At 55.8% G+C, this 56,860-nt stretch overlaps 1 protein-coding gene across 1 annotated transcript; it reads left to right on the top strand.

Annotated features, from left to right (window-relative positions):
• The first annotated feature begins 17,826 nt into the window (after positions 1-17,826).
• LOC125450646 (cytochrome P450 11B, mitochondrial-like) lies at positions 17,827-39,101 on the top strand. The gene is made up of 9 exons (XM_059642941.1): positions 17,827-18,065; positions 20,723-20,878; positions 24,170-24,366; positions 25,513-25,716; positions 27,204-27,364; positions 29,575-29,741; positions 30,647-30,725; positions 37,980-38,171; positions 38,710-39,101. The coding sequence occupies exons 1-9, from the start codon at positions 17,836-17,838 to the stop codon at positions 38,824-38,826; spliced, it is 1,503 nt and encodes a 500-aa protein (XP_059498924.1). The 5' UTR covers positions 17,827-17,835; the 3' UTR covers positions 38,827-39,101.
• The last annotated feature ends 17,759 nt before the right edge of the window (positions 39,102-56,860 follow it).

Genomic DNA, 56,860 nt, shown 5'->3' with positions numbered 1-56,860 from the left:
AAACTCCAGTGAGTAGAATCCCAACCTGTTCAGCCTTTGTTCATAAGATAGTCTTATTGTTGCTGGATAATGGGGCTAGAGAGCTGCTGAGCTTCTTAAGAAACAGTCCACTGTAGCAGTAGACAAATGACACACTGTAAGTTCCCTCAACAACATTTACATTTATAAAGCTCTTTGAACACTAAGGACCCCCACTGTGTTTCATATCAAGGTGGTCAATGTGATAGATTTTAAAGCAGGGGAGATTGTGACAGAGAGATTTAGGGAGGGAATTCCTCAGTTGAAGGCAAGGCTGCCAGTGGTGGAATGATAGGAATCAGGACGCGTCAACAGACACAGATGGGAGGAGTGCAGAGATCATGGGGACGATCGTTGGGAGTGGGGGTAGGGGGAATGTTATAGTTATTGGCAGCTTGACCTCAGCTGCAAAACCAAGGGCAGCTCTGAAAACAAGGATAAAACAATTCGATTATGATTAATATAATTACACCGTCCCCCATCAAATACACCCAGGAGAGGGACAGCATGTTTTTTAAAAAAATATTCATTCATGGGAGGGCTTTGCTGGCTAGGACAGTATTTATTACCCAGGGGGCAGTTAAGAATCAACATGGAGTCACATGTAGGCCAGACCAGGTAAGGATGGCAGTTTCCTTCCCTAAAGGACATTGGTGAACCAGATGGGTTCCTCCCCACAACAACCGACAATGGATTCATGGTTATCATTAGAGTCTTAATTCCAGATATTTATTACAATCCAATTTTCACCACCTGCCCTGGTGAGATTTGAACCCAGGTCCCCAGCAATAACATCACTCAGCCATTGCCTCTCCCTTAGATACAGAGTAAAGCTCTCCCTGCACTGTCCTGACCAAAACTTCTCAGGTCAAAAACACCAATGTTAGATACAGAGTATAAAACAGTTAATGCCTGCGCAGAGAGAGTCGAAAGGGTGTTGCTATCTGACGAGATGCTGCTGCTATCTCCAGGATATGTACTGACATCTTGAGAGGGGGTAATATTGCCGGAAGCCCCCCCCCCCAACCCCGTTTCGTTCCTGGTTATGGCAGAGGTCCTGGTCAGGTGAAGGACTCAGTGTCCAAACAAGGTAATTAGGTCACGTCTTTAACGGGTCTCCGAATGTAATCCGTTGTAAACAGATTGCAGTGGATTTCCACAGGACCTGCCTTTGTTTGGAAAGCTGTGCTGGGAGCTGAGTTCTATGTATGTTAGGAAGCTCGCCATGTTACAGCAATAAGAATATAAGAATCCTATTGGAAGACTGCTGATTCTGGAAACAAGTTTGGGAACAGGGATGTTTTCCACAGAGTTTTTAGTCAGTGAGTATTGCTCATTGCACTAATCCTTCTCTGTATGTTGATGCTGAGGGAGGCAAGTATTTTGCTTAGTTTTCTTATTACAGTGGGAGGTATCTGTCCAAATTTCTATAGATGTCCTCTGCAGTGCCTTTACTGTGGCTGAGCTGTGCACTGGATATTAAAGGAGTACTGCACTGTTTCCATTAATGGACTGTGTGTAAGAGAAAAATTCAATAAATCAGGTTAATAAGTCGAGGGGTGTCAAAGGTAGGTGCTCACTTTCTCCAGCCCTGTATCGGCATCAGAGTAAAGCTTGCTCTACACTGTTCCCCCATCAAACACTCCCAAGATCGGGACAGCACGGAGTTGGATACAAAGCAAGAGCACACTCCCCATCAAAGACTCTAGGGACACCATAGGTGCTCCCCTGCCCAGAAGCCAGACAGCTGCCAACACATTGACGTCTTCTGGCATCTACAACTGGTCACATTGGCACAAACCAATCAGCAATGAGCTGCTGGCCGAATCCTGCGCTCTACACACGCACACACCGCGACCCCCGGTGGCGAGGTGTCTTACCTCTCCTTTCCCACTGCCACAAATCACAGTGAGCTCAAGCAGTTTATTTTCAAATGTACAGCAATTCCTTCATCAGTCAGAGAGTTATCAAGCTCTACAGCATGGAAACAGGTCCTTCGGCCCGACTGGGTGCCCGTGCCGTGCAGTTTTCTCAATTAATCTAATTCCTTTTGCCTGGGTTTGGACCATATCCCTGCCTACCTGTCCCATCCATATCCCCGTCTAAATGTTTCTTAAATGGCAAAACTGTACTCACTCCCACCGCTACCTCTGGCAGCCTGTCCCTCTGTGTGAATAAAGCTGCCCCCCCAGACCCTGTTGTATCCCTCACCTTAAACCCATGCCCTCGAGTTTTAAACTCCCCTACCCTGGGGGAAAGCTTTCGGCTATCTGTGCCTCTCATGATTTTATAGACCTCCAAAAGGTCGCCCCTCATGCTCTAGGAAAAAGAAATTCCCAACCTATCCAACACGTCCTTTCAAACACAGTCCAGGTACCATCCTAGTAAATCTTTTCTGCACTCTTTCTAGTTGAATAATATCTTTTCTGTAGAAGGGAAACCAGAACCTGCAAGCAGTCCTTTTGCATTTCAGTCCACAGCTGAAGAGAGGCAGAAGATGGGGGCCTTTGTACTGTTGGATGTCCTTTGGGCTTTACGTAAACCTCCAGCAGGTCAGTGTTTTCTTTAAGCAGAGCAGGGTCTGCTGAGCTGCCTCCCACTGAGTGACCAGGATGAACTCCCTGCTCAAGGTGGTGTTTGATGATTCCCTGAAACAGCTACTGTGCTGCACATCACCCCAGGCAGACAGGAAGACCTCAGACATCGGTCATCGCGGCCAGAGGAACCGGGAGCATTACCAGAGGCAACTGCAGGCACTGGAAGAAGGGAAGTATGTATCGAGGGTGGGGACTGCTGGCGGGCTGTTCAACTGGGAGAGGCTTCACTGCCTGGGCTTTTGAACACCCCAGCACATTTCACACACACGCTGGGATGTGATCCCGCAGATTCAGTAGTCCAGTATTTTGATTTTTGACAACTTATTTGTAAGATGGTTATGCCCCTTTCCCATCAGGCTATCCCACTCCAATGGTTGGGAATATTACAGGGTTTCCCTCTGTCCTGCACTCCTCACCACCCCCCCCCCCGCCCCCCCTCCCAACACAGTGCGGCTCAATTGAGCTACAGTCAGCCTTCACTCCTCACCCCGCACAGCACCATTCGGCCTCCTCTCTTCGCGAATGAGTTGACGACTGGAAAATAAGCCATTCAACCCATCCCTCCACCCTATCTCAGTCACCCTTCCTTCCCTAGAGAGCCTCTTCCAATTTCCTTTCAAAGTCAGTCCCTCCCTCACTGGCCCCTCACCCTCCGGGGGGCAGTGACCACTTGCTTCAGAAAACACTTTGTCATCATGTTCGTTCCCAGGACCCCACCGTCCCCATAACCTACCCTTAACTCAATGCTACACACTTCAGAGATAACACGGTGTGCAGCTGGAGGAACACAGCAGGCCAAGCAGCATCAAAGGAGCAGGAAGGCTGACGTTTCGGGCCTAGATCCTACTTCAGAAATGACTTCCTTTTCTAAAGAAGGGTCTAGGCCTGAAACGTCAGCCTTCCTGCTCCTCTGATGCTGCTTGGCCTGCTGTGTTCCTCCAGCTGCACACCGTGTTATCTCAGATTCTCCAGCAGTTCCCACTATCTCTGCTACACACTTCAGGCCAGCTTTCCTCACTGCTGAGGACTATTGTATTCATATTCCCTCATTTACACTTTCTTGCTCACACACCCAAGCTCCTTCCTGGGCACAGGGATTGAGGGCAGTTCTCACTGTTGCTGGGTTCTTCCCCACACAATGGGGGTATGTAACGGACATCTTCACGTTTACACGTTGGTGATGGGTTGACCCTGGGACCTGGCGCTGTCTCAGGAGCACAGAGTGGTCCCCAGGGCGACTGCGCACCAGTCAGTTTCAATCTGCTTTCTGTCCTCAGGAAGAAACGAAATGAGGACTTTGCTCGGAGGAAAGCAGAGAGAGCAGCCATGAGGATCTGCCTGAGGGAAAAATACCAACTCACACAGATAATGTCACTCTCCACAAAGCATACCGCCGCCTGCCCGCTGCCTCAGCCCTGACCCTCCGACAGTGCCCGCTCCCTCAGCCCTGACCCTCCGACAGTGCCCGCTGCCTCAGCCCTGACCCTCCGACAGTGCCCACTGCCTCAGCCCTGACCCTCCGACAGTGCCCGCTGCCTCAGCCCTGACCCTCCGACATTGCCCACTCCCTCAGCACTGACCCTCCGACAGCGCCCGCTCCCTCAGCACTGACCCTCCGACAGCGTCCGCTCCCTCAGCCCTGACCCTCCGACAGTGCCCGCTGCCTCAGCCCTGACCCTCCGACATTGCCCGCTCCCTCAGCACTGACCCTCCGACAGTGCCCGCTCCCTCAGCACTGACCCTCCGACAGCGTCCGCTCCCTCAGCCCTGACCCTCCGACAGTGCCCGCTCCCTCAGCACTGACCCTCCGACAGTGCCCGCTCCCTCAGCACTGACCTTCCGACAGTGCCCGCTCCCTCGGCACTGACCCTCCGACAGCGCCCGCTCCCTCAGCCCTGACCCTCCGACAGTGCCCGCTCCCTCAGCACTGACCCTCCGACAGTGCCTGCTCCCTCAGCACTGACCCTCTGACAGTGACCACTCCCTCAGCACTGACCTTCCGACAGTGCCCGCTCCCTCAGCGCTGACCCTCTGACAGTGCCCGCTCCCTCAGCCCTGACCCTCCGACAGTGCCCGCTGCCTCAGCCCTGACCCTCCGACAGCGCCCGCTCCCTCAGCCCTGACCTTCTGACAGTGCCTGTTCCCTCAGCCCTGACCCTCTGACAGTGCCCGCTGCCTCAGCCCTGACCCTCTGACAGTGCCTGTTCCCTCAGCCCTGACCCTCTGACAGTGCCCGCTGCCTCAGCCCTGACCCTCTGACAGTGCCTGTTCCCTCAGCCCTGACCCTCTGACAGTGCCTGCTCCCTCAGCGCTGGCTCTCAGTGTAGCAACCTGGTTTCTAGGTAAGGTTTCCGGCTGGGTATCTCAGCGAGGAGGGAGTGCAGTCTGAAACATGGCAGCCTGGAGGTTAAATTCAAGTGCTGATAGCTCTCCCATGTCTCTCTCTCTAACCGTGCCCCCTCTCTCTCTCTCTCTCTTACACCCCCCCACAACTCTCTCTCCTCCAACAGAATGAACAGGGCAGCCAGAAGCTGAGAGCTGTGAGCGAAAGGGTGGAAATGCCAGTGGAGCTGGCGGCTATCGTCAATGTGAGGAAGAGACCAGAGAGCGGACCTTCGCTGCTGGCAGGGTTACCCGACTCTAACCTGACAGAGCTAGCCCAGGCTGCGATCACTCAACTGTGTCAGACCACACAGAGAGAGTGCACCTTGATGTGACCCACATCGAGATCGTATCCAGCTCCTCAATATCTCTGACACCCTGCACCAGGATTGCAGCCAGGTATCTGCTGCTGTTGATGTCCTGTGGATTCCAATTCACAAAGATCTTGAAGCTTAGTTCTAGAATCATACAGCACAGAAATAAACCCACCTGGTCCAACTCATCCGCACTGACAAGACATCCCATTCTGGCCACATCCTATTTGGCCTGTATCTCTCTAAACCCTTCCAATCCATGTCCCCAACCAGATGTTTCTTAAATGCTGTAACTGTACCAGCCTCCTCCACTTCCTCTGGCAGCTCATTCCATACACACACCACCCTCTGTGTGAAAAAGTTGCCTCTCAGGTCCCTTTTAAATCTTTCCCTCTCACCTTAAACCTACGCCCCTCTAGTTTTAGACTCCCCCACCCTAGAAAAAACTTGACCTCAGCTATTCACCCTTCCCAAGCTCCTCATGATTTTATATATCTCTGTAAGGTGAACACTCAGCCTCTGACACTCCGGGGAAAATAGTCCCAGCCTACTGAACCTCTCCCTGTAGCTCAACCCCTCCAACCCCGGCAACATCCTTGTAAATATTTTCTGAACCCTTTCAAGTTGCAAAACATCCTTCCCATAGCAAGGAGACCAGAACTGAACGCAGGATTCCGAAAGTGGCCTCAACACGACATGGCCCTCCCAACTTCCTCTACTCAATGCACTGACCAATAAAGGTTAGTGTCCCAAACACCTCCCTCCCTCACTGTCCTGCCTATCTGCGACTCCACTTTCAAGTAACTATGTACCTGTTCCCCTTGGTGTGTTTGTTTGGCAACACTCCAGGGCCCTACCATTTACTGTATGAGTCCTGCCCTGGTTTGCCTTTCCAAACTGCAACGCTTCACATTTATCTAAACTAAACTCCATTTGCCTATTGGCTCACCTGATCAAGATCCTGTTGTACTCTGAGGTATTATCCTTCACTGCCCACTACACCACCCATTTTGGTGTCATCTGAAAACTCACTAACCATTCCTCCTATATTCACATCCAAGTCATTTATGTCAATGACAAAAAGCAGTGGACCCAGCACCGATCCTTGTGGCACACCACCGGTCACAGGCCACCCTCCACCACCACCCTCTGTCTCCTACCTTCAAACCAATTTTGTATCCACTCGACTAGCTCCCCCTCAGATCCCCTGTGATCTAACTGCGCTAACCAGTTTACCATGTGGAACTTTGTGAAATGCCACACTGAAGTCCACATAGACAGCGCCCACCACTCTGCCTTCATTAATCTCCTTTGTCACCTCTTCAAAATACCCAGTCTTAAGTTTGTGTATGGGAAATCACACCATTTCCCCAACACACAAAGCCCTGCTGACTATCTCTATCAGTCCTTGCCTTTCCAAATTCAAGTAAATCCCACCTCTCAGCATCCCCTCCAACAACATCCCCACCGCTGATGTAACACTCACCAGTCTATAGTTCCCCGGCTTTTCCTTCCCACCTTTCTTAAATAATGGCACAGTGTTAGCGACCCTCCAGTCTTCTGGCCCCGACCCTGTGGCTATCGATGACACAAATATCTCAGCGAGGGGCCCAGCAGTTACTTCCCACCTGATCCGGTTCCAGCGATTTATCCACTTTTATGTGTTTTAAGAGCTCCAGCACCAGCTCCTCTGCGATACAGGCACGATTTATTTCCCCAAGTTCTCTAACTTCCATGTTCTTCTCTGCAACAAATACTGACTCCAAATACTTGCTTAGTATCTCATCAATCTCCAAGCAGTTCCACACAAAGAAAGCCTTACTGATCATGAAGGGGCCCTATACTCTCTTTAGTTACTCTTTTGCCCTTAACGTATTTATAGAATGTCCTTGGATTCTTCTTAACTTTATTTAACAAAGCTATCTCACGGCCTCTTTTTTTGCCCTCCTGATTTGCCTCTTCAGTAGGGATTCACACAATCCCTGCTGTCTGTACCCGACATATGCTTCTCCTCTTCCATGACCAGGACCTTAATTTCTCTCATCATCCAGCATTCCCTACCAGCCTTGGCCTTCACCCTAACAGGATCATACTATCTCTGAATTCTCATTGTCTCTTTCTTAAAAGCCTCCCACTCCCCAACCACCCCTCTGCCTGCTAGGAGCTTCCCCCAATCAACTTTTGAAACTTCCTGCCCTTTACTATCAAAACTGACCTTTTTCCAACTTAACAGTTTTAACTTGTTGAGCAGTTCTGTCCTTTTAAACAACTAATTTAAAATAAATAGAATTATGGTCACAGGCCTCAAAGTGCACCCACTCACTACCACCCCAGTCACTCTCCCTGCCTTGTTTCCCAAGAGAAGGTCAAGTTTTCCCCTTCTCCAGTCGGTACATCCACATATTGAATAAGAACATTTTCTTGCACACACTTTACAAATTCCTCCCCATCCAAGCCCTTAACACCATGGCAGTCTCAGTCAGCTTGGAAAGTTAAAATCCTCTACTGTTACACCCTTATTTTCCTTACAGATATCTGAGATTTCCTCACAAATTTGCTTCTCAATTTCCCGCTGACTAGTGGTTGCCGGGGTGGGGGGGGCGCGGTTACCTATAATACAATTCCAACAGGTTTGGCAGTCGTTTCCCCCATATCCTTGGTTGTCTGCAGTTCCCACTCCCCCACCCCACCTCAAATGATGACAAGTGCTGAAAGCGACCCCAACCTACTCTCTGAGACATGACACTATCAAATCTCCAGCTCACTTCGCCCAGTTTTATCTAGAACCCCTCTGCACAGACATTACCTGGCAGCAGGAAAGTAGAGAAAGCCCAGCTTACGTTCTGGTTAAAAGAGTAGAGGACATTTCCTGTGTACAACCCTGTGCTGTCACAGTCCCAGGAATGTTTGATGGTGGACAGTGTAGAGGGAGCTGTCAGGAAGTGTTAACCTGGCAGTAGGTCGCTGGACTTGCTGATGTGAACTGCTCTCAATGCCCTGTGTAATCTAGAATTGATTATTTCCTTCTTTATTCATTCATGGGATGAAGGCATCACTTTCCAGGCATCATTTATGGCCCATTCTTAATTGCCCAGGGGGCAATTAAGAGTCAGCTGTAGACCAGGCCAGTTAAGGATGGCTGAGATAACAAAGTGTGGAGCTGGATGCACACAGCAGGCCAAGCGGCTTTTGTGCTCCTAAGATGCTGCTGGGCCTGCTGTGTGAATCCAGCTCCACACTTTGTTATCTCGGATTCTCCTGTTCCCATTATCTCTGATACAGTTAAGGATGGCAGTTTCCTTCCCTAACGGACATTAGTGAACCAGATGGGTTTTTCCCCAACAATCAAAATGGATTCATGGTCATCATTAGACTCTTAATTTCAGATGTTTCACTGAACTCAAATTCCACCATCTGCTGTGGCAGGATTCGAACCCAGGTCCCCAGAACATCACCTGGGTCAACAGTCCAGTGATAATACCACTAGGCCGTCGCCTCCTTTATATATTGTCTATGTACTGTCTTTTGATAGATGTTGTTGGTGGAACTGGCTGTGTTGGAGCTGAGAATAAAAGATCTGCTGGATAACAGCTGTGGTCTCTCTCTCTTTGTCCCTCTCTGGATTGTGACATACATCCAAGTGGGAATTAGACCAGGCTGAACTGTTCCTTACAGAAACCACAGCAGGGAGAATGACAGGGCCTGGGACAATGTGAGCCCAGCACTAAGCTAGGGATGGGGCACATCATCCTGCCCAGGTAACAGCAGGTGGCATACAGCCTCAGTTAGGAAAGAGGGGGTGGGGGGGTGGGGAAGACAGTCAGGGGGTGGAGAGGTGGCGTGGGATGGAGGGAAGTGGTGGAAGAAAGTGCGTACTAAGTGCAGTAAGGAGTGGCGTTATGAGTGCATCATAGGTTCTTCATGGGGTGTGGGTATTGGCTGGCAGGGCCCAACAAAATAGACCTGACAACAAAATCAAAACCATTTATTGTCTGTGCCTAATTACCCAGAGGTCAGTAGTCAGCTCTAACGGTCCGGGGTCTGGAGTCACGTGTAGGCCCCTGGCTGAGTCAGGAAGGCAGATTTCCCTCCCAGGTGGGAACTTGCAGCGATATTTCCAGCCACGACCAGCTCCTGGCTGTATTGAAGAGTTTGGTTGAGGGGGTGGTATCTTTGACAAATGAACCCATCCCCAGTTTGTGAGAAATGGGGGAGGGCTCAGTGTGCAGCAGCAGGGTTCGATGTGTCCCTGTCCTTGTGCATGTCCTGTTATCAATGCCAGAGAGAACAAACTGTCTTGTGGCTGGTCTCCTGAAGGACAGTGAGGCGGCTAGGGGAAGGTCGCCTTCGCTCCTATCTGATTGGAGATAAAACTGGAATTAGATTTACTGTCACACACAGTCGAGTACAGATAACCTTCACTGCTTCCTGCTACCACATCAGGATTGAGCAGAAGAGCTGGCAGTCACTGGGCCTTCTCCATGGAGCCCAGTCCTGGCAGACCCACACACACCCCACAGCAAACTGCCTTAAGTTCCCTGCCAGGGAATCTTTTCACATCCCGCTCTGCACTGCCTCGGTTTGAAAGCTCAGTGCCAGGCAGCTTGAGGCTCTAATCTAAATATGTGAGTGTGTCTCATTCCACAGAGTCTGGGACCAACGAGGCGCAGTATCTGGGGCCAAGCTGCTGCCTCAAAGGGACAGCTGTATCGGTCATGGGTCTCTGTGAGCCCTGCATTCAGGATCAGAGGGAGGAGCTGGTCACCCAGATTATCACTCAGCTAGACAGCACAGAAAACTACACTGATCGGGGAAGGAGTTACACAGGGCTGCGGAGGGGGAGGCGGGGAGAGGGTCACTGTGTGAGGGATTACGGAGGGGTGGGTCACTGTGTGAGGGAGTACGGAGGGGTGAGCCACTGTGTGAGGGATTAGCGGGGTGGGTCACTGTGTGAGGGATTAGCGGGGTGAGCCACTGTGTGAGGGATTAGCGGGGTGAGTCACTGTGTGAGGGAGTACAGAGGGGTGGGTCACTGTGTGAGGGATTAGCGGGGTGAGTCACTGTGTGAGGGATTAGCGGGGTGAGTCACTGTGTGAGGGATTAGCGGGGAGGGTCACTGTGTGAGGGAGTACAGAGGGGTGGGTCACTGGGTGAGGGATTACGGAGGGGTGAGTCACTGTGTGAGGGATTAGCGGGGTGGGTCACTGTGTGAGGGATTAGCGGGGTGGGTCACTGTGTGAGGGAGTACAGAGGGGTGAGTCACTGTGTGAGGGATTAGCGGGGTGGGTCACTGTGTGAGGGATTAGCGGGGTGGGTCACTGTGTGAGGGATTAGCGGGGTGGGTCACTGGGTGAGGGATTACGGAGGGGTGAGTCACTGTGTGAGGGATTAGCGGGGTGGGTCACTGTGTGAGGGATTAGCGGGGTGGGTCACTGGGTGAGGGATTACAGAGGGGTGAGTCACTGTGTGAGGGATTAGCGGGGTGGGTCACTGTGTGAGGGATTACAGAGGGGTGAGTCACTGTGTGAGGGATTAGCGGGGTGAGTCACTGTGTGAGGGATTACGGAGGGGTGAGTCACTGTGTGAGGGATTAGCGGGGTGAGTCACTGTGTGAGGGATTACAGAGGGGTGAGTCACTGTGTGAGGGATTACGGAGGGGTGAGTCACTGTGTGAGGGATTAGCGGGGTGAGTCACTGTGTGAGGGATTACGGAGGGGTGAGTCACTGTGTGAGGGATTACGGAGGGGTGAGTCACTGTGTGAGGGATTACGGAGGGGTGGGTCACTGTGTGAGGGATTAGCGGGGTGAGTCACTGTGTGAGGGATTACGGAGGGGTGAGTCACTGTGTGAGGGATTAGCGGGGTGAGTCACTGTGTGAGGGATTACGGAGGGGTGAGTCACTGTGTGAGGGATTACGGAGGGGTGGGTCACTGTGTGAGGGATTAGCGGGGTGAGTCACTGTGTGAGGGATTACGGAGGGGTGAGTCACTGTGTGAGGGATTACGGAGGGGTGGGTCACTGTGTGAGGGATTAGCGGGGTGAGCCACTGTGTGAGGTAGTACGGGGGGTGGGTCACTGTGTGAGGGATTAGCGGGGTGAGCCACTGTGTGAGGTAGTACGGGGGGTGGGTCACTGTGTGAGGGATTAGCGGGGAGGGTCACTGTGTGAGGGAGTACAGAGGGGTGGGTCACTGGGTGAGGGATTACAGAGGGGTGGGTCACTGTGTGAGGGAGTACAGAGGGGTGAGCCACTGTGTGAGGGAGTACGGGGGGTGGGTCACTGTGTGAGGGATTAGCGGGGAGGGTCACTGTGTGAGGGATTACGGAGGGGTGAGTCACTGTGTGAGGGATTACGGAGGGGTGAGTCACTGTGTGAGGGAGTACAGAGGGGTGGGTCACTGTGTGAGGGATTAGCGGGGTGAGTCACTGTGTGAGGGATTACAGAGGGGTGGGTCACTGTGTGAGGGATTAGCGGGGTGAGTCACTGTGTGAGGGATTAGCGGGGTGAGTCACTGTGTGAGGGATTACAGAGGGGTGAGTCACTGTGTGAGGGAGTACAGAGGGGTGGGTCACTGTGTGAGGGATTAGCGGGGTGAGTCACTGTGTGAGGGATTACAGAGGGGTGGGTCACTGTGTGAGGGATTAGGGAGGGGAAAGTCACTCTGTGAGTGATTAGAGAGAGGGAGGGTCACACTGTGAGGGATTGGGGAGGGGGAGGGTCACACTGTGAGGGATTGGGGAGGGGAGGGTAACTCTGTGAGGGATTAGGGAGAGGGAGGGTCACTCTGTGAGGGATTGGGGAGGGGAGGGTCACTCTGTGAGTGATTAGGGAGGGGGAAGGTCACTCTGTGAGTGATTAGGGAGAGGGAGGGTCACGCTGTGAGTGATTGGGGGGGGTCACTCTGTGAGTGATTAGGGAGAGGGAGGGTCACACTGTGAGGGATTGGGGAGGGGAGGGTCACTCTGTGAGTGATTAGGGAGAGGGAGGGTCACACTGTGAGGGATTGGGGAGGGGAGGGTCACTCTGTGAGTGATTAGGGAGAGGGAGGGTCACACTGTGAGGGATTGGGGAGGGGAGGGTCACTCTGTGAGTGATTAGGGAGAGGGAGGGTCACACTGTGAGGGATTGGGGAGGGGAGGGTCACTCTGTGAGTGATTAGGGAGGGGAGGGTCACTCTGTGAGTGATTAGGGAGGGGGAAGGTCACTCTGTGAGTGATTAGAGAGAGGGAGGGTCACACTGTGAGGGATTGGGGAGGGGAGGTCACTCTGTGAGTGATTAGGGAGAGGGAGGGTCACACTGTGAGGGATTGGGGAGGGGAGGTCACTCTGTGAGTGATTAGGGAGGGGCAGAGTCACTCTGAGAGGCTGGGGAGGGGAAAAATATTGGATGCATTGGTGGTCATCTTCCAGGATTCTATAAATTCTGGAACAGTCCCTGAAGATTACAGAGTGTCTAGTGTCACTCCAATATTCATAAAGTGATGTAGAGAGAAAACAGGGAGCTATAGGTTGGTGAGCCTAACATTAGTAGTGGGGAATGTTCTCAAAACCATTATCAAGGATGTTGTAGTGCAGAATTTAGGCAGGAATAGACAAGGCCAGAAATCTAGCTTTCGGAGCTGTGCTCCTTCCTCAGGTCTGGGGTGGAAGAGGAGGTGACATTGACAAAGATTTCATAAGCAGAAAGGTAACAGCCCTAAAAATGGCTCGCTGACCACTTTGTGTTGAATCATTAGTCGGTCAGAAAGGAAACGCACATTTCTATTGATTAAAATGCAAATCCCGGAATTTCTTTCACGTTACCGCCCCAAGACCATTAAAGGCTATACACCTCAGTGTATACAAGAGGTGACATCTCAGGTCAGACAATGCATTTCAGCTGTGAGGCCTTGGTGATAACCTGTCTGTGTTTTAACCTAGTGTCAGGTTGGTTTTATTCTTTTCATGAAATAGAATGTTTCTGTAAATATACAAACATCCTGGATGAAATAATTCACCAGATAGTTTTATATGTATATGTATGTGTGAGAAAGTGTGTTTATATGTTTTGCGTGTGTGACAGAGATGGTGTTTGTGTGTGTAACAGAAAGACTGTGTGTGCACGCGTGTGTGTGTGTGTGTGACAGAGAGAGAGAGAGAGAGAGAGAGAAAAAGAGAGAGTCTTTGTAAGTGTACAAGTGTGTATGTGTGCATAAAGTGAGGTGGTGTCACCTGTAGGCCAACATGAACCCAAGATCCCGGTTGAGGCTTGTCCTCATGGGGACCAGACTTGGCTAGCAGCCTCTGCTTGGCGATTCTACATTGTTGTGTATCCCAAAGTCAGTCTTGGAGGACATTTACCTGAAGATCCGAGCCCGAATGTGCTTGACCCGCTGAAGTGCTCCCCCACTGGGAGGCAACATCATTGTCTGGCGATTGTTGTGCTGTGTCCATTCATCTGTTGTCAAAGCTTCTGCATGGTCTCTCCAATATACCATGCCTTGGGGCATCCTTGCCTGCAACGTATGGGATAGACAACGTTAGCCGAGTCACACGAGTACCTGCTGTACACGTGGTGTGTGGCGTTCCCACGTGTGATGTAGTATCCATGTCGATGATCTGGCTTGTCTTGCAGAGGGTGCCCTGACAGGGTTGTATGGGGTTGTGGTTGATGTTGTCCTGAAGGCTGGGTAGTTTGCTGTGAACAATGGTCTGCTTAAGGTTTGGCGGTTGTTGGAAGGTGAGAAATGGAGGATTAGGGAAGATCTTGACGAGTTGCTCATCGTCATCGATAATATGTTGAAGGCTGCGAAGAATGTAGCGTTGTTCATCCATTCCCAGGAAGTACTGGATGATGAAGGATATCCTATTAGTTGTATCCTGTGACTGCCTTCTGAGGAGGTTATTACAGTTTTTTGCTGTGGCACGTCGGAACTGGTGATCAATGAGTTGCGCATCGTATTCTGTTCTTATGAGGACATCCTTCACCACTTTCAGGTGTCTGTCGCATTCCTCCTCACCTGAACAAATCCTGTATATGCATATGGCTTGTCCGTAGTGGATGGTTTTTTTAAATACATCCAAGGTGGAAACTATAGAAGTGCAGCATGGTGAGGTTATCCTTCAGCTTGTGGTAGAGTGAGGTACTGAGGTGTCTGTCTTTGATGGAGATGTGTGTGTCCAAGAATGAGACTGATTCTAAAGGATAGTTCATGGTGAGTCTGATGGTGGGATGAAACTTGTTGATATCTCTATGTAGTTGCTTCAGTGATGCCTCACCATCAGTCCAAAGGAAGAAAATGTCGTCAGTATATCTGGTGTATAGCGTTGGTTGGGAAGTCCTGTGTAGCAAAGAAGTCTCGTTCGAATTTATGCATGAAAATGTTGGCATATTGAGGGGCAAATCTGGTTCCCCTGGCTGTTCCTTGTATCTGAACGAAGAACAGGTTGTGAAATACGAAGATGTTTTGATTGAGGATGAAGCAGATGAGTTGCAGGATGGCACCTGGAAATTGTCAGTTGTTGGTATTGAGTACTGAAGCTGTTAGAGCGATGCCGTCGTCATGGGGGATGCTGATGTAGAGTGCCAAAACGTCCATTGTGATGAGGAATGTTCCTGGATCGATTGGTCTGTGGGTGCTGCGTTTCTGTAAGAAATTAATCGTGTTGCGACAGAAGCTGGGGTTCTCTGTACAATGTGTTTCAAGATGCCCTCGACATAGCCAGAGAGATTCTCACACAGGCTCACATTGCCTGATGTGATGGGATGCCCAGGTGTGCTGGCTTTGTGTATCTTCAGAAGGCAGCAGAAGTCCCCTACGCGAGAAGTATGCGGAATGAGAATGTGTAGAGTCCTCCCAAGGACTGAATCAGAAGCCTTGACCAGCCTGCTGAAGCTCTACAAAACTCTGGTTAGATCACACTTGGAATACTGTGCCAGTTCTAGTCACCTCATTACAGGAAAGATGTGGAAGCTTTAGAGAAGGTGCAGAGGAGATTTACCAGGATGCTGCCTGGTCTGGAGGGCAGGTCTTATGAGGAAAGGTCGAGGGAGCTAGGGCTTTTTTCATTGGAGTGAAGAAGGATGAGAATTGACTTGATAGATGTTTACAAGACGATGAGGGGCATAGATAGAGTGGATACCCAGAGACTTCTTCCCACGGAGAAAATGACTATTATGAGGGGGCATAATTTTAAGGTGATTGGAGGAAGGTATGGGGAGATGTCAGGGGTTGGTTCTTCATACAGAGAGTGGTGGGTGTATGGAATGTGCTGCCGGCAGTGGTAGTGGAGTCAGATACTTTAGAGACTTTTAAACGACTCTTGGATCTAATTCAACTCCTTCTTTGGTCACTGCACCACGGATCTCTCTATCGACTGTTCCGGTTCATTGGTTGTCTCATTGGGCTTGCTGGGGTTTGTGTAAGAATTCCAGGAGTCTAAGTCACCTGATAGATTTCTCTCTGTGTCTGCCGTGACACCAATGGGGCCCATTTTGGTGGTGGGTCAGAAATTGAATCGATCCAGGAACATTCCTCATCACAATGGACGTTTTGGCACTCTACATCAGCATCCCCCATGACGACGGCATCGTTCTAACAGCTTCAGTACTCAATACCAACAACTGACAATTTCCAGGTGCCATCCTGCAACTCATCTGCTTCATCCTCAATCAAAACATCTTCGTATTTCACAACCTGTTCTTTGTTCAGATACAAGGAACAGCCAGGGGAACCAGATTTGCCCCTCAATATGCCAACATTTTCATGCATAAATTCGAACGAGACTTCTTTGCTGCACAGGACTTCCCAACCAACGCTATACACCAGATATACTGACGACATTTTCTTCCTTTGGACTGATGGTGAGGCATCACTGAAGCAACTACATAGAGATATCAACAAGTTTCATCCCACCATCAGACTCACCATGAACTATCCTTTAGAATCAGTCTCATTCTTGGACACACACATCTCCATCAAAGACAGACACCTCAGTACCTCACTCTACCACAAGCTGAAGGATAACCTCACCATGCTGCACTTCTATAGTTTCCACCTTGGATGTATTTAAAAAGCCATCCCCAATGGACAAGAGATGGAGATCCCATGTCCTCCACCCAACCCACACCCCCCGTCTATTTATTTCTGGGTTACCCAGCCCCTCCCAGTCCTAAAGAAGGGTTCCAACCCGAAACATTAACTTTCCTGCTCGTTGAATGCTGTCTGACCTGCTGTGCTTTTCCAGCTTCACAGTTTCTGACTCTAGCTTTCAGCATCTGCAGTCCCTACTGTCTCCAAGTCGTGTGATTTTTGACTTTGCCCAACAGCAGCACCTCCACATCAGGATCAGAGTCGGCATGGATTTATCAAGGTGAAATCATGCCTGACAAATCTGTTGGAATTCTATGGAGAGGGAACTCGTAGAGTTGACAAGGGGAGCCAGTCAATGGATTTTCAGAAAGCTTTTGACGGAATCCTGCACAAGAGATTACTGTGTGAGATTAAAGCGCATGGGATTGGGGGAAGTGTACTGCGACGGGTAGGAAACTGGTCGGCAGAGAGGAAGCAAAGAATAGGAATTAATGGGTCCTTTTCGAATTGGCAGGAATAGTGAGTGCCACAGGGATCAGTGCCGGGACCCCAGCTATTCACGATGTATATTCATGATTTGGATTGAACAGAATGTAACATCTCCAAGTTGGCAGAAGATACCAGGTCGGGTGGGAGGGTGAGCTGTGATCCTTCAGCATGATATCGTCACGTTAGGCGAGTGGGAAAATCAATGGCAGATGCAACATAAATTGGATAAACATGAGGTTATTCACTTTGGAAGCAAAAAGAATAAGGCAGATTGTGGCCTGAATGGCTGTAAATTGGGAGAGGGGAGTGTGCAGTGGGACCTGGGTGTCCTTGTGCACCAGTCGCTGAAGGTAAGCATGCAGATGCAGCAGGTGGTAAAGAAGGCGAATGGTATATTGGCCTTCACTGGGAGAGGGTTCGAGTACAGGAGCTGGGATGTGTTCGTGCAGTTATACAGGGCCTTGGTGAGACCACACCTAGAATATTGTACATAGTTTTCACACCTTAAGGAGCAAACTCTGAAAACTTGTGTTTCCAAATAAACCTGTTGGGCTATAACCTGGTGTCATGTGATTTCTGACCTTGTCCATCCCAGGCCAATACCGGCACCACCATATCTGTGTGACCATGGCTCAGTCTGACACCTTGGTGTAACACTGACACATTGAAGACGATGAACCAGAATTTATGATGTTGTCAATGTTCTTGGTGAGGGGCAGTGGCCTTGCAACTCAGAACACGGCCTCTTTCCTTGGCCCCTAAACACACACACAAACATAGTCCACCACCCTCATTGTGTCTCACTGTAAATCTACAGGAAGTGAGAGCTCCACCTCCGCTCGCTCTCTCTGTGGGCTTGGCACCCTCACAGCTATATAAGTCTCCTTTCTCAGCCTCTGGCCACTCCAAGGTGGGCCCATGCCAATGAGGAGGTTGAGTCAGAAGGTCTGGGGCACCCCCGGCATGCTTCTGCCCAAGGGAAATGGCCAATGTTCCGGTTGCTGGTCCCGCAGCGTCTCGGCTGGGCGCCCCCCTAACTCTAGAGAGCACGGGGGAGCACAGCCGTATGAGGCCATTCCCTTGGCAGGGGATCATGGATGGCTCAATCTTTACCACTTGTGGAGGACTGATGGTTTCTTCAACAGGCACCGAGTGATGACGGAGAACTTCAACAGACTGGGACCCATCTACAGGTGGGGGGGGGGTTCGGCGGCGGGGGAGGGGGGGGGGTATGGTACAGACAGAGAAATGCCCTGCTGGAACCCCTGTCAATACTTTCTGCTCACTCCACTACCTCAGATACACTGGCACTGGGCAGTGACAGAGTCCAGTGCCTTGTCCAGAGGTAGGGAGGGGGTATAGTGGCTGGAGGAGGTGATAGGGAGGGGGTATAGTGGCTGGAGGAGGTGATAGGGAGGGGGGTATAGTGGCTGGAGGAGGTGATAGGGAGGGGGTATAGTGGCTGGAGGAGGTGATAGGGAGGGGGGTATAGTGGCTGGAGGAGGTGATAGGGAGAGTGTATAGTGGCTGGAGGAGGTGATAGGGAGGGGGGTATAGTGGCTGGAGGAGGTGATAGGGAGGGTGTATAGTGGCTGGAGGAGGTGATAGGGAGGGGGGTATAGTGGCCGGAGGAGGTGATAGGGAGGGTGTATAGTGGCCGGAGGAGGTGATAGGGAGGGTGTATAGTGGCCGGAGGAGGTGAAAGGGAGGGTGTATAGTGGCCGGAGGAGGTGATAGGGAGGGTGTATAGTGGCCGGAGGAGGTGATAGGGGGGGTGTATAGTGGCCGGAGGAGGTGATAGGGAGGGTGTATAGTGGCCGGAGGAGGTGATAGGGAGGGTGTATAGTGGCCGGAGGAGGTGATAGGGAGGATGTATAGTGGCCGGAGGAGGTGATAGGGAGGGTGTATAGTGGCCGGAGGAGGTGATAGGGAGGGTGTATAGTGGCCGGAGGAGGTGATAGGGAGGATGTATAGTGGCCGGAGGTGGTGATAGGGAGGGTGTATAGTGGCCGGAGGAGGTGATAGGGAAGGTGTATAGTGGCCGGAGGAGGTGATAGGGAGGGTGTATAGTGGCTGGAGGTGGTGATAGGGAGGGTGTATAGTGGCCGGAGGAGGTGATAGGGAGGGTGTATAGTGGCTGGAGGTGGTGATAGGGAGGGTGTATAGTGGCTGGAGGTGGTGATAGGGAGGGTGTATAGTGGCTGGAGGTGGTGATAGGGAGGGTGTATAGTGGCTGGAGGTGGTGATAGGGAGGGTGTATAGTGGCTGGAGGTGGTGATAGGGAGGGTGTATAGTGGCTGGAGGAGGTGATAGGAAGGGTGTATAGTGGCTGGAGGAGGTGATAGGGAGGGGGAGGGGGTAAAGTGGCTAGAGGGTTGACAGAGATAAGGAGGGGGTATAGGGAGCGACAGAGACAGGAGGGGGTAGGGTGACTGGAAGGGGTGACAGAGGTAGGGAGGGAGTGTAGGGGGCTGGAAGAGGTGACATATACAGAGGATTGCTGGGGCTGGAGGAGGTAACAGTGATAGGGAGGGGTGAAGGAGGTAACAGCGATAGTGAGGGGTGTAGGAGGTGACAGCGATAGTGAGGGGTGTAGGAGGTGACAGCGATAGTGAGGGGTGTAGAAGGTGACAGCGATAGTGAGGGGTGTAGGAGGTGACAGCGATAGTGAGGGGTGTAGGAGGTGACAGCGATAGTGAGGGGTGTAGGAGGTGACAGCGATAGTGAGGGGTGTAGAAGGTGACAGCGATAGTGAGGGGTGTGGAAGGTGACAGCGATAGTGAGGGGTGTAGGAGGTGACAGCGATAGTGAGGGGTGTAGGAGGTGACAGCGATAGTGAGGGGTGTAGAAGGTGACAGCGATAGTGAGGGGTGTAGGAGGTGACAGCGATAGTGAGGGGTGTAGAAGGTGACAGCGATAGTGAGGGGTGTAGGAGGTGACAGCGATAGTGAGGGGTGTAGAAGGTGACAGCGATAGTGAGGGGTGTAGGAGGTGACAGCGATAGTGAGTGGTGTAGGAGGTGACAGCGATAGTGAGGGGTGTAGGAGGTGACAGCGATAGTGAGGGGTGTAGGAGGTAACAGCGATAGTGAGGGGTGTAGAAGGTGACAGCGATAGTGAGGGGTGTAGGAGGTGACAGCGATAGTGAGGGGTGTAGGAGGTGACAGCGATAGTGAGGGGTGTAGGAGGTGACAGCGATAGTGAGGGGTGTAGAAGGTGACAGCGATAGTGAGGGGTGTAGGAGGTGACAGCGATAGTGAGGGGTGTAGGAGGTAACAGCGATAGTGAGGGGTGTAGAAGGTGACAGCGATAGTGAGGGGTGTAGGAGGTGACAGCGATAGTGAGGGGTGTAGGAGGTGACAGCGATAGGGAGTGGTGTAGGGTCTGGAGGAGGTATCAGCGATAGGGAGGGATACTGGAGGATCCGTCTCGAGGATCTCTACACCCACACGTACATTTGTACTCAGTGCAAATGATGGAAGTGAATTGTGAATCTTGTCTTGCCGTGTAATAGACGAACTGATCTCTGCAGATTCCGTGTCTCACAGAGTCAGTGACCAGGGCACATGGTGTGTGGGGTTAGTCCTCCTGGTGGGTCTGGCCTCAGTGTGGTTGGGGAAGAACTCCCTCTGTCATTAAACACAAATCCCTGAATGTGGGGCCAGGACAGATACGGCCTCACATGCTGCCCCTGCAGTTGAATTTCTTCCTGGCATTGACTGGTGCAAGGGACAGCCACCTCCCTCGGTTTGCCTTGGGTTCTGCAAGAGCGCTCGGGTGTTTGGCGAGGGGGGATGTGTGATTTGGGGAGACAGATGCTGCTGACCATTGCTAACCATTGTTGTACCCAGGGAGAAACTGGGAAACAAGGAGAGTGTTAACATTTTCCTGCCAGACGACATTGCTGTGCTCTTCCAGTCTGAAGGCATGTCCCCAAATAGGATGTTACTGGATGCCTGGGTTGCTCACAGAGACTATCGTAACCACAAGTGTGGCATCTTCCTGAAGTAAGTGTAGGGCGAGGAAGGGAAGGGGTAATGTGTGGTCACTGTTTAACTGTGTTACTGAGCAACCTGCCCCTTGGGACAATCCTGTCTGTAAATATTTCCTGCCCATGCTCTCACTCCAACTCACAAGAAGTGAGGTCCATCAATTGGGAGCCTGGCATTTACACAGGGGGAGCTAATGTGACCCCAACCGAAGTCCACATTGTATTTTCAAAACCTGCACAGAGGCACTTTGACTGTTAGAGCCCTCTCCCCATTTACTGAGATCTCTCCTGTCCTGAGATTGTCCAGTCCAGTTTGCTGTTGCTCACATCAAAAGAGAACGGCACAGGCCTGCAGAGAGGTCAGTTCCTCAATGTCCAGCTGGGCAATTCTGTGCCCACCTGGGAAAGTGAGTTTTAACATTAGACAAGCAAAGTAGAACATGAGAAGCACATCGGGTTTTAAACCAAGCTAATGTATCAGGGTCAGTGCTGAGGGAGCGGGCAAGGTCGGAGGGTCAGGGCTGAGGGAGCAGGCACTGTCGGAGGATCAGTGCTGAGGGAGCAGACACTGTCGAAGGGTCAGTGCTGAGGGAGTGGGCACTGTCAGAGGGTCAGTGCTGAGGGAGTGGGCTCTGTCGGTGGGTCAGGGCTGAGGGAGCTGGCACTGTCGGAGGCTAGGTGCTGAGGGAGCCCCACACTGCCGGAGGCTAGGTGCTGAGGGAGCCCCACACTGCCGGAGGGTCAGTGCTGGGGGAGCGGGCACTGTTGGAGGGTCAGTGCTGAAGGAGCTGGCACTGTTGGAGGGTCAGTGCCGAGGGAGCGCTGCACTGTCAGAGGGTCAGTGCGGAGGGAGTGCGCATTGTCGAAGGGTCAGTGCTGAGGGAGCGCCACGCTGTCGGAGGGTCAGTGCTGAGGGAGCGCCGCGCTGTCGGAGGGTCAGTGCTGAGGGAGCACCTCACTGTCGGAGGGTCAGTGCTGAGGGAGTGGGCACTGTCGGAGGGTCAGCGCTGAGGGAGTGGGCACTGTCGGAGGGTCAGTGCTGAGGGAGCGCCTCACTGTCGGAGGGTCAGTGCTGAGGGAGTGGGCACTGTCAGAGGGTCAGCGCTGAGGGAGTGGGCACTGTCGGAGGGTCAGTGCTGAGGGAGTGGGTACTGTCGGAGGGTCAGTGCTGAGGGAGCGGGCACTGTCGGAGGGTCAGTGCTGAGGGAGCGCCGCGCTGTCGGAGGGTCAGCGCTGAGGGAGCGCCGCACTGTCGGAGGGTCAGTGCTGAGGGAGTGGGCACTGTCGGAGGGTCAGTGCTGACAGAGCAGGCACTGTCGGAGGGTCAGTGCTGAGGGAGCGCCGCACTGTCGGAGGGTCAGTGCTGAGGGAGTGGGCACTGTCGGAGGGTCAGTGCTGACAGAGCAGGCACTGTCGGAGGGTCAGTGCTGAGGGAGCGCCGCACTGTCGGAAGGTCAGTGCTGAGGGAGTGCCGCACTGTCAGAGGGTCAGTGCTGAGGGAGTGGGCACTGTCGGAGGGTCAGTGCTGAGGGAGCGCCGCACTGTCAGAGGGTCAGTGCTGAGGGAGTGGGCACTGTTGGAGGGTCAGTGCTGAGGGAGCAGGCTCTGTCGGAGGGTCAGTGCTGAGGGAGCAGGCTCTTTCGGAGGGTCAGTGCTGAGGGAGCGGGCACTGTCGGAGGGTCAGTGCTGAGGGAGTGGGCACTGTCGGAGGGTCAGTGCTGAGGGAGCGGGCACTGTCGGAGGGTCAGTGCTGAGGGAGCACCTCACTGTCGGAGGGTCAGTGCTGAGGGACCGCTGCAGTGTTGGAAGATTAGCGCAGACAGGATCAATGGTTAGCACTGCTGCCTCACAGAACCAGGAACCCGGGTTCAATTCGAGCCTCAGTATGAGTGAAGTCTGCATATTCTCCCTCTGCATAGGTTTCTTCCGGGTGCTCCAGTTTCCTCCCACAGTCCAAAAGGTGTGCTGCCTCATAGTGTCCTGAAATGTGTGGACTAGGTGGGTTAGCCATGGGAAATGCAGGGTTACAGGTACAGGGTAGTGGGATATGTCTAGGTATGATGCTCTTCAGAGGGCTGGTGTGTACTTGATGGGCCAAATGACTGGCTTTCACACTCTAGGGATCCTATCTAATACAGTGCTGTCCCTGTCCTGGAAGTGTTTGATGTGGACAGTGTGGTGGCATCTTTCCTTTCCGTTTCCCTCTAGTTTAAATGAGCAGAAGACTGGTCAGAAATTATGCAACCACACGCACCAGAGGAAATATTTCATTATGCTCACCAGAGGCACGTTCCAGAGAGTAACAAAGACTCTGATGAAGGATGTATTGTTGATGGCTGACGAAGGAAGTGAAAGGTAGTATCCAGTTGAAAGAAAACACAGTTCAATTCTGTGAAACTTTGTGCTGGTCAGAAGATTGAAGTGAATTTAATTCAGCAAAGACAGATTTAAAAAGAAGCAGAGTTACAGTTATGAGAGAAAGCTTGCTAGAAATATATAAACATTAGAGTGTTTTTCATTCTGACCCACTTGGTCCTGGAGAGGTGCGGGCCTAGTTTGAGTTTCAGCTAACCCGTGGACACACTCTCCAGGAGAAGGTAAGGAACAGGAGCAGGAGTAAAGCCACCTGGCATGTCATGCCTGATCCACCACTCCCTGATCATTTTGTGGACTTAGCTTCACTTATCTGCTCAGTCACCGTAATCCTTAATTCCTTTATTGTTCAAAATCTATCTTAAAAACATTCAATGAATTAGCTGCTACACTGGGCAGGGAATTCCACAGATTCGCAACCCTTTGGGTGGAGATGTTCCTCCTCAACTCTACAGAAGCAGTCAGAACTGCAGATGCTGGATCTGAGACAACACAGTGTGGAGCAGGAAGAACACAGCAGGCCAGACAGCATCAGAAGAACAGGAAAGGTCCTGATCCAAAACGTCAACTTTCCTGCTCCTCTGAAGCTGCCTGGCCTGCTGTGTTCCTCCAGCTCCTCAACTCAGTCTTGAAACTGCTCCACTTCATTTTGAGGCTATTTCCCCCCAGTTCTAGCACATCCACCGTGCCTCCATCTTATCTATTTCCTTCACAATTTTATATGTTTCTGTAAGATCCTCCCTTATTCTTCTACGTTCCGTTGAGTATAGTCCCAGTCTACTCGATCTAAGGGAGAACCTGGTTAGGGTGGAGGGATGGTTTACTTGTGAACACTTGGGCATTGGATGAATCTCCTCACCTGTTGCTGTGGGCTGGATGTTGATCACAGTTCGGGAGTCATTGAACGAACTGGTGCCATGGTTTTGAATTGCAGGAACGGTGAGGTGTGGAGGAGTGAGAGGCTGGTTCTGAACAAAGAGGTGATCAGCCCGTCGGCGGTCAGTAAATTCAGCCCCCTGGTGGATCTGGTGGCGCAGGAATTCACAGACTTTGTGGAGCGGGAGCTGGAGGCTGGTCGTTGGCTCGCAGAGATTAACATGCTGCCCATTCTGTTTCGACTTTCCCTCGAATGTAAGTCCCCGGGCAGACAGTGAGAATGTGCCTAGACTCAGGTGCCAGAAGATTGACTGGTTCGCATGTTCCTTACCCCAGTTATAGCAATCATCCCAGCACCCCCTTAACCAGCTTATAGCGAACACTCTCTAACACCACCCCCCCCCCCCCACCGGTTACCAGGGTTACATCGAACACTCTGTAACCCCCCCCTAGTTACTGGGGTTATATCGAACACTCTCTCGCACAATAGCCATGTTGATATCAACACTGAACACAATAAGTGCTGGAGATCACATTGGGTCCAGCAGTACTTATGGAGAGAAAGTAAGGTAATGTTTTGAGTCTAGATGACTCTTTGTCAGGGCTGAGGAGAAGTGTGGCGGGGATAGCATTTATGCTGTAGGTGGGTGGTGGGCAGGAGAAAAGATGTCAATGGTTCAGATTAAGTGATTGGAAATACGAGAATGGCAGAGCAATGGTGTGTCTAACTGCCGGACCTGAAAGAATAGATAGTACCCCTGGGGGTGTGGCAGGGGGAGAGAGGGCCTGGTGACAGAGAATGTCACACGTAAGGCCGAAAGAAACGAAGGGGAGTTGGTTCACCATTTAAAGATGATGAACTTAGTAATAAGTTCAGAAGGCTGTAAAGTGCTGAGAGTGAAGATGAGCTGTTGTTCCTCCAGTTTGCACTGTGATTCACTGGAGCACTGCAGCATGCCGAGGACAGACACGTGGGTACGTGAGCAGGATGCTGCGTTAAAGCGACCGGCTGCAGGAAGGTCAGGGTCCCACTTGTGAATACACCATAGGTGTTCTCACTCTGTGTGTGGTTCTCCTGTGTAGAGTAGGCCACGTTAGGTACAGTGAAAACAGCACACGACTGGAGGAGGTACAGGTGAAATCCTGGAGAGACTGTTTAGGCCCATGGACGGTGAGGAGGCAAAGGGGCCAATGTTGCACCTTCTGTGGTTACATGGGAAGGTGCCGTGGGAAGGAGGGATGGTGTTGGTGGTCAATGAATGCACTTGGATATCCCAGAGAGAACAATCCCTATGAAATGTGGGCATTGGAAGAGAGGGGAAGATGTGTTTGGTGGTGATTCCTGTTTATATCGAGACTGTACCCTTTACCTGGTTAATATCGAAGTGTCTCTGTTCCCAGCCAGTTTTCACCTGCTGTATGGAGACAGACTGGGTTTATTTGCAGAGAAAGTGGATTCCAGTTCTGACAGATTTATCCAAGCTGTTGAAGAGATGTTACAGACGACTATCCCGTTGCTGTACATCCCCCTGGAGCTGGCCAAATGGCTGAATGTGAAACCCTGGAGAGATCACGTGGCAGCGTGGGATTTTCTGTTTGAACACGGTGGGTGCCACAAACTGAAGCTCCCGGAATGCCTAGATAATAAAATGTGAGGCTGGATGAACACAGCAGGCCAAGCAGCATCTCAGGAGCACAAAAGCTGACGTTTCGGGCCTACACCCTTCATCAGAGGATTGTGCTCCTGAGATGCTGCTCGGCCTGCTGTGTTCATCCAGCTCCACACTTTATTATCTTGGAATTCTCCAGCATCTGCAGTTCCCATTATCTCCCGGAATGCCTGTTCAATGTACCTGTCTCCACAGGAGTGGGCAGTCAGGGGGAGACCACTGACCAGTACTGGTGCAGGAGATGAGCAATTCCACAGGCTGGGGCTGGACTGCGATGCACTCCACGGCCAATAAGCTTACTGCTGGGGCTCTTGTTATTATGGGTGATTGTTTCCTGAGAGATGGACATCTCTCATGAACCACTAAGCTCCCAATGTCAGGATGCCCTACAGGGGAGGGAAATCTGCTGTCCTCATCTGGTCTGCGCCTGCGTGTGACTCCAGGCACCACAACGATATGGAACGGCTGAGCAAGGCACTCAGTTTGAGGGCAATTGGGGATGGGCAACAAATGCCAGCTTGGCTAGCAATGCCCACGTCCTGTAAAGGAATTTGTAAAAGAGAGGGAGAGGGGAGCCCGGGTTCTGTTCACTGTTTCTCTCTGCCTTCAGTCATAGAGATGTACAGCATGGAAACAGACCCTTCAATGCAACTTGTCCCTGCTGACCAGATATTCTGAATAAATCTAGTCCTGTTTGCCAGCATTTGGCAATATCCTTTTAAACACTTCCTATTCATACACCCATCCAGATGTCTTTTAAATGTAGTAACTGTACCAGCACCCACCACTTCCTCTGGCAGCTCATTCCATACACGCACCGCCCTCTGTGTGAAAAAGTTACCCCTCAGGTCCCTTTAAAATATTTCCCCTCTCACCTTAAACTTACACCCCTGGTTTTGGACTCCACTACCCTGGGGAAAAGACCTTATCTATTCACCCTTTCTATGCCCCTCATGAGTTTATAAACGTCTATTACGTCACCCCCTCAGCCTCTGATTCTCCAGGGAAAATAGCCCCAGCCAATTCAGGATCTCCCCATAGCTCAAACCCTCCAAACCCGGCAACATCCTTGTAAATCTTTTCTGAACCCTTTCAAGTTGCACATATTTTCTATATCAGGGAGCCAGAATTGTATGCAGGATTCTAAAAACAGCTAATAACCAATGTCCTGTACAGCTGTAACATGACCTCCCAACTCTTACACTCAATGCACTGACCAGGAAAGGCAAGCATATCAAATGCCTTCGTCACTATCCTATCTGCCTGTGACTCCACTTTCAAGGAACTATGAACCTGCCTCCAAGGTCTCTTTGTCCAGCAACACTCCCCAGGACCTAGCCATTAGTGTGTACATCCTGCCCTGGTTTGCCTTTCCCAAAATGAAGCACCTCACATTACTCCCCACTCTCTGTTCATCTCCAGCTGACCAATGCTTTGGGCAGCTTTTGCACAAGCTGCAGAACGTTCCAGAAGGAGAGAGGAAGTACTTGGGAATTATCCCAGAGCTGATAGATCAGGCCAAGCTTCCAATTGACATCATCAAGGCCAACTCTGTGGAGCTGATGGTTGGAAGTGTGGAAACCGTGAGTATCTCAGCACGGAGCTCCGTCCCAGAGAGACACAGGCACCGGGAGCATATTGGGCAGTGGGGACAATACAGGGCAGTAGGGGATGTGTGGGCAGGGGGATTGTCTGGGTGAGGGTGGACAGTAGTGGAGATTAGATTGTCTGGGAGGGATGGGAGTGTAGTGTCTGAGTGACAGTGGGGTGGAGAGGCTGGGTGAGATTGTCCCGGTGAGGGTGGGGAGGGAGTGTCTGGGTGAGGGTGGGGAAGATTGTCTGGGTGAGGGTGGGGGAGATTGTCTGGGCGAGGGTGGGGAGAGATTGTCAGGGCAAGGGTGGGGAGAGATTGTCAGGGCAAGGGTGGGAGGGAGTGTCTGGGTGAGAGTGGGGGAGATTGTCTGGGTGATGGTGGGGAAGGAGTGTCTGGGAGAGGGTGGGGGAGATTGTCTGGGTGAGGGTGTGAGGGAGTGTCTGGGTGAGGGTGGGGGAGATTGTCTGGGTGAGGGGGTGAGGGAATGTCTGGGTGAGGGAGTGTCTGGGTGAGAGTGGGTGGGAGTGTCTGGCTGAGGGTGGGGGAGATTGTCTGGGTGAGGGTGAGGGAGAGTGGGTGAGGGTCAGAGGGAGTGTCTGGGTGAGGGTGGGAGGGAGTGTCTGGGTGTGAGTGGGGGAGATTGTCTGGGTGAGGGTGGGAGGGAGTGTCTGGGTGAGTGTGGGAGGGAGTGTCTGGGTGAGGGTGGGAGGGAGTGTCTGGGTGAGGGTCGGAGGGAGTGTCTGGGTGTGAGTGGGGGAGATTGTCTGGGTGAGGGTGGGAGGGAGTGTCTGGGTGAGGGTGGGTGGGAGTGTCTTGGTGTGAGTGGGGGAGATTGTCTGGGTGAGGGTGGGAGGGAGTGTCTGGGTGAGGGTGGGAAGGAGTGTCTGGGTGAGGGTCGGAGGGAGTGTCTGGGTGAGGGTGGGTGGGAGTGTCTGGGTGAGGGTGGGAGGGAGTGTCGGGTGAGGGTCGGAGGGAGTGTCTGGGTGAGGGTCGGAGGGAGTGTCTGGGTGAGGGTGGGTGGGAATGTCTGGGTGAGGGTGGGAGGGAGTGTCTGGGTGAGGGTCGGAGGGAGGGTCTGGGTGAGGGTCGGAGGGAGTGTCTGGGTGAGGGTGGGTGAGATTGTCTGGGTGAGGGTGGGGAGGGAGTGTCTGGGTGAGAGTGGGAGGGAGTGTCTGGGTGAGTGTGGGAGGGAGTGTCTGGGTGAGGTTGGGTGGGAGTGTCTGGGTGAGAGTGGGAGGGAGTGTCTGGGTGAGGGTGGGAGGGAGTGTCTTGGTGAGGGTGGGAGGGAGTCTCTGGGTGTGAGTGGGTGGGAGTGTCTCGGCGAGGGTGGGGGATGTTGGGTGAGGGTGGGGGATGTTGGGTGAGGGTGGGGGAGATTGTCTGGGTGAGGGTGGGAGGAAGTGTCTGGGTGAGGGTGAGAGGGAGTGTCCTGGTGAGGGTGGGAGGGAGTGTCTGGGTGATGGTGAGAGGGAGTGTCTGGGTGGGAGTGTCTGGGTGAGAGTGGGTGGGAGTGTCTGGGTGAGGGTGGGTGGGAGTGTCTGGGTGAGAGTGGGTGGGAGAGTCTGGGTGAGAGTGGGTGGGAGTGTCTGGGTGAGAGTGGGTGGGAGTGTCTGGGTGAGGGTGGTTGGGAGTGTCTGGGTGAGAGTGGGTGGGAGTGTCTGGGTGAGAGTGGGTGGGAGTGTCTGGGTGAGGGTGGGTGGGAGTGTCTGGGTGAGAGTTGGTGGGAGTGTCTGGGTGAGAGTGTCTGGCTGAGGGTGGGTGGGAGTGTCTGGGTGAGGGTGGGTGGGAGTGTCTGGGTGAGAGTGGGTGGGAGTGTCTGGGTGAGGGTGGGTGGGAGTGTCTGGGTGAGAGTGGGTGGGAGTGTCTGGGTGAGGGTGGGTGGGAGTGTCTGGGTGAGGGTGGGTGGGAGTGTCTGGGTGAGGGTGGTTGGGAGTGTCTGGGTGAGAGTGGGTGGGAGTGTCTGGGTGAGGGTGGGTGGGAGTGTCTGGGTGAGAGTGGGTGGGAGTGTCTGGGTGAGGGTGGGTGGGAGTGTCTGGGTGAGTGTGGGTGGGAGTGTCTGGGTGAGAGTATACAGGAACAGGATCTGGGATGGGCGGATGTGTGGGCATGGTTGGGGAGGAGGTGGTGAGTGTTTGAGTGTGAAAGGGGACAGTCCGAGTCGTGGGGATGTTGAGACTGAAGCTCTCTTCATTTGCACAGACAGCACACACTCTCCTTTTTACACTGTTCGAGCTGGCTCGTAATCCGTCAATTCAAACTGCCCTCCGTGACGAGGCGACTGCAGCTTACCGTGAGGCGCAGGGTGATGTGTGTAAATTAATGAGCTCTGTTCCACTGCTCCGGGCTGCAATCAAGGAAACCTTACGGTAAGGTATTCAGTAACCAGTGATCCCTATATTAGAGAGGGCGGGGGGGGGAATCAGCCAGGGATCCTGTTCCTGGTCACTGCCCACTCACCCCTATATTAGAGAGAGAAGGCGGGGGGGGAATCAGCCAGGGATCCTGTTCCTGGTCACTGCCCACTCACCCCTATATTAGAGAGAGAAGGCGGGGGGGGAATCAGCCAGGGATCCTGTTCCTGGTCACTGCCCACTCACCCCTATATTAGAGAGAGAGGGCGGGGGGGGAATCAGCCAGGGATCCTGTTCCTGGTCACTGCCCACTCACCCCTATATTAGAGAGAGAGGGCGGGGGGAATCAGCCAGAGATCCTGTTCCTGGTCACTGCCCACTCACCCCTATATTAGAGAGAGAGGGCGGGGGGAATCAGCCAGGGATCCTGTTCCTGGTCACTGCCCACTCACCCCTATATTAGAGAGAGAGGGCGGGGGGAATCAGCCAGGGATCGTGTTCCTGGTCACTGCCAACTCACCTCTATATTAGAGAGAGAGGGCGGGGGGAATCAGCCAGGGATCCTGTTCCTGGTCACTGCCCACTCACCCCTATATTAGAGAGAGAGGGCAGGGGGGGAATCAGCCAGGGATCCTGTTCCTGGTCACTGCCCACTGACACCTATATTAGAGGCGGGGGGAATCAGCCAGGGATCCTGTTCCTGGTCACTGTCCAGTAAACCCCGCTGGGAAGTGTGTATGTGAATCCAGGCCCACTATTGACAGAGTAAGCAAGCTGTGACGAAGTAGCCTGAGCCGGTGAACGAGACCATGTGAAATTTGCCTCGGTCGGTGTCTGTCTATCCTGTTATTCAGGCTGTGCATCATTGCTGATGCATCTGATGTGTTCACCCCACCAACTGCTCATGTTCCACTTTCCAGGCTGTACCCAATAGGTCTCACTCTGCAACGGTATCCTGTTCGGGACATTGTCATTCAGAATTACCACATTCCAGCTGGGGTAAGTGCTGTCGGGCCCAGAAACATGGCACGGTGGCTCAGTGGTTAGCACTGCTGCCTGACAGTGCCAAGGATCCAGGTTCAATTCCACCCTTCGGTTACGGTCTGTGTGGAGTTTGCACATTCTCCCCGTATCTGCGTGGATTTCCTTCGGGTGCTCCAGTTTCCTTCCACAGTCCAAAGGTGTGCAGGTTCGGTGGACTGGCCGTGGTAAAAGCCCCATGAGGAGTTACGGGGATGGGGTGGTGTTGTGGGTCTGGGTAGAATGCTTTGCAGAAGGTGGGTGCAAATGTGATGGATTGACTGGCTACTTTCTGCACTGTAGGGATTCCATGACACTGCAACCCACACACTCTCCAGTAACCAGCATCCACACTGGGAACTCAACCAGTGCTACGGGAGCAGGTACTGTCGGAGGGTCAGTGCCAAGGGAGCGCCGCAATGTCAGAGGGTCAGTGCTGAGGGAGCGCCACACTGTCGGAGGGTCAGTGCTGAGGGAGCGCCGCACTGTCGGAGGGTCAGTGCTGAGGGAGCGGGCTCTGTCGGAGGGTCAGTGCCAAGGGAACACCGCAATGTCGGAGGGTCAGCGCTGAGGGAGTGCCGCACTGTCAGTGGGTCAGTGCTGAGGGAGCGCCGCACTGTCAGAGGGTCAGCGCTGAGGGAGCGGGCACTGTCGGAGGGTCAGTGCTGAGGGAGCGCCACACTGTCAGTGGGTCAGTGCTGAGGGAGCGCCGCACTGTCAGAGGGTCAGCGCTGAGGGAGCGGGCACTGTCGGAGGGTCAGTGCTGAGGGAGCGCCACACTGTCGGAGGGTCACTGCTGAAGGAGTGGGCACTGTCGGAGGGTCAGTGCTGAGGGAGCGCCACACCGTCGGAGGGTCAGTGCTGAGGGAGCCTCGCACTGTCAGAGGGTCAGTGCTGAGGGAGCGCCGCAATGTCAGAGGGTCAGTGCTGAGGGAGCGCCACACTGTCGGAGGGTCAGTGCTGAGGGAGCGGGGACTGTCGGAGGGTCAGTGCTGAGGGAGCGGGGACTGTCAGAGGGTCAGTGCTGAGGGAGCGCCACACCGTCGGAGGGTCAGTGCTGAGGGAGCCTCGCACTGTCAGAGGGTCAGTGCTGAGGGAGCGCCGCAATGTCAGAGGGTCAGTGCTGAGGGAGCGCCACACTGTCGGAGGGTCAGTGCTGAGGGAGCGGGCTCTGTCGGAGGGTCAGTGCCAAGGGAACACCGCAATGTCGGAGAGTCAGTGCTGAGGGAGTGCCGCACTGTCAGTGGGTCAGAGCTGAGGGAGCGCCGCACTGTCAGAGGGTCAGCGCTGAGGGAGCGGGCACTGTCGGAGGGTCAGTGCTGAGGGAGCGCTGCACTGTCGGAGGGTCAGTGCTGAGGGAGCGCCGCACTGTCGGAGGGTCAGTGCTGAGGGAGCGGGCTCTGTCGGAGGGTCAGTGCCAAGGGAACACCGCAATGTCGGAGAGTCAGTGCTGAGGGAGTGCCGCACTGTCAGTGGGTCAGAGCTGAGGGAGCGCCGCACTGTCAGAGGGTCAGCGCTGAGGGAGCGGGCACTGTCAGAGGGTCAGTGCTGAGGGAGCGGGCACTGTCGGAGGGTCAGTGCTGAGGGAGCGACGCACTGTCAGAGGGTCAGTGCTGAGGGAGTGGGCACTATCAGACGGTCAGTGCTGAGGGAGTGCCGCACTGTCGGAGGGTCCGTGCTGAGGGAGCGCCGCACTATCGGAGGGTCAGTGCTGAGGGAGCCTCGCACTGTCAGAGGGTCAGTGCTGACGGAACGCCGCAATGTCAGAGGGTCAGTGCTGAGGGAGCGCCACACTGTCGGAGGGTCAGTGCTGAGGGAGAGCCGCACTGTTGGAGGGTCAGTGCTTAAGGAACGGATACTGTGGGAGGGTCAGTGCTGAGGGAGTGGGCACTGTTTGAGGGTCAGTGCCAAGGGAGCGCCGCACTGTCAGAGGGTCAGCACTGAGGGAGCGCCGCACTGTCGGAGGGTCAGCACTGAGGGAGCGCCGCACTGTCGGAGAGTCAGTGCTGAAGGAGCAGGCTCTGTCGGAGGGTCAGTGCTGAGGGAGCGGGGACTGTCAGAGGGTCAGTGCTGAGGGAGCGAGCACTGTCGGAAGGTCAGTGCTGAAGGAGCAGGCTCTGTCGGAGGGTCAGTGCTGAGGGAGCGGGCACTGTCGGAGGGTCAGTGCTGAGGGAGCGCCGCACTGTCGGAGGGTCAGTGCTGAGGGAGCGGGCTCTGTCGGAGAGTCAGTGCTGAGGGAGCAGGCAATGTCGGAGGGTCAGTGCTGAGGGAGCGCCGCACTGTCGGAGGGTCAGTGCTGAGGGAGCGGGCACTGTCGGAGGGTCAGTGCTGAGGGAGCGCCGCACTGTCGGAGGGTCAGTGCTGAGGGAGCGGGCTCTGTCGGAGGGTCAGTGCCAAGGGAACACCGCAATGTCGGAGAGTCAGTGCTGAGGGAGTGCCGCACTGTCAGTGGGTCAGAGCTGAGGGAGCGCCGCACTGTCAGAGGGTCAGCGCTGAGGGAGCGGGCACTGTCGGAGGGTCAGTGCTGAGGGAGCGACGCACTGTCAGAGGGTCAGTGCTGAGGGAGTGGGCACTATCAGACGGTCAGTGCTGAGGGAGTGGGCACTATCAGACGGTCAGTACTGAGGGAGTGCCGCACTGTCGGAGGGTCCGTGCTGAGGGAGCGCCGCACTATCGGAGGGTCAGTGCTGAGGGAGCCTCGCACTGTCAGAGGGTCAGTGCTGACGGAACGCCGCAATGTCAGAGGGTCAGTGCTGAGGGAGCCTCGCACTGTCAGAGGGTCAGTGCTGACGGAACGCCGCAATGTCAGAGGGTCAGTGCTGAGGGAGCGCCACACTGTCGGAGGGTCAGTGCTGAGGGAGAGCCGCACTGTTGGAGGGTCAGTGCTTAAGGAACGGATACTGTGGGAGGGTCAGTGCTGAGGGAGTGGGCACTGTTTGAGGGTCAGTGCCAAGGGACCGCCGCACTGTCAGAGGGTCAGCACTGAGGGAGCGCCGCACTGTCGGAGGGTCAGTGCTGAGGGAGCGCCGCACTGTCAGAGGGTCAGCACTGAGGGAGCGCCGCACTGTCGGAGGGTCAGTGCTGAAGGAGCAGGCTCTGTCGGAGGGTCAGTGCTGAGGGAGCGGGGACTGTCAGAGGGTCAGTGCTGAGGGAGCGAGCACTGTCGGAAGGTCAGTGCTGAAGGAGCAGGCTCTGTCGGAGGGTCAGTGCTGAGGGAGCGGGCAGTGTCGGAGGGTCAGTGCTGAGGGAGCGCCGCACTGTCGGAGGGTCAGTGCTGAGGGAGCGGGCTCTGTCGGAGAGTCAGTGCTGAGGGAGCAGGCAATGTCGGAGGGTCAGTGCTGAGGGAGCGCCGCACTGTCGGAGGGTCAGTGCTGAGGGAGCAGGCTCTGTCAGAGGGTCAGTGCTGAGGGAGCGGGGACTGTCAGAGGGTCAGTGCTGAGGGAGCGCCGCACTGTCGGAGGGTCAGTGCTGAGGGAGCGCCACACTGTCAGTGGGTCAGTGCTGAGGGAGCGCCGCACTGTCAGAGGGTCAGCGCTGAGGGAGCGGGCACTGTCGGAGGGTCAGTGCTGAGGGAGTGGGCACTGTCGGAGGGTCAGTGCTGAGGGAGCGCCACACCGTCGGAGGGTCAGTGCTGAGGGAGCCTCGCACTGTCAGAGGGTCAGTGCTGAGGGAGCGCCGCAATGTCAGTGGGTCAGTGCTGAGGGAGCGCCGCACTGTCAGAGGGTCAGCGCTGAGGGAGCGGGCACTGTCAGAGGGTCAGTGCTGAGGGAGCGCCGCACTGTCGGAGGGTCAGTGCTGAGGGAGTGGGCACTGTTGGAGGGTCAGTGCTGAGGGAGCGCCGCACTGTCGGAGGGTCAGTGCTGAGGGAGTGGGCACTGTCGGAGGGTCAGTGCTGAGGGAGCGACGCACTGTCAGAGGGTCAGTGCTGAGGGAGTGGGCACTATCAGACGGTCAGTGCTGAGGGAGTGGGCACTGTCGGAGGGTCAGTGCTGAGGGAGTGCCGCACTGTCGGAGGGTCCGTGCTGAGGGAGCGCCGCACTATCGGAGGGTCAGTGCTGAGGGAGCCTCGCACTGTCAGAGGGTCAGTGCTGACGGAACGCCGCAATGTCAGAGGGTCAGTACTGAGGGAGCGCCACACTGTCAGAGGGTCAGTGCTGAGGGAGAGCCACTCTGTCGGAGGGTCAGTGCTGAGGGAGCGCCGCACTGTTGGAGGGTCAGTGCTGAGGGAGCGGGCACTGTCAGAGGGTCAGTGCTGAGGGAGCGCCACACTGTCGGAGGGTCAGTGCTGAGGGAGAGCCACTCTGTCGGAGGGTCAGTGCTGAGGGAGTGGGCACTGTTGGAGGGTCAGTGCCAAGGGAGCGCTGCACTGTCAGAGGGTCAGCACTGAGGGAGCGCCGCACTGTCGGAAGGTCAGTGCTGAAGGAGCAGGCTCTGTCGGAGGGTCAGTGCTGAAGGAGCAGGCTCTGTCAGAGGGTCAGTGCTGAGGGAGCGGGCACTGTCAGAGGGTCAGTGCTGAGGGAGCGCCGCACTGTCGGAAGGTCAGTGCTGAAGGAGCAGGCTCTGTCGGAGGGTCAGTGCTGAGGGAGCGGGGACTGTCAGAGGGTCAGTGCTGAGGGAGCGCCGCACTGTCGGAGGGTCAGTGCTGAGGGAGCGGGCTCTGTCGGAGAGTCAGTGCTGAGGGAGCAGGCAATGTCGGAGGGTCAGAGCTGAGGGAGCAGGCTCTGTCGGAGGGTCAGTGCTGAGGGAGCGCCGCACTGTCGGAGGGTCAGTGCTGAGGGAGCAGGCTCTGTCGGAGGGTCAGTGCTGAGGGAGCGGGGACTGTCAGAGGGTCAGTGCTGAGGGAGTGGGCAATGTCGGAGAGTCAGTGCTGAGGGAGCAGGCAATGTCGGAGGGTCAGAGCTGAGGGAGCAGGCTCTGTCGGAGGGTCAGTGCTGAGGGAGCGCCGCACTGTCGGAGGGTCAGTGCTGAGGGAGCAGGCTCTGTCGGAGGGTCAGTGCTGAGGGAGCAGGCTCTGTCAGAGGGTCAGTGCTGAGGGAGTGGGCAATGTCGGAGGGTCAGTGCTGAGGGAGCGGGCACAGTCGGAGGGTCAGCGCTGAGGGAGCGGGCACAGTCGGAGGGTCAGCGCTGAGGGAGCAGGCACAGTCGGAGGGTCAGTGCTGAGGGAGCGCCGCACTATCGGAGGGTCAGTGCTGAGGGAGCCTCGCACTGTCAGAGGGTCAGTGCTGACGGAACGCCGCAATGTCAGAGGGTCAGTGCTGAGGGAGCCTCGCACTGTCAGAGGGTCAGTGCTGAGGGAGCCTCGCACTGTCAGAGGGTCAGTGCTGACGGAACGCCGCACTATCGGAGGGTCAGTGCTGACGGAACGCCGCAATGTCAGAGGGTCAGTGCTGAGGGAGCGCCGCAATGTCAGAGGGTCAGTGCTGAGGGAGCGCCACACTGTCGGAGGGTCAGTGCTGAGGGAACGCCGCACTATCGGAGGGTCAGTGCTGACGGAACGCCGCAATGTCAGAGGGTCAGTGCTGAGGGAGCGCCGCAATGTCAGAGGGTCAGTGCTGAGGGAGCGCCACACTGTCGGAGGGTCAGTGCTGAGGGAGAGCCACTCTGTCGGAGGGTCAGTGCTGAGGGAGCGCCGCACTGTTGGAGGGTCAGTGCTGAGGGAGCGGGCACTGTCAGAGGGTCAGTGCTGAGGGAGCGCCACACTGTCGGAGGGTCAGTGCTGAGGGAGAGCCACTCTGTCGGAGGGTCAGTGCTGAGGGAGTGGGCACTGTTGGAGGGTCAGTGCCAAGGGAGCGCTGCACTGTCAGAGGGTCAGCACTGAGGGAGCGCCGCACTGTCGGAAGGTCAGTGCTGAAGGAGCAGGCTCTGTCGGAGGGTCAGTGCTGAAGGAGCAGGCTCTGTCAGAGGGTCAGTGCTGAGGGAGCGGGCACTGTCAGAGGGTCAGTGCTGAGGGAGCGCCGCACTGTCGGAAGGTCAGTGCTGAAGGAGCAGGCTCTGTCGGAGGGTCAGTGCTGAGGGAGCGGGGACTGTCAGAGGGTCAGTGCTGAGGGAGCGCCGCACTGTCGGAGGGTCAGTGCTGAGGGAGCGGGCTCTGTCGGAGAGTCAGTGCTGAGGGAGCAGGCAATGTCGGAGGGTCAGAGCTGAGGGAGCAGGCTCTGTCGGAGGGTCAGTGCTGAGGGAGCGCCGCACTGTCGGAGGGTCAGTGCTGAGGGAGCAGGCTCTGTCAGAGGGTCAGTGCTGAGGGAGCGGGGACTGTCAGAGGGTCAGTGCTGAGGGAGCGCCGCACTGTCGGAGGGTCAGTGCTGAGGGAGCAGGCTCTGTCGGAGGGTCAGTGCTGAGGGAGCAGGCACAGTCGGAGGGTCAGTGCTGAGGGAGCGGGCACTGTCAGAGGGTCAGTGCTGAGGGAGCGCCGCACTGTCAGAGGGTCAGTGTTGAGGGAGCGCCGCACTGTCGGAAGGTCAGTGCTGAAGGAGCAGGCTCTGTCAGAGGGTCAGTGCTGAGGGAGCAGGCTCTGTCGGAGGGTCAGCACTGAGGGAGCGGGCACTGTCGGAGGGTCAGTGCTGAGGGAGCGGGCACAGTCGGAGGGTCAGCGCTGAGGGAGCGGGCACAGTCGGAGGGTCAGTGCTGAGGGAGTGGGCACTGTCAGGGGGTCAGTGCTGAGGGAGTGGGCACAGTCGGAGGGTCAGCGCTGAGGGAGCGGGCACTGTCAGAGGGTCAGTGCTGAGGGAGTGGGCACTGTCAGAGGGTCAGCGCTGAGGGAGCGGGCACAGTCGGAGGGTCAGTGCTGAGGGAGTGGGCACAGTCGGAGGGTCAGTGCTGAGGGAGTGGGCACTGTCAGGGGTAACAATGGTATTTTGGATCCTCCCATGTATACAGAGAGTGCCCAGGTCACTGCATCTAAGAAGAGCCAGTGAGTTCTTCCAAGTTTTCTGTGTCAGTTTGTATCCTGTGAAGTGTTTAAATGAAAGCATCTGGATAGCTTTGCATTGTTTGTGGGAAGTTCCTGTACATGTACATTGTGCTGTGTTTCATACATTCAGAGTTTGTGAGTGTGTTCAGCTTAATACGTCGCTGACTGTAAAGTATGTACTTTGGGATGGTGCTGGGGACGTGAAAGTTGTTACTGAGATGTATCTCTTCCTGTGTGGTCCAGTTTCCACGATGTGATTTCCACCTGATCTAATTGGATCTCGTAATTTACAGGATCTCTCTCTCTCTTTCTCCTTCTCTGCACAGACCATGGTAATGGCAGGACTTTACACCATGGGCAGGAGTCCTGAGATTTTTCCAGAGCCTGAGAGGTATAACCCAGGCAGGTGGCTAACCAGTGACAGAAACTATTTCCAGGCTGTGAACTTTGGTTTTGGCATGAGGCAATGCATCGGACGCAGGATTGCAGAGGCGGAAATTGGAATCTTTCTGATCCACGTGAGTACCAGGCAGGAACTGGACATAGGGCTCAGTGGGTAGACACATCTCACTCTATCTCCTGAGTTAAACCAGGCTGGTGTGGGTTACCCTGACTTCAATCACGTGGAGGCTTTAATTTTTGTCCTGCCGGTGGGGCACGGATTGTCCCAAATCTAAACGACATTCAGTCTGCTGCCCAGTGTGGTACTGTCTCTATTTCTGTCATCCCCAAATTCCAGCTGATGGGACAGTGTCTGGCTCCTCCACCACCACCAGCCCTCTCCTTGGATCTTTCTGGTGGTGACCCTCATGCTTCAAGTTGCTCACCCTCACCTGGGGTTTGATTTTTCGTCGAGTGTTGGTGGGGTGCACAGATGGGACCCTCCCAGCTCACCGCGTGGGATCATCCTTGTCACCACAGATCAGTTTGAGCCTCCATCCTCCCCCTTTCCTTCCACTCCTCAGCCACAATCAGAATTTACTTTCACCATTAAGTCACTATCTAACCCATCTTCCACTCTCTTTCCTGTTTCCCTCCCTTTCCCACCCCTGGCAGATTTTAAGGAAGTTCCAGATCGTCACGAAATCCGAAGCAGATCTTAAACTAATTTATGGATTCATTGTGATGGTGGAAGACCCACCTCTGTTGGCTTTCAGACCATTCACTGACTGAATCGGTGGGTTGCTAACCCCGGGCCTCGAATGCACCCTGCCACATGCCCAACGCTCAACAAGAACTGCACTGCTTCCTCCTCTCCCCAGCCTGGTCCAGCTTTCTGACAATGTGTCTCATTGCTCTCTACTGTTGCTCCCATAGTTTGATACAATTATCATCTCTGTGTTGGGACAGGCCTGATTGTCCTTTTGTATAATTACAATGCTAGCCTATTGATGGGCAGGTTGGAAGGATCCAGAGTCGGGAGGGGGTCTAGTGAGGACAGGGCTTGCTGGGGAGAGAACCATGGAGGGGGAATCTTGGTTTGGAGGTGGGGAGGGGAGGGGTGGGGGAGTTGATGGGGAGAATGGAAATGCTGGGGGATGTAGGCTGTTATGGGAATAGGGAGTCAAAATCAGTTGCAATTACATCAGAGACAGTTCAGCCTCCATCTAGCTTACTCATTTGATAATTTCTTTTTCTTTATTCATTCATGGGATGAGCGCATTGCTGGCCGGGCAGCATTTATTGCCCATCCCTAATTGCCCAGAGGGTAGTTAAAAGTTAATCACCATTGCTGTGGGTCTGGAGTCACATTTAGGCCAGACTAGGTGAGAATGGCAGTTTCCTTCCCTAAAGGACATTAGAACATTATTACTACCAAATACCACGTTCACCCTCGAGGAGGACGTGCAGCACTGACTGAGACCAGGAGGACAAGGCAAGTGGCTCAGGTATATGTGCTTCCCAGGCAGCAGACTGACTTGCTGTGCAAACAAGAGATAATAAATGGAAGGTTAGAGCAGAATGCTGTTTGCAAAGCATCATCCCCACATTCCCGCACTCTGTACCTTCATGTTCACTATTGTCAGTAGCGCACATTTTGAGCTAAAGAGTCTTCAAAGAATCTGAAAAATTAAAAGTATCAAGATGCAGCATTAGCATCAACTCAGCCAGTAAACTTTGCAATGCAGTGGCTGAACACATTGGAAATCTCATACCCCACAAACAGATTCTGATGGAAGCAACAAACATTTGTTTGTCATTTATATAAATGATTTAGATGAGAATATAGAATATATGAGGTGTAGTTAGTAAGTTTACGGATGACACCAAGATTGATGGTTTAGTGGACAGTGAAAAGGTTCTCTAAGATTACAAAGGGATCTTGATCAGTTGGGTCAATGGGCTGAAGAGTGGTAATTGGAGTTTAATTTGGACAAATGTGAGGTGTTACATTTTGGTAAAACAAACAAATACAAGGTGGTTATAGGCGGATGCGTCTGATGGGAAGCTCCGAGGGTCCGTGTTGACTTGTGGGCCGAAGGGCCTATTTTCACACTGTAGGGATTCAATAACCTATAATTCTTTGAAGGTCGCAATGCAAACAGATAAGGTGGTTAAGGAAGCATTTAGCACACTTGCCCTCATTGCTCAGACCTTTTGAGTACTGGACCTGGGACATTGTATTGAGATTGTATGTGACATTGGTGAGGCCTCTTCTGGGACACTGTGTCCCGCTCTGGTCGCCCTGTGAAAGGAAGGATAATATTAAGCTGGAGAGGGTTCAGAAAACATTTACCAGGATGTTACTGAGGGTGGGGATTTCAGTTATGAGGAGATGCTAGATTGTTGGGACTTTGTTCACTGAACCGTTAGAGGTATCTTATAAAGGTTTGTAAAGTAATGAGGGGTATAGATAATGTGTCTTTTCACTAGGATAAGAGATTTCAAGACTGGAGCGTATTTTTGAAGTGACAGCAGAAAGATTTAATAAAGACACGAGGGTAAATTTTTTTAGACAGTAAGTGGTTTGTGTGTGGAATGAGCTTCCAGAGGGAGTGATGTATGCAGCTACAGTCACAACGTTTAAAAGACATTTGGATAAATACACAAATAGGAAAGGTTTCGAGTGATATGAGCTAAGCATAGGCAGGTGGGACTAGTTTAGTTTGGGACTACAGTCAGCATGCTGTGGTTGGACCAAAGGGTCTGTTTCTGTGCTGTATAACTCTGTAAAAGACACTGGTAATGGCCTGGAGCTGTGCTCTTTCAGCGCCTTGTGGCAGTTTTTGTGTTCTGTGTATGCTTAAACAAGAAAATAAATCTCATTCAGTTGGATGAACGTATGCATGTGTTCTCCATTCACCTTCTATGGATTCCATTTCATTCTGTGGTTTGTGGTGCATACATCCACCTGTTACACTTCCTTAGCACTGCTTCACAATTTTCTTGCTCCCTGATTTTAAACAAAAAATAAAATCACCATTTGCAGACAGAGGGAAAAATGATGCGAGTGTGGCAAACGCCTCTTCTTCCCCAAAGCTAAGGAAATTCAGCATATCCATAAGGACTCTCACCAACTTTTATCAATGCACCAGAGAAAGCTTCAATCTGGATGCATCGTGGCTTGGTACTGCCCAGGACTGTAAAAAATTAGAGGGTCGTGAACACAGCCCAGCCCATCATGCAAGCTCACCTTCCATCCACAGACTCCATCTACACTTCTTGCTCCCTCAGCAAGACAGCTAACATCAAAGACCCCTCCTGCTCCAGTCATTAGCTCTTCCATCAGGCAGAAAATACAAAAGCCTAAACAAATGCACCAAAAGGTTCAAGAATTGAGGATTGGAGTTGGGAGATCACTTAGCAGCCATATAGGACATTGATTCGGCTGCTTTTGGAATACTGCCATCGATTTTGGTCTCCTTGCGAGAGGAAGGATGTCGGCGCAACAATGAGGGCCGAAGGGCCTGTTCTGTGCTGTCTTGTTGTATGTATGTATGTTGTAACAGACTTCTGGATGAACCTTTTCTAATGTTGACCTCACCTTTTGTGCACATTCTTTGAAGGCATAACTTTGTATTCTTCACTCTGTTCAATCACCCTATGATCTTTGTAAAGTATGATATGCCTGTAATGCATGCAAAACAATACTTTCCACTGTACCTAGGTACATGTGACAATAGTAAATCAATCACTTCTCTGTCTAATGAGAGACAGCCACCCAACCCAATATGGTCAAGGTCAATGGCCACTTTACCAAAAGAATGTTCTAGAACGGGGGCGGAGTCAGATGCTTAGGGGGCGTGCCAACACACAGTGGGCGGGGCCGCACTCGCTGAGGACTGGCCACCCGTCCAATGGCGCCAGACAAGAGGTGGGCGGGACCGTCGTCCTGCGGGCGGGGGCGCACGTCCAATGGGCTGGCCTTCCCACCCGGAGGGGCGGAGCCGTAGCCCCAGCTGGCTGGCCTTCTGGTGGGCGGGGCCATGAACAAAGGGCGGTACAAACACCGATTGGCGGAACAAACACCTGTGGGGGCGGGGACAAACGCCCGGCGGATGACGCATTGGCAGGGTGGGCGCGGTTATCTACCAGCGGGGGCGGAACAGTGTCGAATGGGAGGGACTTATGCACCAGTGGGCGTGGAACGCCACTAGTGGGCGGTACCAGATCGAGTTGACGGGTCCGTCACCCGCAGGGCGGACTACACGAAACCTGTACGACGTCACTAAGCGGAAATAGGCGTTCCCGCAAGGGGCGGGGTTACATCCAGGGGGGCGGGGGGATCACTAAGTGGGCGGAGCTCATGGAATAGGTGGGGCCTATTCACACAGGGCGGGGCATTCACCGGCCTTCGGCGGTCTTGTCTCCCAACGACGAGCACAATCGCCCAATCAACGGGGGATATGGCGAAGCGTGCGGGGCGGAACTAACCCCACGGTGGGTGTGGTCTCCTCAGTGGGCGGGGCTGACCCCAGGGTGGGTGGGCACAGTGGCGGAGCTCGAGCTGTCGGAAATCAGAGCTAACCGTCACCGGTTGTTCCCATCGCCCGGAGCCGGAGCCGGAGCCTCCTCCCGGGAAAGGCTCGTACACCGGCACACAGCCCGTTCTACACGGGCCGCCGCCTTCCCGGGCCCACTGTTCACCGGCAACATGTCCCGGCAGCAGGCCGCCAGGAACGGCGGCCCGGGGGACACCGACATCAACCCCTTCGAGGTAGGAGGGCCCGGGGGTGGGGGTAGTGACTCTTGGGAGTGGGGGGGGAGGAGAGTGTCAGGGCCCTGGGTGGGGGGTGGAGTGACTGATATGGGGGTGGAGTGACTGATATGGGGGTGGAGTGACTGATATGGGGGGGGGGAGAGTGACTGATATGGGGGGGGGGAGAGTGACTGATATGGGGGGGGGAGAGTGACTGATATAGGGGGGGGGGAGAGTGACTGATATGGGGGGGGGAGAGTGACTGATATGGGGGTGGAGTGACTGATATGGGGGTGGAGTGACTGATATGGGGGGGGGGAGAGTGACTGATATGGGGGGGGGAGAGTGACTGATATGGGGGGGGGGAGAGTGACTGATATGGGGGGGGGAGAGTGACTGATATAGGGGGGGGAGAGTGACTGATATGGGGGGGGTGGAGTGAGTGATGGGCGGGTGGAGTGAGTGATGGGCGGGTGGAGTGAGTGATGGGGGGTGAGGAGTGAGTGATGGGGGGTGAAGAGTGAGCGATGGGGGGGTGAAGAGTGAGCGATGGGGGGGTGAAGAGTGAGCGATGGGGGGGTGAGGAGTGAGCGATGGGGGGGGTGAGGAGTGAGCGATGGGGGGGGTGAGGAGTGACTGATGGGGGGGTGTCAGGGCCCGGGGGTGGGGAGAGTGACTATTGGGTGGGGGGGAGGAGAGTGTCAGGGCCCGGGGGTGGGGAGAGTGACTATTGGGTGGGGGGGAGGAGAGTGTCAGGGCCCTGGGTGGGGGGGGGAAGTGACTGATGGGGGGGGGTGTCAGGGCCCGGGGGTGGGGAGAGTGACTATTGGGTGGGGGGGAGGAGAGTGTCAGGGCCCTGGGTGGGGGGGGTGACTGATTGGGGGGGGAAAGTGACTGGTATTGTGGGGGGGGGTGTGACTGGTATTGTGGGGGGGGGAGTGACTGGTATTGTGGGGGGGGGGAGTGACTGGTATTGTGGGGGGGGGGAGTGACTGGTATTGTGGGGGGGGGGAGTGACTGATATGGGGGGGGTGGAGTGAGTGATATTGGGGGGGGTGGAGTGAGTGATATTGGGGGGGGTGGAGTGAGTGATATGGGGGGGGTGGAGTGAGTGATATGGGGGGGGTGAGTGACTGATGGGGGGGGGGAGGAGTGAGTGATGGGGGCGGTGTCAGGGCCCGGGGGTGGGGAGAGTGACTATTGGGTGGGGGGAGGAGAGTGTCAGGGCCCTGGGTGGGGGGGGAGTGACTGATGGGGGGGGGGGTGTCAGGGCCTGGTAGTGGGGGGAGTGACTATTGGGGGGGGGAGTGACTGATGGGGGGGGTGTCAGGGCCCGGGGTAGAGGGGAGTGACTATTGGGGGGGGGAGGAGAGTGTCAGGGCCCTGGGTTGGGGGGGGGGGGAGTGACTGATTGGGGGGGAGAGTGAATGATGGGGGGGGTGTCAGGGCCCGGGGGTGGGGGGAGTGACTATTGGGGGGGGGGGAGAGAGTGTGTCAGGGCCCTGACTGGGGGGGGGGAGTGACTGATTGGGGGGGGGGGAGTGACTGACTGGGGGGGGTGTCAGGGCCCTGGGGTGGGGGGAGTGACTATTGGAGGGGGAGGAGAGTGTCAGGGCCCTGGGTGGGGGGTGGGAGTGACTGATGGCGGGGTGGGAGTGACTGATGGCGGGGTGGGAGTGACTGGGGGGGGGGGAGTGACTGATGGGGGGGGGGGGAGTGACTGATGGGGGGGGAGTGACTGATGTGGGGGGGTGTCAGGGCCCGGGGGGGAGGGGGAGAGTGACTGATGGGGGGGGGGGGTGTCAGGGCCCTGGGTGGGGGGGTGGGGGGAGTGACTGATGGGGGTGGGGGGAGTGACTGATGGGGGGAGTGTCAGGGCCCGGGGGGGGGGGGGAGAGTGACTGATGGGGGGGGGGGGTGTCAGGGCCCGGGGGGGGGGGGGAGAGTGACTGATGGGGGGGGGGGGTGTCAGGGCCCTGGGTGGGGAGAGTGACTGATGGGGGGGGGGGGGGAGTGTCAGGGCCCTGGGTGGGGGGTGGAGTGACTGATGGGGGGGGGGGCGATGGTGACTGATGGTTGGGGTCAGGGCCCGGGCGTGGGGGGGGTGGTGGTGACTGATAGTGGGGGCGCGGTGACTGATCGTGGGAGGGGGTCAGGTCCCGGGCTGGGGTGGGGTGACTGATTGGAGGGGGGGGGCGTCCGGGTTGACTGATGGAGGCTCAGGGCGATGGGGACTGGCTGATGTGGTGGGTGAACGATGGGGGTCAGAGCCCTGGGGGTGAGCGACAGGCATCACGGCCCCGGGGGTCCATGAAGTGGGTCAGGGTCCTGGGGGTCATTAACCTCCTTTCAAGATTAGGAAGGCCTTTTGCTGTGGTGGGAGGCGGGGGGTGGTTGTCAGCATTGGCAGTTCAGACTGGGGGTCAGCACTGGGGATGACTGCCGAGGGTCAGTTTTGGGGGTCTGCCTGGTAGTCAGTGCTAAGGGAGCACCATGCTGTTGAAATATCTTCAGATGATAAAGGAACACTGCAGAGTTTAGTTGTGATGGAGCTCAGAGAATTGCTCCTCCCGAGAGCTTGTGTTGGTAAGACAGCCCAAGTTCCCATTGTGTAGGTAAAAGTGGGGACGCCCTTGTGCTGAACACCATGGGACAGTACTCTGTCATTAGAGCATGACGACTGGTGCTGAGTTTAACCCAAGTGCCCACTTCTCATTTAAGGGGAGAGGTTGAGAAGAACAATCCTTCAATTGGTGGGGATTGCATCCACACCATTGGCATCATTCTTCATCACAAACTAGCCATGTCTCCAACTGAGCTCTGAGGCCCCATTTGTGGGTTGATAACACTGTCTCAATGTTGCTGTCTCTGGGAGCTCGCTGCAGTTATTTTCATCAACCTCCTCTTCAAACATGTTGGGACATTTCCCTGGAGCAGGTGGAACATGAACCTAGACCCCCTGGCTCAGAGATTAAACACTACCTCGAAAGCCCTCGTCTGGAAACAGCATTAGAATTTTTGTTATCAACTTGTTTAGATGGATCATGACATACCTCTGGAGCAAGTGGGACTCCTGTTTCAGAGTTAGGGACGCTACACCTGTGCTACATGAACCAGTTGTGGGAGCTTGGTGTACCTATTGCATTACTGTTGAGAGCACATGTTCAGTTTATCAATTCCATTGTATCTGTAAAGAGGAGCAGTGATGGATAGTAATTACTTTGAGCATATATAAACAAGGGAGTGCTGCTACACTTGGATTATTGGGTGAGAACTGTTGGACTGAGCAAGAAAAATGATACTTCTTATTTGATATGACACCAACCACTTTGCTTTGAGAGGTATGATGCTGCCTGAATCATAGCGATAGCGTCAGACAGCACAGAAATGGACCCTTTGGTCCAACCGAATTTCCCCAACTGAACTAGTCCCACTTGCCTGTGGTTGGCCTATGCCCCACTAAGCCTTTCCTACTCATGCACCTGCCCAAATGTCATTTAAATGTTGTAACTGTTCCTGCATTCACCTCTTCCTCTGGAAGTTCATTCAACGCACATTTGTGCAGGTACAGTTACAATGTTTAAAATACACTTGGATAAGTGAATGAGTGAGAAACGTTTGGAGGGATATGGGCAAAGCGCAGGCGAGTGGACTGGTTTAGTTTGGGATTATGGTCTGCACGGACTAGTTGGACCAAAGGGTCTGTTTCCATGCTGTATGGGTCTGACTCTCCAGTCTATCCCTATAACTCAGTCCTGGCAATGTCCTGCTAAATCATTTTTGAGCCCTCTCCAATTTAATAATATGCCTCCCAAAACAGGGCAACCAAAAGTGGCCTCACCAAAGTTCCGTACAATCTCGACATAACATCCCAACTCCTATTCTCAGTGTTCTGAACAATGAAAGCAAGCATGCTAAACACCACCTTAACCACCCTGTCTTGCTGTCACACAACTTTTAAAGAACTCTGTACCTTAATCCCTGTTTCTCTCTGTTTGACAACACTACCCAGGTTCCTACCATTATATAAGTCCTGCCCGTGTTCACCTTACCAAAATGCAGCATCTCACATTTATCCAAACTAAACTCCATCTGCTACTCCTCAGCCCATTGGCCTATTTGATCAAGATATCTTTGTAATTTTAGACAACTTTCTTCACTGTCAACCATGCCACCAATTTTGCTGTCATCTACAAACTTACTCAAGTTTGCATCCCAATCATTTTATATAAATACCAAACAACTGTAGGCCCAGCACCAATCCCTGCGGAACACAACCGGTCACAGGCCCCCAGTCTGAAAAACCCAACCCTTCCCTCTCCTACTGTCAAGACAATTTTGTGTCCATTTGACAAGCTCTCCCTGAATCCCTTGTGATCTAACTTTACTAATCAGTCTACCATGCGGAACCTTGTCAAAGCCTCTCCTCACATTCATGTAGACAATTGCTCCATTGCTCTGCTCTCATCTTTTTTTAATACACACATGGGGCGTCTATGGTGCTGGCTGGGACAGATTTTTTGCCCATGAGAACATGATGGTGAGAAGCCTTCTTCAACCACTGCAGTTCCTGTGCTGTAGCTCGACCCACTGTGCCCTTGGGGAGGAAATTCCAAGATTTTGTCCCAGTGACCGTGAAGGAACAGGGAAATATTTACAAGTCACAACGGTGAGTGGCTTGGAGGCGAACTTGCAGGTGGTGGTATTCCCATGTATCTGCTGCCCTTGTCCTTCTAGATGAAAATAGTCGTGGATTTGTAAAGTTCTGTCTAAAGATACTTGGTGAATTTCCACATTGTGTCTTGTAGATTATACACTGCTGCTACTGAGCGTTCATCACGGAGGGAGTGGATGTTTATGGGTCTGCTGACAATCAAGCCGATTAGGGGGGTGTTGCAGGGTTTGTCCTGGATGGTGTTGAGCTTCTTGGGTCTTGGCCAGTGCCTGGCATTTGTCACTTGTCAGCCCAAGGCTGGTATTGTCCAGATCTTGTTGCAGTTGAACCTGGACTGCTTCAGTATCTGAGGCGCTGCGAATGGTACTGAACACTTTGCAATAATTGGCAAACATTCCCACTTCTGACCTTTGGAGGGAAGGTTATTGATGAAGCAGCTGAAGATGGTTGGGCCCAGGACATTACGCTGAGCAATTCCTGCAGGGATATCCTGGAGCTGAGCTGACTGATCTCCAACAACCACAACCATCTTCCCATGTGCCAGGTATGACTCCAACCAGCAGAGAGTTTTCCCCTGATACCCATTGATTCCGATTTGCGAGGGCGCCTTGATGCCACTCAAGCAGAATTTTTATCAGTAATATCTGCAAATTTAACCCAGAGCAGGATGTTTATCAGACATTGATGTCTGAAAGTCAGTATTTTCACTAGAGAAAGCACTCGTTCAAATGTGTAAAGCCCAGATGTTCACTTTGCTGTCTATGCCCCTTGATGTCAAGACTGTCACTCTCACCTCACCTCTGAAATTCAACTCTTTTGTCCATGTTTGAACCAAGGCTGTAGTGAGATGAGGAGCTGAGTGGCTCTGGCAGAACCCAAATTCGGTCTTGCTGAGCAGATGTGCTTTGAAAGTACTGTTAATGCTACCTTCCCTCACTTTACTGACGGTGTAGAGAGAGGGGATGGTCGGTGAAATTGGAACATCAGAGACATTGCTGACATTATCATGTGGTCAGAGGAGCTGGACCTCAGCATATTGTCTGTGAGACTCTGTGAACCTCAGGGCTTTATACATTCTAATGAGTGCTTTCCCAAGTGAAATTATTTGCTTTCACACACCAGTGTGTGAGAAACTTCCTGTCTTATGACCTAAATTTGCAGATGCTCCTGACAAAAATTCTGCTTGTTACTCAACCGAGCAGATCACAAGATCACTCCTTAACCCATTGTGGGAACTAGAGTAGTAATCTGGACAGTGGACAGGAGCAGGAACCCTGGCTTGATTCCCCTCTGTCTTGGGAGTTAGTGATGAAGAGTTGGGTACTGAAATCACCTGGAACAGTATGGTGTTCCATTCTTAAATCGGGATGGCCTGGGCTAACCTGGGGCAAATGGTGGCTTAGTGGCTTTGTCACTGCGCTGAGAATTGACAGACCAGGACGAAAGACCCAGTGGTGAGTTTGAGTCCTAGCGTAAGAGCTTTGCAATCCCTTCATTAAATAAATCTGGATAGAGGGAGCAGTAGTTGGCATGATGGTCAGGAGCAAGCAGACAGATTTGGTTCACTCGTGTGTGGTGGATCTGAGCGCTCTCTGATGCCAGACTTTCTGCTGTCTAATTGTATGAAGATTCATTTAGAAACTGATCAGAAACCAAGACCTGCACTGAGAGGAAAGGGAGAATGCTGATATCATTCAGACTGCTAGGAAACAAGTCATATGCTTCCTATGGTGGATGTTGTGTGACAATGAGTGAGTCAGTGCTGTGGTTCTACTGTCACCACCTCGATGGGAGGGCTTGCTCATTTCACACAAGAATCCATTCCTGTTTGAAGCAGGTACAAAGCATCTTGGAATCTAGCCAGCTGGGCCAGAGCAATGGGACCAGCCCACAACTCATATACTCCTGCTGGGAAAGAATCCTGGAGGGTGGACAGCACATAGTTAGATCCAGAGTAAAGCTCTCTCTACGCTGTTTCCAGGACCAGGATAGCACAGGGTCAGATATGAACAATTGCCCTGGGTTGTAACACTGTCTGGGGTGGTCCAGGAACGTGCTCACTGTACTACTGCACCCCTGAGGTACAGCACTGTGGAGATAAGGGGTCGGGAACAATGGGAGTTGATGTTCACTAACAAATGTTGTTTCTGGCTGTTTGTTCCTTTGTTGTGTGAACTGACTGCCTATGTATTTACTTACAGGATCCAGCGGTTCTGGAGCATAGCACTGAGCATCAACAGCCTGCCCTGAACCAGCTGTACAACCCCTTTGATGGAGGCAGAGAGGTAAGTGAACAGGAAGGCCACTAATAAGACTGACCACAGACAGTAACCAGTGATATTGCATTTGGTAAGGAAAGAAAATATCCAGGTAACTGAGCCTCAGACAACATGGCACTGAACCACTTGGTTAGATTCCAGTCTATAACGCACTGCCAGGTATCTGCTGCTCTGTATATAAACCCATTGATTAGATCCCAGTGCCAAAGTTAAACTGGGAAAACTGCGCCAATAATCGTGCTCCACTTTCCACAATTCATAATAAAATGTATGAAATTCAACTGAGACCACCAAAACCCAGTTGTTTTTTCTGAAGAAGACCTGAAACATCAGCTTCCCTGTTCCTCTGAGGCTGCCTAGTCTGCTGTGTTCATCCAGCTCTACACCGTTAGCCCAGTTTTGCTAGGCTGACTTCTACCTAGTCACAAAGTAATCAAAAGTAGGTTACCTCAGTAACAGTGCAATTAATGATATGTGCAAATGCACTTAAAAACAGCAGTGAACAGGAAGGATTTATAAGGTCAGTGACCTTGACTGTAGCCCTTCAAAACCCGAGACTCCCTTCACATGCATACGCCTAGTTCAGGCAGAGAAAACCCAGGCAGTTTAACACATCCACAAAGAATGTAGTCAGGGTGAAGCCAAATCTGAAGATTGAAGTGCAGATGCACTTGGAGTATTGCGTACAGTTCTGGTCACCGTATTATAAGAAGGATGTGGAAGCTTTGAAAAGGGTGCAGAGGAGATTTACTAGGATGTTGCCTGGTATGGAGGGAGGGTCTTACAAGGAAAGGCTGAGGGACTTGAGGCTGTTTTCATTAGAGAGAAGAAGGTTGACAGGTGACTTAATTGAGACATATAAAGTAATCAGAGGGTTGGATAGGGAGAGCCTTTTTCCTAGGATGGTGACGACAAGCACAAGGGGGCATAGCTTTAAATTGAGGGGTGAAAGATATAGGACAGATGTCAGAGGTAGTTTCTTTACTCAGAGAGTAGTAAGGGAATGGAACGCTTTGCCTGCAACGGTAGTAGATTCTCCAACTTTAGGTACATTTAAGTCGTCATTGGACAAGCATATGGACGTACATGGAATAGTGTAGGTTAGATGGGCTTCAGATTGGTATGACAGATCGGCACAACATCGAGGGCCGAAGGGCCTGTACTGTGCTGTAATGTTCTATGTTCAATCATTTCCAATGTTGTTTATGATGACTGTCAACCTTCAATGTGAATGTCATCCAGGTGAAGTTTTTTTTCACTCGTTCTTGCGATGCGGGTGGTCACTGGCTGGTTAGCGTGTCTTACCCGTCCCTAGTTGGCCCTTGAAGGTGATGGTGAGCTGCCTCCTTGAACCACGATCAGAAATCTCTCAACAACAGGTTTACAGGCTAACACAACCTTAATCCTCCTCCAGGTGTTATTGAGAGAGGTAGTGTCAGGCACATAATTTATAAGTAAAACGTCAAAGGGTCACACCTCTGAGGATGTATTAAACCACTGCAGTCCATGTGCAGTCTGTTTGGGATAGAATTTGGCATTGTGGCTCAACCCACACGGAACACAGCACAGTACAGGCCCTTCAGCCCATTGGCCACATCTGGAGTATTGTGTCCAGTTCTGGTCGCCTCATTACAGGAAAGATGTGGAGACGTTGGAAAATGTGCAGAGGAGATTTACCAGGACCAGGTAACTATTATGAGGGGGCATAGTTTTAAAGTGAGTGGAGGTAGATATCGGGGAGACGTCAGAGGTGGTTCTTTACTCCGATAGTGGTCAGGGAGTGGAATGCATTGCCGGAGAGGGTAGTGGAGTCGGCCTCGTTAGGGCCATTTATGCGGCTATTAGATAGGCATATGGATGATAGAATAAGGTAGGGGTGGAGGTTAGATAGACCTTTGGCACAACCTGGTAGGGCTTCTTGTATGAATTCTTTGTTTTTAAGCTCTCTTAAACAATCTGTCTTTTCCCCCCGCAGAGGGCGAGAAAGAGGGATGCTGTCTGCCTGTAGGCTCTGGATGTTTTTCTTCTCTTGTTTATTTTTTGGTGTGAACATCTTTTTGAACAATACTGTATTAAATCAGAGGCCGCTGCTTGGCAGAAGTTCAGTCTCAAAATCCCCTTTTTATTGCTTCCGGCATTGTATTGCACGGCCCAACGTTATTTTTCAAGTTGTAAATCCTCCAGTTATAGCAGTCCAACTTCCAGTTTAGTTTATAGTCCTAAGAAAATGACAAATATGTGACCTTTTAGGCCAGCTTTTGAATTGAAATTTGCAGCAGATCTGTCTTTCATTGCAATGGTCAACATGAGCAGGGCCACCTCACTTGTTGGAGGGTGGTAGAGTGACTGAAGTTGGTCTTAGAATGGAGTGCCAGCTCTGAGTGTGCCGGTTGTGGAGAAAGCTGACCGTGTCGACAGATAAGTGCGAAGCACAGTCAGTGGAGGGAGCTAGTGTGAAAAGTGCAAGATTGAAGAATCTGTGTGTGTGTGTGTGTTCAGATTATGGTTTCTACAGCCTTTGGCCCTTTTCTGGGAGCTGAGCCTATTCCTTGAGACAGGTCATTTAGCCACAAGTTGCATCACAGCTGATACAGTTCCATTCTCATCAAAGCCTGCCACAAAAATGTGCCACCTGGATTGGGCAGCCGAGACGGGGAGGGGGCTGGGGTGGGGGGGCGTGCGGCTGAGATGGGGAGGGGGCTGGGGTGGGGCGGGGGGGTGGGGGCATGCGGCCGAGACAAGGAGGCGACTGGGGTGGGGGGCATGCAGCTGAGACGGGGAGGGGGTGGGGGGGATGCGCGGCTGAGACGGGAAGGGATCTGGGGTGGGGGGGGCACGGCCGAGATGGGGAGGGGACTGTGGCTGCGGGGCGGTGGGGGGCATGCGGCCGAGACAGGAGGGGGCTGGGGGGTGGGGGGCATGTGGCCGAGACAGGAGGGGGCTGGAGCTGGAGTGGGGGGGCATGCGGCCGAGTCGGGGATGGGGTGGGGGGGGCGCGCAGCTGAGACAGGGAAGGGGGCTGGGGCTGGGGGAATGCGGCTGAGACGAGGAGGGGGCTGGGGCTGGGGTGGGGGGGGCATGCGGCTGAGACGGGGAGGGGGCTGGGGCGGGGGGGGTGGGGGGCATGTGACGGAGAGGGAGGGGTGTGGGTGGGTGGGGGGCATGCGACAGGGAGAGGGAGGGGGCGCGGATGGGTGGGGGGCAAGCGACAGGGAGAGGGAGGGGGCGACAGGGAGAGGGAGGGGGCGACAGGGAGAGGGAGGGGGCGACGGGGAGAGGGAGGGGGCGCGCGACGGGGAGAGGGAGGGGGCGCGCGACGGGGAGAGGGAGGGGGCGCGCGACGGGGAGAGGGAGGGGGCGCGCGACGGGGAGAGGGAGGGGGCGCGCGACGGGGAGAGGGAGGGGGCGCGCGCGACGGGGAGAGGGAGGGGGCGCGCGCGACGGGGAGAGGGAGGGGGCGCGCGCGACGGGGAGAGGGAGGGCGAGCGCGCGACGGGGAGAGGGAGGGCGAGCGCGCGACGGGGAGAGGGAGGGCGACGGGGGGGGGCGACGGGGAGAGGGAGGGGGCGCGCGACGGGGGGGGCGACGGGGAGAGGGAGGGGGCGCGCGACGGGGGGGGCGACGGGGAGAGGGAGGGGGCCGCGCGCGACGGGGAGGGGGAGGGGGCGCGCGACGGGGAGGGGGAGGGGGCGCGCGACGGGGAGGGGGAGGGGGCGCGCGACGGGGAGGGGGAGGGGGCGCGCGACGGGGAGGGGGAGGGGGCGCGCGACGGGGAGGGGGAGGGGGCGCGCGACGGGGGAGGGGGAGGGGGCGCGCGACGGGGAGGGCGACGGGGAGGGCGACGGGGGGGGCGACGGGGAGGGCGACGGGGGGGGGGGGGCGACGGGGAGAGGGAGGGGGGCGCGCGACGGGGAGGGGGAGGGGGCGCGCGACGGGGAGGGGGAGGGGGCGCGCGACGGGGAGGGGGAGGGGGCGAGCGACGGGGAGGGGGAGGGGGCGCGCGACGGGGAGGGGGAGGGGGCGAGCGACGGGGAGGGGGAGGGGGCGCGCGACGGGGAGGGGGGAGGGGGCGCGCGACGGGGAGGGGGAGGGGGCGCGCGACGGGGAGGGGGAGGGGGCGCGCGACGGGGAGGGGGAGGGGGCGCGCGACGGGGAGGGGGAGGGGGAGCGCGACGGGGAGGGGGAGTGGGCGCGGGGTGGGGAGGGGGAGGGGGGCGCGCGACGGGGAGGGGGAGGGGGCGCGCGACGGGGAGAGGGAGGGGGGGCGACGGGGAGAGGGAGGGGGCGCGCGACGGGGAGAGGGAGGGGGCGCGCGACGGGGAGAGGGAGGGGGCGGCGCGCGACGGGGAGAGGGAGGGCGACGGGGGGGGCGACGGGAGAGAGGGAGGGGGCGCGCGACGGGGGCGGGCGACGGGGGCGGGCGACGGGGAGAGGGAGGGGGCGGGCGACGGGGAGAGGGAGGGGGCGGGCGACGGGGAGAGGGAGGGGGCGGGCGACGGGGAGAGGGAGGGGGGCGGCGACGGGGAGAGGGAGGGGGGCGGGCGACGGGGAGAGGGAGGGGGGCGGCGACGGGGAGGGGGAGGGGGCGCGCGACGGGGAGGGGGAGGGGGGCGCGCGACGGGGAGGGGGAGGGGGCGCGCGACGGGGAGGGCGACGGGGAGAGGGAGGGGGGGGCGACGGGGAGGGGGAGGGGGGGGCGACGGGGAGGGGGAGGGGGCGCGCGACGGGGAGGGGGAGGGGGCGCGCGACGGGGAGGGGGAGGGGGCGCGCGACGGGGAGGGGGAGGGGGCGCGCGACGGGGAGGGCGACGGGGAGAGGGAGGGGGCGCGCGACGGGGAGGGGGAGGGGGCGCGCGACGGGGAGAGGGAGTGGGCGCGGGGTGGGGGGGCGCGACGGGGAGAGGGAGTGGGCGCGGGGTGGGGGGGCGCGACGGGGAGAGGGTGGGGGGGCGCGACGGGGAGAGGGTGGGGGGGCGCGACGGGGAGAGGGAGGGGGCGCGCGACGGGGAGAGGGAGTGGGCGCGCGACGGGGAGAGGGAGTGGGCGCGGTGTGGGGGGGCGCGACGGGGAGAGGGAGTGGGCGCGGGGTGGGGGGGCGCGACGGGGAGAGGGAGTGGGCGCGGGGTGGGGGGGGCGCGACGGGGAGAGGGTGGGGGGGCGCGACGGGGAGAGGGAGGGGGCGCGCGACGGGGAGAGGGAGGGGGCGCGGGGTGGGGGGGCGCGACGGGGAGAGGGTGTGGGCGCGGGGTGGGGGGGCGCGACGGGGAGAGGGTGTGGGCGCGGGGTGGGGGGGCGCGACGGGGAGAGGGTGTGGGCGCGGGGTGGGGGGGGCGCGACGGGGAGAGGGTGTGGGCGCGGGGTGGGGGGGGCGCGACGGGGAGAGGGTGTGGGCGCGGGGTGGGGGGGCGCGACGGGGAGAGGGTGTGGGCGCGGGGTGGGGGGGCGCGACGGGGAGAGGGTGTGGGCGCGGGGTGGGGGGGCGCGACGGGGAGAGGGTGTGGGCGCGGGGTGGGGGGGCGCGACGGGGAGAGGGTGTGGGCGCGGGGTGGGGGGGCGCGACGGGGAGAGGGTGGGGGGGCGCGACGGGGAGAGGGAGGGGGCGCGCGACGGGGAGAGGGAGGGGGCGCGCGACGGGGAGAGGGAGGGGGCGCGCGACGGGGAGAGGGAGGGGGCGCGCGACGGGGAGAGGGTGGGGGGGCGCGACGGGGAGAGGGAGGGGGCGCGCGACGGGGAGAGGGAGTGGGCGCGGGGCGGGGGGGGGCGACGGGGAGAGGGAGGGGGCGCGCGACGGGGAGAGGGAGGGGGCGCGCGACGGGGAGAGGGAGGGGGCGCGCGACGGGGAGAGGGAGGGGGCGCGCGACGGGGAGAGGGAGGGGGCGCGCGACGGGGAGAGGGAGGGGGCGCGCGACGGGGAGAGGGAGGGGGCGCGGGGCGGTGGGGCGCGCGACGGGGAGAGGGAGGGGGCGCGGGGCGGTGGGGGCGCGCGACGGGGAGAGGGAGGGGGCGCGGGGCGGTGGGGCGCGCGACGGGGAGAGGGAGGGGGCGCGGGGCGGTGGGGCGCGCGACGGGGAGAGGGAGGGGGCGCGGGGCGGTGGGGCGCGCGACGGGGAGAGGGAGGGGGCGCGGGGCGGTGGGGCGCGCGACGGGGAGAGGGAGGGGGCGCGGGGCGGGTGGGGGCGACGGGGAGAGGGAGGGGGCGCGGGGCGGTGGGGCGCGACGGGGAGAGGGAGGGGGCGCGGGGCGGTGGGGCGCGACGCGGAGAGGGAGGGGGCGCGGGGCGGTGGGGCGCGACGCGGAGCGGGAGTGGGCGCGGGGCGGTGGGCGCGACGGGGAGAGGGAGTGGGCGCGGGGCGGGGAGGAGGGAGTGGGCGCGCGACGGGGAGCGCGACGGGGAGAGGGATTGGGCGCGGGGCGGGGAGAGGGAGTGGGCGCGCGACGGGAGCGCGACGGGGAGAGGGAGTGGGCGCGGGGCGGGGAGAGGGAGTGGGCGCGCGACGGGGAGCGCGACGGGGAGAGGGAGTGGGCGCGGGGCGGGGAGAGGGAGGGGGCGCGCGACGGGGAGAGGGAGGGGGCGCGCGACGGGGAGAGGGAGGGGGCGCGCGACGGGGGAGAGGGAGGGGGCGCGCGACGGGGAGAGGGAGGGGGCGCGGGGTGGGGGGGGCGACGGGGAGAGGGAGCGGGCGCGCGACGGGGAGAGGGAGCGGGCGCGGGGTTGGGGGGGCGACGGGGAGAGGGAGCGGGCGCGGGGTGGTGGGGCGCGACGGGGAGAGGGAGGGGGGCGCGCGACGGGGAGAGGGAGTGGGCGACGGGGAGAGGGAGGGGGCGGGCGACGTGGAGAGGGAGGGGGGCGCGCGACGTGGAGAGGGAGGGGGGCGCGCGACGTGGAGAGGGAGGGGGCGCGCGACGTGGAGAGGGAGGGGGCGCGCGACGTGGAGAGGGAGGGGGCGCGCGACGGGGAGAGGGAGGGGGCGGCGCGACGGGGAGAGGGAGGGGGCGCGCGCGGGAGAGGAGGGGGCGCGCGACGGGGAGAGGGAGGGGGGCGCGCGACGGGGAGAGGGAGGGGGCGCGGGGCGGTGGGGCGCGACGGGGAGGGGGAGGGGGCGCGGGGCGGGTG

The sequence above is a fragment of the Stegostoma tigrinum genome, chromosome 47, assembly GCF_030684315.1.
Source record: "Stegostoma tigrinum isolate sSteTig4 chromosome 47, sSteTig4.hap1, whole genome shotgun sequence".
Taxonomy (NCBI): domain Eukaryota; kingdom Metazoa; phylum Chordata; class Chondrichthyes; order Orectolobiformes; family Stegostomatidae; genus Stegostoma; species Stegostoma tigrinum.
The sequence above is the reverse complement of the archived record's forward strand: the minus strand, read 5'-3'. Positions and strand labels throughout refer to the sequence as shown.

Excerpts from the sequence above, each read along its gene's own strand:
- LOC125450646 (XM_059642941.1), top strand. The coding sequence starts at position 17,836 with ATGCTTCTGCCCAAGGGAAATGGCCAATGTTCCGGTTGCTGGTCCCGC. Across the intron at positions 25,717-27,203 it reads GGATTTTCTGTTTGAACACG|CTGACCAATGCTTTGGGCAG; the intron begins GTGGGTGCCACA and ends GTTCATCTCCAG. Across the intron at positions 29,742-30,646 it reads GCAATCAAGGAAACCTTACG|GCTGTACCCAATAGGTCTCA; the intron begins GTAAGGTATTCA and ends TCCACTTTCCAG.